Source organism: Ciconia boyciana, chromosome 14 (assembly GCF_034638445.1).
Source record: "Ciconia boyciana chromosome 14, ASM3463844v1, whole genome shotgun sequence".
NCBI classification, from domain to species: Eukaryota; Metazoa; Chordata; class Aves; order Ciconiiformes; family Ciconiidae; genus Ciconia; species Ciconia boyciana.
In genome coordinates, this window is record NC_132947.1 from 854,141 (window position 1) to 924,822 (window position 70,682).

Below are 70,682 nucleotides of genomic sequence, written 5' to 3' on the forward strand. Positions count from 1 at the left end.
GCTCACTCCCCCCTGGTGGGATGGGGGAGAGAATCGGAAGAGCAAAAGTAAGAAAACTCGAGGGTTGAGATAAAGACAGTTTAATAGGGAAAGCAAAAACCGCGCACGCAAGCAAAGCAAGGAATTCCTTCACTACTTCCCATGGGCAGGCAGGTGTTCAGCCATCTCCAGGAAAGCAGGGCTCCATCACGCGTAATGGTTACTTGGGAAGACAAACGCCATCACTCCAAATGTCCCCCCTTCCTTCTTCTTCCCCAGCTTTATATACTGAGCATGACATCATGTGGTATGGAATAGCCCTTTGGTCAGTTTGGATCAACTATCCTGGCTGTGTCCCCTCCCAGCTTCTTCTGCACCTGGCAGAGCATGGGAAGCTGAAAAGTCCTTGGCTAGTGCAGCAACAACTAAAACATCTCTGTATTATCAACACTGTTTTCAGCACAAATCCAAAACATAGCCCCATACCAGCCACTCTAAAGAAAATTAACTCAATCTCAGCTGAAACCAGGACACCGGGCCACCCCGAGCCCTGGCCCCAGGAGCGGCAGGAGAGTTCACGGCTGTTGGCCACGGCAATGGCACGAGGCACGACGAGCCTCCCCAGAGGCTGCGGACACAGCTCCACCAGTCTGCTCTGGCTTGGCCTCCCACTTCTGGCTTGCACTGGAGGGAAGCAACGTGAGCTGCTGCACCTCACCGCAACCGGGACTCCTGCAGGGAAGGGCCCTGCCGTCACCTTGCCTGGTTCTTCTCCGGCAGAGAGTCCCCAGAGGTTGTCCAAGCTTTGTACTGACCTCCTAGAGAGAGGCAAGAAACAGCCTATACGTAAATCCTGACCGAGAAAGAGGAAAAGCCAAAAGAATGAAAGGGCTGGGTAATTACTGTGATGTGATGTAACCTAATCCCCGAGTGTTTCTGGCACCTGCCAATACAAATAATTTCACTAATTAATTTGAAAGTCCAGGTAAGCCCTGGAGCCTCAGGCACCAGGCACGTGCTCCCAGCAGGCTGAACCCAGCGCTCTTGCTCAACGCCCAGGAAGAGCCAATGGAGACTTGCACGTCAAGTCTGAAAGAGAAAAACCTGATCTGTTTAATTACACGGTACAGGCAGAAGTGGGGGTGACGAGAAACCTAAGATGTGTAATGGTAAATTCTGCTTTTGGAGATACCCGTGTAAGTGCAACTCTTGGGGTGAGTGGCTCTCGCTCCCCAAAGGTTCATGGAGCTTGTGCAAACGCTGGGGGAGGACGTGGGATCAGCTGGTGGGGAACCCGCTGGAAATTGTGATAATCTCAGTAATGTTCTTACTGGTTTCAGCAGGGTCGGAGCGAGGCTGAGAAGAACTGTCACCTGCTCAGAGAACAGGCTTCTCAGCCCCGTCCCTGTCCCGCCATGGGAGAGCCACGTGTCCCACCAGACTGCAGACAGGCTGCACGAAGCTCTCCCCTGGGCTGGCCGTGCTGCTGCCATGGCTGTGGCTGCCCATTCACCAGCCCTGGGGCTAGTGGCCACCACAGTGTCCTCACCCATCCCCTCCTGGGTACCCCAGCCAGCAGGACCCAGCTCTGGGAGTTCACCCCGGTGGGATCCTGCAGCACCAAGTAATTTATTTCTTCTCTTCATTTCTGTATAAAACATGTCATAAGGTTTAATCTGCCATCCCCTCCCTCCCAGTGATGCACTCTGGGCTCTCTGCTAAGCCCAGACAGGGAGATTTACATCTTATCTAACAGGAGCGTAAGATTTATTGATAACTCCTGATAAGGAATGCACCATGCCAGAAAGACACTTTTGCGCTAGTAACTTGATCAGTCATTATGCTATAAGTTGACATCTAATTAAGCCTCCACAGGGATCATCAGGTCCAGAACAGCTCTTCAGGAGGAGAAAATCCATGTCTAAGCACCACAGTGCCATCTTGTCCCGACAGCTTATCCCCAGACCCTTGCACTGCTGTAAATGATAATGCTCCACAGATAAATCTCCAGTACTGCTTCGGGAAGAGCTGCCGATATTACCTACACTGGAACAAGGCCTAGCAGGGGCAATTTTCCAACCGCTGCTCTAAAACATGGCAAAGACTTATTTCTCAGAGACTTTTCTAGGTTGTGTCCGTGTCCCTACTGATGTCAGATGCCACAAAACATCTCCTGCAGCCCCAGGGGACTCGTCTGCAGGTTACAACCTTCTCAATGGATTTACTTTTCTGAATACATTTCTTGCCTCTAAATGGGCTGCATACATCAGCGTAGACGTGTAAATCCTGCTCTCCCTCAGTAGGCTGCTAGACGTATATTTTCATATTTTTTCTTGACACTGCTATTTGGATGCCTTCAATGGAAATGCACAACGTGGCTGAAACTGCTTTTCTTGGTATTTCTCTGTCATGCTGAGAAGGAAAGCAACACAGTGCTGGTGAGAGCCAAAGGCTTTGAACGTGTCAAGATGCACCTGGAACCAGCGCCCAATAACTCACTTCACCAATGCACAAAGGACAATGGTTGCCTCCCCAGGCAGCAGGTGTTTCAACAAGCGCTGAACACTTTATCCCATTGCCAAGGGTTTCAGACCGAAATGGGCAATTCAACCCTCTCTGGAAGACTGGTCATGCCTCAAAGTTGAAATCGCAAATATCGGGGGGGGGAAAGTCAGAACACGGAGCACGATGGAGAGCTGGGTGAGACCACGGAGGATGCGCTTACATGACATTTGCAGGTAGCCCATGCTCTGTCCTCCAGGCGAAAAGGAAGCCAGGAGAACACGATGGATCCCAAGCACGGGAAGGAGCGGGACTCTGAGTCCCTTCCATGAATGCTTTCACTGCTCGTAGAGACATTAGCAAAGAGGGTGGACGTCACCCACCATTTTTTCTACCAGTCGTAATAAACATTGCCAGTGACTTTTCATTGGGAATGGGTTAAGGAGAGGAAGGAATTATTGCATGTGGGCCATTCCGGAGGTGAGACGAGACACCTTAAAAAAAAAATTGTTCTTCTCTCTGGTCTAAAACTCACTGAACCCAACAGAAACACTCCTGTTGCCTTCAGCAGACTTACCCAGGCCTGATGGAAATGGAGGGCATCCTTGATGAATTGCCAAGACCTCCTTCAGTGCGACACATGCAGGTCTCATCCCTTCTGGTCCGAGCCGCCCAGCCGGGAGAGTGACACAAACCACAGCACCTTCTCGCTGGTGTGGACATGGTGGCGGCTGTCCCTGTGGTGTTCGGAAGAAAGCATGGCTGCAGAGCAAAGAAACCAATGTTCGCTTTCTAACAATGTTTGATTTCTTGGCACCCTCCACCCAGAGACCTTTCTTTGTGCTCCTCAGTAACGCCACAATGAAGGCAAGCTGCCCCAGCACCTGCTGTTCAATATTTCACCTTGCTAGGTCAACGGCCAATGTAATCAAGTATATGGGGAAACAATAAAAATGGTATATAAAACAAAATGTCCACCCAATGTCCTGGTTTCCAGCCCTCTTTGCCAACTTCTGCCCCACCAGCCTCGGTTGTGAGGATATATAAAGCCAGCACAATTCCTTGGTGTGGCCACGGCAAGACACGGACTGAGTTGGAAGAATGGGAAGACTGGCCAGGAAAGGTAAAGACGCATTTGCAAACTGAATAGCTTGCTATAAGCATTGCTTGTACTTACGTTGGAGTGTCTCTGTAAGGGTCAGTTCTCATCAGAGGTCCACTTTCTGCAAAGACTGATATAAATATGTCTGGTTTTTGCAGGTTAGACTTTCTGAATTGCTTGTTTTCTTAATATTGTAAGAGCTTTACAAACTTTATAAACAATTCCCAAATGTTTTTCAGGGAGGTAGATAACACTTTCACCTTTTTATTTGATTTTAGCCTCCTCCATAACTTCCATGTGTTCCTCAATTAACTTTAGCTCCTGTTTCTTTGCCAGTTTTATACCAGTTGTAGGCCATTTTATGCTCTTCAGCAGGCAGGCTATTGCTGCAAGCACCACTGTAGCTTACAGACTTGCAGGAGGTTTTCAAGGCTCAGCCTTCTGTTAATGCTTTTAAATCCCCAGGCACCACATGAGAGCTATGTGTTCTTATTGCACAAAAGCTGACAAGCTCGGCACCACAAACCCGACCCGGGAGCGGATCCGTGGCTCCCGAGCGTGGCCCCGCACCTCGGCGGCCGGGCCAGGGCCATGCCGCTCTGACCGGGCTGCTGCGGGTGCCCTCCTCTTCCAGGCGCCGCCATGGCGAAGCTCTGCACCCTGAGCACCCTCCTGAGCCTCCTGGTCCCCGCTCACACCACCAGGTCACCCGACTGCGGGGGCATCCTCACCCCATCAGGACTGAGCTACCGTAAGTCCGGACCCCGGATCTCCCACGCCATCAGCAGGGAGGGGAGGCAGCAGCTTCTGTCAGTCCGGTGATGAAATACCAAACACCGTCACCAGAAACCTGTGCCATCAACCAGCTCACTTCCAGCATCCCCTTTCTATAGCTAGTCACGGGGGGGGTTAGTAAAGGATGGAAGCGTGTCGCCTGGACGGATTTCAGTCTGTCCGTCTCTGTGCATCAGACCACAAGCTCCAGAGGGGCTCATGAAATATCTGCCCTGTTTCACAGTTGCTGAAGTTTCAAAGCCACATGCAGAGACAGTCCTCAGGCAGGACCTGATGGCCCCAACAGTCCCAGACCTGTTTCTCGGCTCCCCAAAGCCCAGCAGGTGAGTCCACAGCTCGGCCTTGCCCAGGCTTTGCCACCGTACCGCTGGTTCAACCTGGTGTTTAGCTGGAGCGCTTTGACTATCGTCATAAATGGCATTTTGCCAGCGAGGGCAAAAAAACCTCCTGGAGATCAACACGGCTCTTTGCCGGAGCGGTTTAGAAACGAGCTCCTGGCTCTTTGGGGTCGAAGGGCAGCAACCCCCGTGCCACCCTCAGGGCACTGGTTTATCCGTGCACTGTGCAGATCTCATGGACTTTTGGGATTTGCCCCCTGTGAGAGCAGCCAGGGATTGCACATCTGCCTGTGCCGGTCTCCTGACGCCTTCGCTTCTGCTCCAGCAGGAGCCAAATTAACTCCGTCAAAGTCGCCGAGCTGTCTCTGTCGCTCATCCCCGACACCGGCCTGCGGCTGAGCATCGACGCGGACCTCGGCATCACACCTGCCCCGTGAGTGCCGGGGCTGCGGGGTGGAAGCAGCCCAAGCTCCCGGCCGGAGCGACGGGGCCGCATCCAGCACCTGCCTGCGGGAGCAGGGGTCCGGGGGGAGCGGGAGCGGCCCCCACACTCCAGCCTCCACCTCTCCTCCCCTGGCACAGCTCGACCACCAAGGTGATGAGACTGTCCATCCTGGCGGACCTCCACGTGGAAATGAACCCCGAAGGGAACCTGGAGCTGGTGACCTCTGCCTGCAAACCCACCGTGGAGGAGGTGCAGAGCACCGAGGAGACGGAAAGGTCGACCCCGTGGTTTTCCCTGTTATGAGATCTGGGTAACGGGGGAAAAGAAGAAACTGAGGCACCAGCATTTCTAGGCAGGAAGGTGATATGACTAAGATCTGCTCGCTGCTCTAAGAGCTTACAAAGGTTAACACAAAAACTTTATCTTCATGGGAAGAACTTTGTTCTGCTTGGAGGGTTGGTTTCCCCCATTTTAAGAGAGCTTCGTTCTCTCCTAAGGGAGTGGATCTTTTAAAGCAGTGTAGCAGCAACATTTTTAATGCAAGTCTAACAGCTCTTCTTCAGCGTTTTAGGATTCTGAATTGTAATCGTAGCTTAATAGATGATAGAAAATAAAGGTAATTCTTTCTCTGGATGCCTTTTGGGTCAGATAAAAGAACCAGCTCGCCTACCCTTGGCTGAGCTGGTTCTCGCCTAACTTCTTCCATTCTGTTGTTTTCATTCAGCAAGTCCTCTAGTTCAGATGTGGACAAAGAGATTAACATCGATAAGGTAAGATAAAGTTGGTAAGGGCGTGAGACAGGAGAAGACAAAGTTGTGCAGTTCTGTAAGAATTAGAGCACTTTAAGTCAACCTGGTGCTTTGCCAGGTCTCCCCCGCAGCCCCGTGGTCACTGAACGCTGGCATCCCCTGTCTCCCGGCTGCCGCGCGGCCGGCTGATGGGGATGTCTGCGTCAGAGGCATTCGGGGGACGCCTGATGCCGGCAGACCCCCGTGTTCACCTACCACCTCTCTTTTTGTTTTTTATTGCATAGATTTGCCTGGAAGTCTCCAAATTGCTGCTTTTGCCAAATGAACAGCTCATATCTCTGACAGGTGAGCGTTTGGCTTTCAGTCTCGTTACAGACTAAGGACTTCGGGGCTCATTTTGGAGCAGGTCATGGGATGGGACGGGGTCCCGCCCTGCAGCAGAAACCTAGCAGCAGTGGCTCCGCTGCCGTCATCTCCCCGGGGACCCGCACCCTCCGCCCAGCTCTCTTTCCCTGTCTCTTTACTCGGGAAACCCAGACACTTCCCAGACCCAACGTGCCCCCCTCCTCTTTCTGAGCATCCCTCTGCTTGGTTTGCAGCTCAGTTCCCCATCACGCCGAGCTGCCAGGTCCAGTACCTGCCCCTGGCTGCCCCCATGTTCTCCGAGCAGGGAATCACCATATCCTTGCAAGTAAGTCCTCACTTTCCAGCACTCACAGCCCAGCTCCAGGCTTTGGGAGAGCAGCTCCCTCCCAGTGCTACATGCCCTGACACACCTCAAACTCCTTCTCTCCTTGCCCATGTCCCCGCAGACGACTTTCCAGGTGGCGGGGATGGCAATCCCCCTGCCAGTCAGCCCCGTGCCGTTCAGCATGCCTGAGCCGGCGAGCTCCAGCCCTTCCCACCTCACCCTGGCTTTCTCCGAGCACTTCTACACCAGCCTCTTCTTTGCCCTAGAAACGGCTGGAGCCTTCAACATGACCATCCCGGTGAGTAGAGCAAGCGAGCAAGGAAGGAGTAGAAAATATGCATTTGGAGGGACACAAATGGCTGGAGGAGCTGTGTGCCCTGCAAAGAAATGAGAGTGTGTCTCTGAGTGCCCATGGCAGGCACAGCCCCTCACCCCCGGGCTCCCAAAAATATTGCTGGTCTAATGATGATGGAGAATTTGCCATGAAGAGTAACCAGAATGCTGCTCCTGGCACATGCTGGCGTGCAGGAAGGCTCCTGTGCATAGCCACGCACGTGGCACAGCGTTCACCGCAGGGTCCGCATGGCCGTGCTGGACACAAGCCCCCGAGCAGCAGCCCCAAGCAGCCATCAGTCGGATCACAAGCTGTGCTTTGTCTTTCAGAGCCCCCTGACCACCGCCACCATGGCACAGAAGATTACGCAGGTTCGTTGCCGTTGCTGTCGCTCTGAGAGGCACGGCCCCAGCTCAGGCCGTGCCCCCCGAGCCCCTGCCCACCACCCCGGGGGCGCAGGGGACGGCTGCCATGCCCAGAAATAACCCCTCTCCCTCGGCAGATGGGCTCCCTCTTCCAGGAGGACCTACCGGTGGTGCTACAAGCCGTGGTCAGGAGCTCGCCTCGGGTGGTGCTGGAGGAAGGCAAGGCAGCCCTGAAGCTCTTCCTCACCATCCATGTCGGGGCAGGCTCATCGGCTTTCCAGAGCTTCCTGAGTGTGAACGTGGTGAGTGTGCTCTGCGAGTGTGCCCGAGCTGCACTCGGGCAATGCCCTTTGCTCCGAGACCCGGTCCGATCGCAGCCGTTGCAGGGGGCTGATTTAGCCTTTAACCACCACAGTGCTCACGGTCCCAAGCAGCATTTGCCTCCAGAGCGTAGAGCAGGGCATGAGGAGCACGTTGCAGGTGGCAGCACAGGGATGGGTTCATTGCATCCCACTATTCAAAGCTGAAGCGGGACCGCTTGCTCACTCTGAGCCTGCTCTCTCTTTTCCCCTTGCAGGATACGTCTGCAGGACTCCTCCTTAGCGTCACCGACACAAGGATGATGATCTCTGCAGCAGTGATAGAGTAATGAACCCAGCTATGTTCCGAGTCCTTGAACGGGACATGTCCCAGTCATAGCAGGGAAAGGAGAGGCAAAGTGGTCCAGGGAAGTTCTTAGCTTTTATGGTTTGGGCACTGCAGAGGTAGCGCTGTCCCAAGGGAAACGGTGAGACTCCAGTAACGTGTTAGAGAGAAAAGTGAAAATTGCACCCTTACAGCCCCCCCATTCAGCACAGGCGTAGGCAGGCAACCGGCACACACCAACGCCGTCCGCCTCTGCCTGCTCCTGCCACGCCGCTGGTACCGCTGCCGAGGAAAGCACGCGCTCGACTGCCCCGTCTGCAGACGCAGCCGGTGGCTGGGGGGGCTCCGGCACGCCCGGCCGTGGCAGCGCCTGCGGCTGCCCATTGCTCCAGACCCCGGACCCGCAGCACCCCGCACCCCAGCCCGCTCGCCCCGGTGCACGCCAGTGCAGCCTGCCCGCTTCCGCGGGGCCCCACAAAAGCTGTTCGGTCTGGGTCAAAACGTCCTCGTGCCCTTGCTGCTGTGCCCCGGGGAAAGCCAGGCTCCAGCCGCCTGCTCAGACGTACCCAGGCACCAAGCTCACTGCTGGCCTGGCCCTGAACTCAGCCGTGGTGTTCGGGGGAACATGAAAGTCACTGCTCATTACAACTTATTACAGCAGCTCCTGTGCCACTCTTTGTTTTCCAGGGATATTGAGCTCAGCCTGGCTGCCTCCGACGTGGGTCCCGTGCCGGTAGGTGCCCCCAGCCGTGCACCCCTCAAGTGACCGAGCGCAGCCGCGTCCCCTCCTTACACCGTGCTGCTGTGACTTGCTGAATGCAACAGCCCGCGCCTTAGCACCGTCCTGTAACAGCCTGGTCACTCTCAGCTGCACCAGCCAGCTCAGACTGCCCTCAACCACCCCAGGCAGCGGTTGTCACCAGGGAAATATTTACTTTGGGTGCTCGCTGCACCCTGCAGAAGGGAGAGGCAGGTCCCTGCGGGATTAGGAGAGGTGCAATGAGCATCAGGACCCCTCTCTTGCTGGTCCTTGCCCCTCTCCTTCTGCTTCAGTCACGCCATAAGCAAGCTGACCGTGGATTTCCCTTTGGCAGGCTGCCTTACTGGAGGAGTTATTTTTGCCCATAATCCGCAAGGAGGTACCGGCTCAGATGAACGGTGAGGAGTTTTGCAGCGGTGCTGCCGCATAGGATGCACGATGAGGACGAAGGCAGCACCCGGCTGGCAACTGTCCCTCTTTTTTTTCCTAGTGGTCCTGAGCGAAGGCATATTCCTGCCCCACATCTCCAGCTTTACCTACACTGACGTCAACGTCGTGATTCACAAGGTAGGAAATAAGAGATTTAAATTGCTCCCTGCTATGTCTGATTTAAAGGGAACCCAGGCGTGATGCTTACCTCCTGGCTTCAAAATAAATCAGAGCCTGCTCCTCTAGCCCTGTTAACCCGCAGAACCAAGTTTCATCGCTTTAAATAGGCATAGGTCGTCTCTAGCCCCACCGACACAAGCAATAGCTGGGGTGGAGGGGCCACTGGCCTGTGCAGAGCCCCGTGCAGGCTGACGTGAGCCTCACGGGCACCTTGCTCAGCCTTCGTTCCTCCCCTTGCTTAGGACTACGTCTTGGTCCCCTGCAACCTCGAGCTACAGGCGAGGACAGGAGAGCAGACCACCGTGGGCTGAACTCTGGTGTCCGGAGTAAACCAGTGGCAAAATGGTTCTGCTGACTCTAAAATCATGCTTTGTGTTTTGTCACTGCTTGAAATGTTGAAAATCTTCTTTCTCGCCTTACTAAAACAACACTTTCTCAGATTTAGGAGAATAACGGCATTGCACTAGCGGCTTTCTCTTCCAGTCCTGCTCTTGGTATTTTTGTTGCACAAAGAGGATGGATTGTAACAATGTTCCATACTTCAATTAAACATTTCGCTTTCATACTGCATTTTCTGGTGTGACTATTGACTTCTTTCACCTCAATGATTTGTACCTAAAGACAGATGAATTTTGTCTTGCTAAGAACTGGTACGGGTACAGACATCCAGACCTTACATTTAATTAAGGGAGCACAAAAATTCCACTAATTTATAAGGATGCAAAGCAGCCCTGTGCCTCTCAGCTGCAGAACGACATGGCCCCTACCAACAAGAGATCTTTCATCTGCTTTTCCTCCATTTCTTGTGTTACTATGGGAACATTATGGCTGGTGGTTTTCCCTGGGTCAGAAAGAAGGGGGTGGAAAAATCAGTCTGCACAATGGTTTCTAATTTTAGTCTTGAAGGCAGTTATATTTTCAAAACTATACTTCTATACTATACTATACAAAGCTCGTCACAGAAAACACTGAATGCAACGTGACTGCACACGTACAGACGCTGCGACACGCCGGCTCGGCACGCGCCCGCCCGAGGGCACCAGCGGCTGCGTTTGTCAATATTGGAATGCTCTTTCCTACTGACCACACGCACCTCTGCGCTTGAGAGGCTGTTCAGCAAACCAAAGCGGGGGAGACCCACAGCAGACTTGAGTGGCTGAAATGGAAGGCTGGGCTGGTAACGGAGCTCCTCAAGCCGCCCGAGTTGCTCCGTCGCTGGGTGCTGTCGGGAGCTGCCTCGCACGGGGTGAGTGCGTTGCGGTGCCGCTGCCCAGGAGGAGCACCCTTACTGCTGACTTCGCAGCTCTCACGTAAGGTCTCTGATGGCGATGTTTCACTTAACACCCCAGCCATGAAACCATATTAATTACACATACATCTGCTTTCACTTGCAACAGCTACACATATTGTTTCTAGCCTCTGGAGGTGCTGAAAAGCACTTCAAAACCTCATCTTTCAAAGACTCAGAAATAGGAAAGCAAACAAAACAAGCCAAGTTGATTTATTATAAGGAGTAAAAAACCCTGAAGGTTTATATGCCCAGCTTCGAGACCTGACTAATGATTTTAATGCCCAAAGTCGGCAATAGCAGGAACTGCTCCTAATAAAAGTTTCCTGGTAGAGCTGCAACCATTACTCTTTGACTAATATATTTTAAACCAGTTTCCCAAAGGGAATAAGCTACAGCAGTAAAAAGATGTATTTATTTGCCAGTGGATATTCTGGCTTTAGGCTTTACTGCATGGCTCCACATCTCCAGCATAGGGTTGGGGTCACAGGAGCCGCACGCCCCAGTTCCCAGCCCCACACGTCCTACCTGGCACCAGCCACCGGCTCGGGGCAGAGCTGGCTTACGCTGGAGAACTGGGCTCTGCTGCTGCTCCCTCCTGTCACCCCAGTTACTGAGCCCCTCCGGCACAGCTGCATCCGCAGGAGATGGCCAGCGTTGTCCCCAGCAGTCACTTTGGGTTCACCTGGAAAAAGAAATGCTGAAAAAAGCATTTATATTAGCGTCTTTGGCATCAACAAAATCCATCATTTTCCTGGGCGGTATCCCAGGGGACACACGGCTTCCCTTGCCGGAGGCACACGGAGCAGGACGTGACAGCCAAATGCGGGAGCAACAGAGCCGAGCCCCTTTGCCAGCCCCCGCGGAGCAGCAGAGGGATGAAGCTTTACCAGGGACATTCCTGGAGCAAGAGCTGGAGAGCCCAAAGCCTGCGCGCAGCCTGGGCAGAGCAGCCAGCCCATCACACCCCGCTCCCGCTGCTCACCCGTAAAGAGATTTTCTAGCGTGTTGGGGTGCTGGCAGGCTGGAAAATGACTGTTAGTGGTTCTTCCACTGTGAACAGGATTGTCCCAGTTCTTATGAATTCTGACTTGCTGTTTCCCGCTCTGGATTTACTCCTGAACCCACCAGCAATTCAGAGCACTAGATTTACGAGTTGCAAAAGTAATGAGTTACACCGAGGAGATGCTGCTCTTTCCTTTTGAAAAGGTTCCTCTGCTCCTTCCCGCTCAGCCCCGTGCGATAAATGATGCGACAGAGGCTGGGCCCCAGGAGGAAAAGCTGTTACCAGATGCACAAGACAACTTTTCCACTTTCCTGTGGCCCCAGGCTCGCACAGCCCCTGCCCCGGCTCTGCGAGACAGCGAGCTCTCCAGTTACACACTTCCTGCTGTCTTTTCTTTCTCAAGTCAAACAGACCCCTGGGACAGAGCAGATCGCAGATTTCCCTGCCAGCAAAATTAATCCCCCCCAGCAAACCAGAATGCGCACAGAGGTGCTGGCCAAAAGAGCGTGCAAAAAAGGTGATAAGCTTTACTTACAATACAGAAGGTGTTTGCTCAGGAACCAGAATAAAACCTTGTACAAACAAAGCCTGTCGTGCCAGCCTGTGGGCAAAAGGGATGGACGGAGAAGCCAAGCCCCATCAGTCCGGTGACCCCAAGGTGGCACAAAGCAGCTGCGAGCACTCCAGCTGCCGGCGCAGGGCAGCGGGGCTGCTCGTCCTGATCACCGGGTGACAGGGCCACACAGCCCCCCAAACCCCGCTCTGCCAGCACCGTGGGCGTACCAGCGTCAGAGAGCACGAGCAGTGGGCTCTGAAACTCCCTGCTCCCGGCCCCCGCGCACGGCCCGATCGTCCACGGCGTTCCTCTTGTTCGCACCCTGCATCGCAGAAACTCCTCACCGCGTGGTTTAGCTGGGGATAGGGCTGCCGGCAGCACGCTGCTTGCGCGGGGAGTCCCCTCACCACGCAGGAGCATCATTGCTGCCCAGGGACAGGGCAAGGTCTGCGTACCGGCAGCTGAACGGCCTTTGTGGTCCCACCGGCACAATCAGCCTGGGGACCAAAGGAGCCATTCAGACTCACCGAAACACCGGTCTTCAGCATTACTGTGTACTTCAGCCCACCCACAACCCTCCCGCCGTGACACAAGACATGCCAGCCCACACGATGACAGTGCGCGACACCAGCTTTGCCGTTTGGCACAGCACGGGAGAGCTCTGGGCAGTCTGCACGAACCGGGACGGCTGACGGGTCCAGCGTGTCCTCTGCTGTGTTCAGTGATTCCCCTGCAACGTCTCACTGTGATGCTGGAAATTAATGCTACAACCAAGGCCAGGCAGATCTTGAACTATTCTTACCTTCAGGCAGAAATACAGAACAGGAGATTGCCCCTGTCCGTTACCTGATCGGTGCTAGACTTCTTCCGTGCATGACCCACGCTTTAACAGTGACACACCACCATTAGCTTTGGGGACCCTAGCTAATAATAATTAACACACTAGTAATAATGTCTAGTGCTGGGAAAAGCAGGTGTTTGAGAGGCCATTTAAGACCTCAGATGTTGGGGGTTTTACCCAGAAAAATGTATTTTTTCTGAAATAAAAAATGCCTGAATTCTTTCCCTGGGACATACAGAGACCAACTGGCCGTTACGTCGGTCTCAGCAGAGGTGGACTATTGCGGGCAGATGGGTGTGCTCCAGTGTTATCATACTTCTCAGTTATCTGGTAGCGAAGTTTTCCCTTCAGATTCTATTAGGAAATGCTTCACGACCTTTGGAAATTCGATTTCATTCTGATTTCTGCTGTGGATTAGCGTTTGGTCAGTAGGTTACCCGGCCAGGAGTAGCCACTCAAAATCCAAGTGTTTTTTCCTCAGGAAGTTTGAGCGGAAAAAGTTTTCAAACCAAAATATCAGTTGTCACAAAGGAACCAGATCCCATAGCAGGAGGCAGGAGAGATACTCTCCCTGAGAAGCATCAGAAACAAGAACCTCATTCCAAGCACTAAAAAAGTAGGAATGTTTATTAAAAGAGTTACATGACAAATGTATCCTGAGCTCCCGCTCAGCACTTCATACCCTCTGAACGCGGATGGTGACATTTGCTTACAAAGCCATACGCAACAAGTTCACTTTTTCATTATATCAAGAACAATTTTCCCCTCACAACAGATTTAACAATTCCACTGCAGCATCACATGCAACTGCTATAACCGTGACCACAGAATCATCCTATAATTTCTCTAAATAAATATTTGTACACAGAGCTGCCTATCAGGTTTGGGCTTATGCAAGTACCTTAGTACTCACAGAAGCCATTTAGCTTTAAAGTGTCTTAAATGTTATCAAGAATCTTGAATCAAGTTTAGAAAAGAAAAGTAGATAATGCCGGTCTCGATGCTCCATCCTCACTGCTCTTTCTTCCTCTTTCTCTGCCCAGAAAGACCTCTCCGTGCCTTGTACTCCCCAGCTCACACAAGAATCACCAGCAGGCCCTGAAGAAGTGCAAGGAGCAACACAGCCACGTTATTTCCCAACCTCGAGGGATGCTGGTTCACAACAGCTCATCAGCAACACGCAGCGAACAGGAAACCCTCTTGCAAAAATCGTCACGTCAAATTTGTAATAACGAGGGCACAGTGCCCTCTGGGAAGCGTCGGAGAATATCCCAGCTCCTCTGGGACATCTCCAGGATGCACAGGGCTGGAATCTGGTGCAATTCAAGACGCTTTGAAAGGTGCCACTCGAAAGGGCTTGCCAGACCCCCTGGACCCACATCAGAGCTGCTCTCCGGGTTCTCCAGAAAGGAAAGGCAGCCTGGACGGGGGAGCCAGGTCCTACCCCAGAGGGGCTGAACACGGCTTACTGCGTACCTGGTTCGATAATACTCATGGGCATGAAGTACTCAGCAGCATTTTCTGACCCGAAGGAGGTCAGACAGAGCAACGCTTTCCAGCCTTTCAAGGCTTAAAATCTACAGCTCTTGCACACTAAACTGCCACCGGCAGGGTCCTGTTACAGGAGCCAGCTGCTAGAAACAGCCCCAGTGACCTGCACCGGTGCCTTGCAGGAGGAAATAGCCCTTCCAGACACTTACCGCTAATATCTGAATATCCACCTTTATTAAGGGAATGCCCAGCACGTTTGGCAGAGGGATCCCGACGCTCAGAGTGCCTGCAGGGGACAGACAGGTCCTTACGCACTGCAGAGGGGTGAGCCCAGCTCCCGCCCCGCGACAAAGCTGCTCCCGGGGAGGGCGAAGGGCGCAGAGCTGCACAGGGGCACGGAGTGCAGCACCACCGCGCACGACGCCTTCTGGCTTTCCTTGTGTTCTCTGCCACTGGCTGTTGCCAGGGCCCTTAGGACTGAAGCTGGGTGGATGGTGTGAGAATAAGGTTGGGACTTTTAAGTACAGCCTCAAAATGGGGATTGCAGACCTTTAATCGTTCCAACTCTCCTGCTACAGCTTTCACGCATGCACACATATCCCTCTCCCCTCCTCGGTCAAAGCACTCCCAATGTTACAGCTGTCCCGGTCACCTTACCGTTGATAAGAGGCAATAACGTTTCCACCAGCAGGCTGCTGCAGTGTGGCTCCAGGATCGAGATCTGAACCAGAGAAGGAACAAGCGCGTGAGCAGCGCTGCCAGGCACACGACAGGGGCAAAGCACAGCCCAGCACCGCGGCTGGAAGACAGCCAGTCCTCAGGACTGGAAATCACTTCCCACTGACACAGCAAAAGAACAAATAGTCCCTCTTTTCTTTAAAGCAAATCTACTTTTCTTCCTCGATTTGTATTTGGTCCTTCCTTTGGGAAACCTTCTGCCAGGTAAAACTCCTGCTGGAGCCCTGTGTAAGCTTTGCCCAAGCAGGGGTGAATAAACAAACAGACTTCAGGCTCTACATTTGCATTATTAGAAAAGGCAGAAGGGAAAAAAAAAAAAAGGCAGGAAAAGAAGAATTGCTACAACGTACAAAGTAGAGCAGCTAACAACTAAGACCCTCAGCAGACGTAATCCATCACAGTCTGGACACGTTTCAGCATCACGCAGCAACCGCGCGTCTCCCTCCTTCCCCAGGGCTGCAGCGCACGGCACTCGGGCGCTCTGCCCGCCTAGCAAAGCCTAGACTGGTACGAGAGACTTACGTTACTGATGCCAACATCAGAAGACTTCAAGGAGAGGGAAGTGCTGCGGGGAAAGTAAAGCAAACAGCACGTCAGACACCAAGCCCCCGGCCAGAGCTCACAGACCCCATCGTGAGACCCCTGCCGTCTCCTAGCACAGCGTTAGCCCACGGGCAAGGGATGCCTGTGAGGCATCATCGCGGCATCCATGAAGGGATCACAATATTTTAACACAAAAATCAGGCACTGCCACATTTGCAAGAGAGAAGAGAAATTAGGGAACTAAAAGCAATAGATCAGCACTAAAAGCTTCACCTAATTTTTATTTCCTTGTAAATGAAACAGCACTGCAAGAGGGCACACGCTAGCTCCTGGCTTCGCCTTCCCTCTCCCGTGCCCAGGTAGTTATTCACCTTGGGAAAGGAGTCAGCTCCTGGTTAGCTGAGAGCAGAGCTTCTAGAAAAAGGATCCAGTCTGGATTTAAAGATCATGAGCTCTGGATAATTTGCTTGCAGCTCCTAATCTATCATTGCAATCACACAACTATCTCCATAGCTAAAACATATGCTTTATTTCCACTTTGAATTTCTCTTTTCTACCTCTGCCGAATCTTGTTATATCTTTGTCTATTGAATTAAAAGCCCTTTGATGCATTTCTATTCTCTATATCGCTGCCTACAAGCTATGCCAATGTTGCTTCTAAATCTCTTTGACAAGCTAAACGGCTTGAAATCCTCAAACCTCACACTATAAGGAATGCTTTCCCATCTTTAATCATACCTTGACTGGCATTAATGACAGTACTTTCCTTTATTCCTTTATCACTCATGTCCAATATCAGACATTTCGAACTACTGCCCAGGATCAAAGTCAAGCTGACAGTCTTACAATTATTCAGGTCACCTCATTTCTCCTTGTTATAAAACTGACACACGCTTCTCCTCCAGTCTCCTAAAACTTCCCAACTGCTGTAATGTTTCCTGAAAGTCAGCGATACCTGTCCACCTCATGCCATCAGCCAGGTATGAAATTCTCAGACTCAGGAAATGAAATGCCTGTTTTATAGACATTGAAAAACATTTCAAGTTAGCGGCCCCAGAGCTAACGCTGCGATGCAGAGAATGTCACCAGCCTGTAAGAGGGCAGCACTGCCCGGCTTCGTCACAGCCGTCTTTGTGCAACGCTCCCGTCCCTTCTGCCGTAGCTCAGGCAGCTCCAGCAGCGCCGTGTCACCGAGGGACACGCTGTTACAGCACCCGGAGCACCCCTGATGAACCGCAGCCCTTCCCGCTGTCCTGCTCTCTTCTGGCCGCTGCTTCCCGGAAAACTGAACCTGTACCCTGAGCTCCGGGAAAGCCGGAGTTTCCCAGCACAGCTGAACGCCCAGGGCTGTCGCAGGGGAGCGAGCAGGCTGGGGCGTTGCAGCAGGCTTTGCATCGAGCACCCTTGCGCAGCCACTGCAGGCACAGCCTACCTGCCCAGGGACAAGCCCAGCACCAGTCTGCCTCCAGCAATCGACACGTGGACGTTTAGACTGAGGTCCTGCAAGCAGACAGGGAGCGGATCAGCCCGTGGAGACGTCCCCATCCCAGCTGCCAGTCACTCGGCTGGCTGGGCGCTTCACCAGTTTGGGGTCTTCACACCCACACTTACGGCCTTCAGGAGCAGGAGGTTGAGGACGGGTCCATCTAAACGCTTAATGAACACCTGAATCATGACCGAAAGCTCGACGGTGGCTTTGTTTTCTTCCAAGAGGATGAGCGGATTCCCAGACAAAGTTAGCTTAATGCTCAGAGGACTGGTCCCATGGCAGGTGGAGCACTGTGGGAATCGGGGACACAGGGAGGTGGCTACCCGCGCCCCACGCAGTGGCCAGGCAGGGGACGGGCAGTCCTCTGGTGGACTCTCACAGCCCCATAACTCTGTAGGGCCTCCCCCAAGGTCACACAGACCTTGGACAAGCCGAATTTACAGAGCAAACAGGTCCGGCAGCATAGGTTGGCACTCCTTGCTGCAGGCAGCGAGGGGCTGAGGAAGCAAAGGTGGACACGAAGGGGGCTGTGGCCATAAGAGGGGGCCTGTGGTGCCCAGGAAATGGGAGATGCCAGGCATTTATCAGCACTTTCTGTCAAGGGCTGTGAGCTGCGAGAGAAGACGTTCCCCTGCTCAGGGAGCGGGAGAAGGTCGGCTACGGCCGGTGGCACGGAGGAGAGCAGGCACCGTGCAGAGGCTGCTGAGGGCCGGGCACAAACCTCCGGTCCCTTCACCCGCTCCCATCAGCTGGCCGGGGAGGGGAGGGGAGCAGAAGACTGGAGACCCTTGGCAGCAGCAGCCCGGCATGTCCAGGAGCACCACCTGGATGGGCTCAGACCTGGCGAGGTTTACACAAACCCTTGCACCAGCAGAAGTCACTCACCCCAGCAGGAATGAGGGTCATGATGGCTTCTTGCAGATGGCTGGCACCGGAGAACTGTTGGAACAGAAGTGCAAGCAGCCCCAGTGAGCACTCCAGCCAATTTCAGCAACACCGTCCTGCTGGGGCCCCCCTCTCCCACTTGTGTCCCTGCTCCCAGCCGGCTTCTTCGCGCTCCTGGGGCCAGTCCCCGAGCCCTCATTCACTCACTGTCCCCAGCGAAGCCCCGGGCAGCTCAGTCACACACAGACCTAGGTTATGGCAGCACCCCGAGCCCTCCGCCTTCCCCGTTGCTCCCCAGCTGCCTGGGCGATTCCCGGTCAGTTGTTAAGGAGCGAGCAACCAGCAGCGGCCGGAGATGTAACCCACAGGCTTCAGCATTTGTGAGTGTGCAGACCCCCAGTATTTCCCAGCAGAAGTACAGATCAGAGGTACAGAAAATGCATATGCCTAGAGAATTGCATTGCATATATGAAGTTGCTTTTCTCAGTGACATTTTAAAGACTCCTTGAACCAGATTACAGACCTCCAGGAGTCCACGGCATAACCAGTACACAACTGGTTTCAGCTGGTATCCCTGGGGGTGCCCATACAGAAACAAGAATGGCTGATCCTTGCACGCGCTATTAAAGCTTTCTGAAAAGAGCAGTAAGGAGGCAGCGCTGGGGCTTGAGCATCTGCAAGTGAGCACGTGCACACGCAGGCCCCGGCCCGGCCGCGGGCCGAGCACCGACAGAGTCGGCTGTGCGTGCCGTGAATGCCATGCACAGCTTGCTCCCCGAGCAGAGCTAAGGTCACGCTGACGCCTGTCCCTTGCCACCTCCCCCGGCACGACATACAGGTGCTGCTGCACTCACAGCTTCCGGCGTGCAGGTGAAAGTCTGCGGCGGTATCTGGATCAGGAGGGACAGGACTGCATTGAGAAAGCTCTGGCGTAGTCCCAGGACCAGAAGCTTGTCCAGCAGAGGAGGCAAAGTGGAGGCGGACGAGTCATGGGGGATGATGCTGCCTCCCACCTGCTTCACCGCACCCTGCAAGGAGAGGTGACGGGGACGTTAAACCGATCCTTCAAAGCCGCGAGGCAGGCCCAGATCCTCGAGACAGAGGTGCGGGGCCTGTGCCAGCTGAAGCAGCCCTCCTCTCGCCAGCAGCTGAGGGAAAGCATCGGACTCGGAGCAATTCCCTCTACATTTAATAGACGAAAGGAGCTGGTAAAGGCCAGAGTGCGTAACTGAGGCCTTCTTAGCTAATAACACACGTCGTCCAAATCACAACTCACTGCTTCGGCTCATCCTTGAGATTTCACTCCAAGAGCAAACGAGCGGTGAAGGTGCTGCCAGCCCGGCGGTCCCAGCCCTGCCTTCCCTCCCTCCAGCGCCCGGCCACGGGTGAGCCGTCCTCGGGCTCCACAGCAAACGTGCACCGATACCATCTACTTGCTAAGGAGACCAGCGCTGACATGTGGGGGCGGTGGGGGCAAAGACTAATCCCAGTGAAGTCTCTGCACTAAAGCACGAGCAGCAGCGCCGATCGTACAGACTGCAGTGTCTGTTATTAGCCCTTGCTATTCTTTATGGCTTATGTCCCGGTTGCTTCTCACTAGCCACTTCCTTTTATTTAAGCTCTCCTGTTTGAAAGTACTGTTTGTTTTTTGCTGGGTTGTGGGGTTTTTTTCCCCAGTGAGACAGTAGTAGAAAATCCATTAGCTTGGTTTAGCATTCACCCACCACAGAGACTGAATAGCGAAGGCAAAAAGCAATAACGGCCAGTCTGCAGGCAGGGCGAGGGAGAGGATGAAAACTGTCCCAGCAGTTACAAACAACAGGCACGCAGTCTCAGGCAGTCTCAGGATAAGTTTGTAAAGAGAGCAAAAGAGGGCTTGAAGAAAAGTACATACAGTCACTTCGTGGTGATTTGGGTAAGGATTTAAATATTTAGCTAGCATTTCCAGAACAAGTCGTTAGCCCAGCTCCTCCACGTGGTTGTACTGGAAGAAGACAACTGCTCCCGCGGGAGTAGGCGAAGAGTCTGAAAGCCACCGCGACGCAGTCGCGCTCGCAGAGTCCTGTCACCCAGCATTAACTTACATCTAAATCCAACCCAAGGAACAAGCCAGAGGTAAACGGGAGGCTGGCCAGCCGGTAGTGAATTGTTCCTGCCGTACCAACTGGGATCACCGCTTCATGGAGAAAAAAAGATCATTACAACCTCAGGAAAGAAGGAGCAACACAAACTCCTCCCTGACCCCGCAGGCCCCCAGCCAGACCACACACCCACAGACCAGGTCCCAAGCACGCACTTCTGGGGGATGCTCGCTGCTGCTCAAAATGGGCAAAACAACCCCACATTCAGCGTTGTGGGATCTGCCTTTAGAATACAGCCCATAAAGAGCATTGAAGATAACAAGCTAAATCCAAGGGTGGTGTATAAAAACGGCGTAAGGAGGGCCATGGCGCGAGCGGTTCACTTGGACGGCTCGGGTGTGAATTCAAAGTTCAAGAACAGTCCTGGGAAGCGCAGCTCCTCCCTGATGCACTCGCGGGCTGGACGTGGGACAGGGCACTTCCCACCGCGGGGCCGCAGGGCACGAGGGGAAGCAGCACCTCATCCTCCCCAAGAAACGCACCGTTGAGAGTGCCCAGAAGCTGGATGTTCACAAGGTTGACGACAATATCGACTACGGGACACAGCTGCAACACAAAGCAGAAACGCGACTGCTCAACCCTCCTCGCCACCCCTCTGCAGGGAGTCGTCACCCGACAGCCTGGTTGGACCCACTCCTTTTAATCTAAATCCCCGGGGAAAAAGTGCTGCGTGCACTGGGCAGCAGCTGGGATGCTATGAAGGACTCGGGGGCAGTGGAGCGTCCCTCGACCTGTGGCACCGCACCAGAGGGGATGCTTGGATCTGGGGAACATTCCAGGCATCGCCCTGCCCGCAGAAACACGCGGCAGCAGCCAGGCTGGCCCCGGGCATCCCTGCCGAGCGGCGTGTGCCAGTGACGTGGAAAGCAACACAGAAAGACGGTGCAGCTTGCTGTGACCCCATAACATGTTGTTCCTGATATTTCTGTGTTCCAGCTATGAAAGGAGGGCAATCTTCAGGCTTACCAGACCGGGCAGAGTTGCTGTCAGCTGCTTAAGCACTATCTCATTTACTGATAGGGAGAGTAAGCTGGAAAGGAAAGCAAAAAAATTCCAGTCACTAGAAACACAGCTCCAGGACAGGAGACCAAAGGATCTCCAGCCTTCGTCTTACGCACTCCTACGTCCTCAGTCATCCCTTCAGGGACACTGCTGCAGCCAGCGCTGGCAAGAGCAGGGGCTGTGCAGAAGGCAGGGAGGGAAGGAGCTGCTCCCCTCCCCGAGGGGAGGATTGGGCCAATTTCTGAGAAGCGAAGGCTTCAGCGCTTGGGGCGTGCAGCCATCACGGCACGAAAGGAGTGAGCCTCTCGCAGTGTAACCTGAGTTTGGTTGTCTCCCTCTGGTATTCAAATCAGTGCTGTAGTTAAGGGAAGGTGGAGTTGTTATGAAATATCTTCATGTTAGTTATTGGAAACAAACAATTTACATGTGGAATAACAATGAGAAATCTGCTGTGTAACATTTCAACACTGCTGCTAAATGGATCACTCTGGGATGCGTGATGCCTGCAGGCAGCGCAGAGCCATTTACTTTTACTAATCAATATATTTCTGGACTATTGAGTTAGAACACGCAGCAGCACACTCGGCAAGCCACAGACAGCAGGAATTCATAATGCACCTCGTTATTTATGCCCAAGTTCTGCCTATAGACGCATCTGAGGAACTGCCATGAAGTCAATCATGTACATCCGCACTCCCCCTTGCCCACAGGGAGCTCACCTGCACACCATCACTTTAGTCCTGCTAAAACTTAAAATATGACCCCCAGAGCGGGTGAGCCGTGTTCCTCTATTCACTTACACGATCTCTTTCAAACCAGCTGCTGCACTGATTGAAATATAATGCATAATGCAAAAATTAATTAGGAGAAACTCAATGAACCTGAAAAGTGAGTAATTCAAAAGCAATAAAAGAAAATATTTCCCATGATCAATTTGCTGTTGCATTCATCAATACCTAAAATCAGCAAATTCTTTCTGCCAAGAATTTAATAAGACTGAGCAAGAGATGGGGCATTTGCATGGAATCACACACCCCACAGCGATCAGACCAAAGTCCTTTCTGTGACAGCAGCCGAAAGCAGAGTATGGAACCAGGGCAAGCACTGGTGCTGTTCTGGAACGCTCCCTGCCCTCTATCCCTGCCCTTTGGATATCAGCTCACTCGCTAAGTCTGAAGAAAGCGCACTGGAAGAGGCACCAAACCTCATACTGCAGACCTTAAAATTTCCATGGGCAAACAGGGCAAATTAACCCCCATTTTCCAACAACCAAATTTTTGGCCAGTTCCACTGAAGCAACTGGCTTTGGCAATGGGAAAGAAATTACTTCCCTGAGGCCTGTCTCTGTATCAGCTTAGCACCGTCTGTGTCCTGGCGGACTGTCTAGATCTCTGGATAAAGAGAAGAGGATTACAGGTAATGGAAAACATAAATCCACAGGCACTTACCCAGAAAGGAGCTTGATCTTTACGGTACCAAGAACGCAGAGGCAGTCTTCAATGACGACCTGGACTGTGCCCGATTCAAAATTTGTGCATTTAATGTTTGCAGTAATTTTCACATCCACTAAGATATTAATTAGTTCTGAAAGAAGGCCAACCAAGCTGAAAAGAGTAAATGGGTTGAATATATTTCATCTCTCAGCCTCTAACCAGAGAAACTCAGCAAAGCCAGAAGCAACAAACTGCACCTCCATCTCCTGCAATTCATTACAAATGCCACAAGCCATCTTTTGGTGCCTGTTCTGCTCTGTGGCTTTATTATAGGTAAGAAACACCTAGAAACCCATAAAAGATGCAAAACGTTGCACAAGCCCGTGGGTAGGGGTTTCCCTTAATAGCCACCGTGAAACGTCACACTCACCAGTTGCCGCTGAGCTCCAGCTTCGCGGCGATGGTCAGCTGGACCCCGATTCCTGGCAGCAGCACCACTGACAGCTTGGGGAGCCGAACCTTGACAAGGTGTAAGCTGCAAACAACAGCAAAAGCTGGCACAAATTAAAAGCATCTTCTAACATCTGAGCAGCTGTACGCGCTGAGGAACCTACAGAGCCCACATCACCACAGCCACCTCCAGCCGGAGGCATGAGTATCATAAGCAGGAGGCACCAGCTCCGGGATGAGCAGCAGAGTCTGCAGCTGAAACCCAAAAGAAGGCAACCTTGAACCAGACTGGGGTGGAAGCCAACTTTACAGAGCAGTCAACTGTTTCTCTCTAGGGCACCTTCCTCTCTCTCTCAGTGCTGTCAAGCATCTCAGGTATCAACAGCAGCATCACAGCCATCATCCTGCGTCTGCATCCATAACCTGCAATGCACTTCACCATCCACCTTGCTACCACACAGAAAACTTTTGTCGGGATAGAATTTCCATATCAAAATAAAATGAGGATCACTACTTGGGCCAATCACGCCAACTGCAGCTCAGCTTTTGTTGCTTCAGGATTGCTGGTCAAGGTGCACTCATGGAGAAGCCCTCGCTCCCCACTTACCCAGTGATGCTGGTGGGAGAGCTCAGCAGACTCCCGTCACCCATGATGTTTGGGAGCACGAGGCCCTGGAGGTGCTGCTGCAGAAGTCCGTTCTGAAGTATGGCATCCGAGAGAACTGGAAAACATCTCTGCGTGAGGAGCAGCGCTTGCAGCAATGACCTGTGTCCACTCACTCCAATGTGTCCTGGCAAAGGAGTCGCACAACAAAGCCCCACCGCCCCCCAGCACTCCTGATAAAGTCATTCGCTGTCTCAATGCAGTCAAATCACGCAGGGGATGATATTTTACAACGTGACCTAAACCAAAGCAGCCCTTAGTGACTTAACCAGGAGGGGTAGCAGCGGAGAGCATCCCAGGCCGCCGACTTGAAGATTACGGTGCGGCTGGGCACTGCCAGCCATGACAGCGGCCCCGCTCAGCGGGACCTGTGCTTCAACTCACAACTTGTTTCCCATTTGTAAAGGGGGTTGGTTTGTTTGTTTTAAACAGAAGCAACTTGAAACAAGCCTCTTTTTTTTTTGCTGGAGCATTGCAAATATTAACATGGCCGCTAAACTTCACAGCAGTTGTTTGTCAAATATCAGCTGCTCCAATATGGAAATGAAAAGCTAAGACAAAAAGAGGGAATAATCCAGATTGAGCCCTGAAATTCTGTATGGCCATTTGGTGCTGAACTGTGTCCCAGCTCTGGAGCAGAGAGATCTCCCTGACCCGTGAACCCAGCGACGGCTGTCAGAAGCTCTAAGCAAAGTCTGCAGCCCTGAGGAACTATAAAATAAAGATGAAGACACTCAGGAGGTTTCACTCCACGTCATGGTCCCAGCTTTCAAAACAAACATAACTCAGGTTTTCTAGTTACCATTCTGCATTGCCCCCGGACTGACGGCGCAGGACAGACCGGACAAGACTTCTTGAGAGGGCGAGAGGAGGCCACAGAAAAAGACGATTCCAAAAAGCTTCAACATCGTCATCTCCAGAAGACTTCCCTGCTGGCAAGGGAGACCTCAGAGTGAAAAGTGGGGGAAAAGCCTCTCAGAAGGGATCCCAGTGTCTTTATGAGGAAAGAGGTTGAGCAGGAAATCCCTCCTCTACTCTTTATCGAGCTCAAGGAAGGCTCTGCTCGAGCCTGGGGCAGCAGGACCTTGTTCATGTCCACACATATGGAGAGACTTCAAGTGTGGGTCAATAAAGGCCCTTGCCTTGTCCTTTGTGACTTGCCCCAAATATTCTACGTGTTCACACAAAAGAAAGCCAAACTGCTTTTCCCTGAACTGGTGTTTAAGCAGTCGTTATTTCTGTATCCCCTAGATGAAAAGTTACACGTGTTTTGGTAAGGGTCTTTGCCAAGGGAAGCATCTGGGGATTATTCTTGTTCTTTCTAACTTTCAAAACCAATAAACTGAAGCTCAAGTGATAAAAATAAGCTACCTATAAAGTCATAAATAATTATTATTAGCATAAATGTAATTATGAAATGACAGACACAGGCAGATGATTAGGAGCTCGGTGCACAGCAAAGCCTCAAACTACAGCAGCCAAGCACGAGGCACGCTGTGTGCGTCCTTCCAGAGCCAGAAGGTGACACCACTACCACCACGCACGTCTCCCTGCCACCGCGCAGCCTTCGCCAGCCGAGGCTTCGAGGCACAGACGATGTTATTACCTGCATCAGCTGCAGCCAGCTGGGAAGGGCTCTCGGATCCGCTCGGGCTCTTCTGGAAGTCGTCAAGACTCTGCGTCGTTCTCCCTTATTTTCCTGCAACTGAGATGGAAGCAGTTGCCCTTATATAAAAACCGCAGCCAGCCAGACACACCTTTTCCTCACAACCCCAAGGTCTCACGAGCAGGCATCCCTCTATACTCTTGCTCTTTGCAAGCAACACCCAGCTGCCACCTCTCTTGATTTATACGAGGTAACGTCACTGCTGACTTGACCGGTTGCCGTTTTCCTTTGTGGCCTGGATCACTCAGATGCCGCTTTTCTCCCCCTTGGTCTGTTTTAAAAATGATGCCCTGTACTGGTGGCCCCAGTGGGGATCCCCATGCTTTGAGGAAACCAACTTTTTAGGAAATCATGAGAATTACTGAAGCATCTAAATCTGACGGGAGGCTGATGGGGCTGCCTGTACGGGAAGGCAGCGCACGGAGCACGTGGGCACGGATTCAAGGAGGCTTATAGTAGGAAACGATCTACTTTTCCCAGTCCCCGAAGAGTTGTGAGACTTATAATGCTCATTCCTGTTTCACATGCAACATGGGAAAAAGATTTTCTTGACAAAAAGCAACATGGAGAGGTTGCAGAAACCTGATAAAAGTTGGCTTTGTTAAGACCAAGCTTCAAATTGATTTCAGTTGTATCTGTAAAGGGTGTCAGGAATTGACTGTAAAAAATGAAGCTGTAATGAAATGTACAAAGCCAACAATAAATATCATTTTGAATAAGCAATGCTTATGCTAGCTGAATGAGCCGAGGGCAGCAGAAACACATACTTCAAAGGAAAATCTCATCCCACAGGGATGAAAATCTCATCCCTCGGCAGACGCCTTGGCCGGGCTTCACGGAAGTTTCCATTATGCAGGGCCCTGGGAAGATCTTATCTGGGGACTTTGTTCGGGTCTGGTCATCCATGTTCAACAGGGACGGAGTCAGATGGAAACCGAGCAGCAAAGGGCTGCCGAGATGACTGGGAAACCGGAGAGCGGCTGGCGTGCTCGGCCTCGCGGAACAAAGACGAGCAGAGATACGATCGTTCTCCACAAACACAGGAGAGGGGTAAATACTGGGGAGAGGAGAGGAGAGGAGAGGAGAGGAGAGGAGAGGAGAGGAGAGGAGAGGAGAGGAGAGGAGAGGAGAGGAGAGGAGAGGAGAGGAGAGAGGAGAGGAGAGGAGAGGAGAGGAGAGGAGAGGAGAGGAGAGGAGAGGAGAGGAGAGGAGAGGAGAGGAGAGGAGAGGAGAGGAGAGGAGAGGAGAGGAGAGGAGAGGAGAGCCGCTCGGGCGCAGGGACAATGTTGGCACAGGAACAAACACAAGCCAATACATCCAGGTTGAAGCGAGGAGAAAGCCGCTACCACCATGGCGAGTTTTGGGCTAGCTTTCCCACAGGAATACAGAAGGCAGTGAAAATAGCCTTAGGATGCTCTTCAATACCACACAAGGTGTTTTCCTGCAGTAACAGCGAAGGGCTCTCACCGAGCAGGAAGGTCCTTCAGCACGTGCTTCCCAGGGCTCAGACTCAACGAAGCAACCCCACCACAGAAACGCTGTATGAGCTCTTGTTTTATTTAACCCCCACTCCATCTGGCCTGCATTTGGTGTGCTGATGACAGTCTAGTCCCAAAAACAGGGAACGAAGTTAGCCCCTCCAAGAAGGCTGGAGCAGCAGAGCAAAGCCAAAAGCCATCTCCCCCAGAAGATGCAGCCCCGCTGCGATCACGACTGCAGAGCTTGGGGAAAAGGCACGGAGCAACACTGCAGCCCCCCCCCAGGCCCTCCATGGGGCGCAAAGTGCAGAGCCACGCAAGCGCGGTCCTTCCCGCCGCTGACCCCAGGCAGCCGGTCCCTCTCCAGCCCATCACGGCGCCCGCATCCGACCACCGGCTCTAGGGGTGGGAATTCCATCCCCATTGGGAAATTGGAATTCCCCATTTTCTCCCCAGGTGTCTCAGGGTGATTTACACCCGCTGCTTTTATTGCTGACTCTGCTGCTTGCCCTAATGTGCTTTTACTGCCTGGGACAACCTATCTGTGTTTCTCCTTTTTTATTCCCTTCCGAAGAACCTCATCCAAATGCACAAGGCCGAGCGGTCATCGTAAATGTCCACAGTGAAGCGTTCGGGAGACTCTGCTCCGGCCTCGTACACGCTCCAGGGATATCGCTGCTGGCAAAAGCCAGCTACTGAGCATGGACAAAAGTAGATTTCCAAACAGTTTCAGACGTGCCACTGTGCGTGCAATAAACGCCCGAGTCATTGCCTATGCACAACACGACCGCACGCTCAAATCAGATAATCTCGCAGTTAAATGGCAAGAGGCAGACATCCGTGTTCGTACCTGACACACACATATTGTACCAACAGCAGCGAGCAGAAGCCGTAAGGAAAGCAGCACACTTTATACACCGCTGTAGATATTTCTTCTTGCTGTGCGAGTTTTTCTTATTCAGTCATATCCTTTGCCTCTCTCTCATGCCCCTATATTTCATTCTCTCCTTGCAGCAGTGATTTAGATATCACTTACCAGGAGGCTGAATTCAGTTCTGCAGTGACAAGGGAATATATATTAAAATGAAGCATTGCAAGAAATGCTAGAAGAGATTATCACAACACAAATGCCGGAAAGTGGAAGGGGTTATGGAAAGACTAACACCCGCAGAGGAAAGACGCTCCAGAGCAGCCTCTGGCCTTCGGAACTGACCCCAGCTTGCGGCTCACAAAGGTGGCAGGTTAAACTGCCACAGGAACTTCAGGAGAGTCATATTAAAGTAAATAAATATTATAATTTATTAAATATGATTAAATTCACTGATATTTTTTCTCTAATGTTCAGAACCACAGAAGCCTAGGGAAAACTTAGGAGAATTGCATACATCTCAAACTACAATGCTGAGCAACATTAAAGAACAACAACAAAAATCGGAATTTTTCCACCACAGTTTGAAGAACACCACCACATTTTTATGACAAATGGTGGTTTTGAGACATTCCAGAGGTTTGCAGGCTACGGGAACACACAATTTCTTCATTGTTATGTGGCAAATAAAAAAAGAACAGTAACCTCAGCCTGTAAAACTTCTTTAATGGGCAAATAGTAACTCCTTATTAAGAATACACGTAAACTGAAACCTGTCTCTCGAGGTGAAAAACCTAAATCTGGTAGCATGAATTACACCCTGTGATGGAGCTGCCTTGTACAAATATTCATCCGGTTCTCTTGCAGGGAAGAGAACTTCTCCTAGAAGTAAGGGGCTGCTTCCAAATGGATGCTGTGAACACGAATGGAACTGCTCGGTTCAGGCGTCGATGGAAAGCAACTTCCCCGGCGTCAGCAGAAAGCAGCCAGCGCAAGAGAAAGGAGAAAGCACTCCGGAAGGAAAATGACACAGCAAGCCTCAAACTAAACTGGACTGCTAGAACAAAAACTGGAAAAGGAAGGGGGAAAAATGAAATAAGTTTTAAACACTGACTGCACCTGGGCCGGGAACTTCCAGCCCGCTGGAGTTCAGCTTTACGAACTGTGTTCCCCCGGCGCTTTACTGGGGAATACGGCAACGATGGCAATCCAGTCGGATTTGCACTGCAGCAGGTCTGGCGCTTCGGCCAGCGTGGTGGTCAGCGGCAATTCAGCCCAGAGACTGGAAAACAAACGCACGGCAAAGTGTCATTTGATGCTGTCCTCACTCCGCCTCATTGCAGGCAGCCTTGCTCAGGGGAGATTTTTTCCCACTCCTGTTTATGAAATTGCTCAGGGAAGTGGAAGGAGGGAACCTCTCTCTGAACTCCCCAGTCCAGTGTAACGCGCTGAATTACACTAACCAGAAACGCCGCGTTCGTGAAGCATCTGTTTTGGTAAAGTTACCTGTGCTCTTGTTTGGTTTGGGATGGATGAATCCTCCCAGAGCCAGACTCAAAAGCTAATTTCTAGCAACAGGATTCGTCAAAACGTGAAGTAAAATCTCCTAGAAAGGAGCTGGAGGGTTTTAGTAAGAACTGAAGGAATCAAACCCTCCTCAAGTTTTGGGACTAGACTTTAGCCCAGGATTGTCAGAAGCCCACAATCCCCGCAGCCAGATTTACAGTCGGTTTAGCAGCTTCCATTGTCAGCAGTCCACAAGGGCAGAGCAGCTTAATTAATACCAATCACTCTTCATAACAACAGCGAGCCTTGCCAAATCGATCCCAGGCTCGCACTGACCCAGGACTCCTGCTTAGCGCACGTACCGGGGACTTGTGGCACGTTGTGCGTGGGCAGACGTCAAAAGCATCCTTTCCAGATTTGCTTGTGTCTGATCGCTCACCCATGCAGTTTCCTACATAGGGAACCTGAGAAACAGAAACATGATTTCGGGGAAGGGCCACGCAGAGAGCACAGGCAGGGAAAACAGGGAGAACACGAGACTCACGGGCAGCAGCTCTAAGGAGCCGCCTGTCAAAAGGAGTGAGAAGAGCAGCATTGATTTCTGGATGCATCCGCAATGCCGAGCATAAACAGCAAGGCAGAGTAAAATCGCTGCCATGAGATAACAACAAATCAATAGCTCCAGGAATTTTACAGACAGGAAACTTTCTGCTTCCGAGATGTGAAATGAAGTAGAATGAGCGTAATGTTATCAGCCACAAAAAAGGGACAAACTTCATTAGCCGGATGCAACGTGACGAGTTGCAGTGCAAAAATGGAGGCATTTTTGCAGACGTGTCTTCAGGCCTTACCAAGACATCAGAGCTCCACAACACAATGCCGAAAGCTGCACTGGCCAAAGGGCTCGCGGAGGGAACCAAGCCACACCAGGCAGCAAAGTCGAGGAAGCCCTGCATGTCCTTCCCCAGCTGCTTCGGGCAGGCGATGGTTTCACTGAGTTTTGCAATATTTTGTTGGTGTTTGTCTGTCATCAGCCTGCAGAGACTGAGTCGAAGTCGAAGTGCTGCCCTGAGCATCCTTCTGGGTGGACATCTGGGTGGACGTCACGTCCGGGGTGCGCAGCCAGCAGAACCCCTGTGTGCCCGCAGGCAGCCGATCTGCACCGGGATCCCTGCACGTGTGCTGCCTGGCGCACGCCCCAGCAGAGACGTGGCAGCGTGGATTTCTCAGCGATGCAACGTGCACCTTAAAGTCAAATCTAGTCCTATATTTTAAACAAATGAATCCCTTCCCTGCCTTCTTCCCATCGCTTCCAATCACTTGCGCTGCGAGCACTGTGAACGCCTCAATTCCTCCTCACTCTTCATTCTTCCAATTTATTTTTGCCTTCCTTCCAGCCTGGAAAATGGATTTCTGTCCATTTCATTGTCTCAGAAAGCGTCGGCACCATGGTGCCAACAGAGACTTTTTAAATAAAGACAGCTATTTCCATTTGACTGAAGGAGAGCAACACAGACTCAAAGCCATGTTTCTGTCTTGCCTCAGGTTTGGGAAAGCTTCACTTTACAAAAAGAAAAGCAATATTGAGTGAAATTGTCCTTGATTGTCTCTATTAATCCCTGGGAAGAATTAGCAGCAGCCTTATATTACACACATACATCTTCTGTAAGTAAAGATTTTAGGCTTTCTGTCTTATTCTCAGCTTTTAATAGAGACTTGACGTGGTCTCTTCGGACACATCACGAGCACAGGTGGCAGAATTAGTGCCGTGCTTTGTCCAGACATTCCTCGGGGGATAAATTACAGCCCCTACAAGTAGTCAGGGGTCTGGAGTCAGCGTTATGTAAATAAATGCTTCTTTCTAGGAGGATACCAACTGCTCTAAAGAAGCTGCAGCTGAAACGAGAGAGCAGGTTCATGTTAAACCACCCTTGCTAAGGAGTTAATTACCCTGACGAGTAGGACTGAGGTCTAACTCACCCATGTGCTGTTTCCCTTCCACGGTCAGTCCAGTGTCGGTCGGTTTGTGGATCCTGCCTCAGGGCAGAAGCCTCAAAACACCAGTGCGACACTGAAAGGAGACAAAGAGGCAGTAGAGGAAATAAAACCCGGAGCAGGCTGGAGAGGGTGAAGAATACGGTCACTCTGGCAGGGCAGGCCACGTCCTGCCTCTGACCACGTGTGGCTCAGCATCCCACTTCACGCCTACAGCCGGTGCGGGTCATTTTGAGTACCCGTCCCCTGTCCAGCTCCCGCGCACTGGGGAGACGCTACAGATCTCACACGCATCTTCCCTCAGTTCCCCTGCTTCCAAACGGAAGAGCAATTTCGATGCAAAAAATGGGTGAGGACCTCTGCTCTCAGAGAGGGAAACAAGCGAACAGGGGCAAGAAACAGCCACGTTTCCTCGCCCCACGATGCAGGCAGTGCTGGGAGCCTGGAGCTCACCCAGGACCGGCCCAGGCTGCCCAGACCTTGCACTGACGCGGAAGCAAGCCGCCCTCGCCCCAGAGAGGTCTCCCCGCAGGCTGGTGAAACGCACCCACGCACCGCAGCGAGCAAGAGCACACGGGAGATGCCCCGGGGACACCGGGCGCGGGAGCGGGAAAACGGCCCCACAAACTCCCAGCGCCGGGCTGACGCGGCCGGAGCAGCCAGGGCCGGCGCCGCGGAGCCGGCGGGGCGAGCCTCGAACCGGCGGCCCGGCGGGCAGCGGGCGGCTCCGGGCGGCTCCGCTCCGGCCCGGGGCGCTGCCGCGCCCGGCGCAGCTTGGCTTGTACCGCCCCCTGCTGGCAGAGCGCGGCAGCACAGCCTGGAGCGCGGCGGCTCCGCGGGGCGGGGACCGCCCGGGGGCTGGGACCCCCCGCCCGGGGGACAGGGACCCCCCCACGTCCCCCCCCAACCTTGTGAACAATGCAGCACCCAAAGATCAGGAAGGGCGTACGGGATCCGTGCAGAGCAGCGGCAGGAGAGTTTTGCTGAAGGCCGATGCCTCCCAAGGCACGGCTGAGGCGCTGGTGCTTATCGGAGCTGGAACTGAACGTAAAACGGTTGGGGATGATACGCTGAAAATTATTTCAGAGACACGCACAGGATAACACTCTTCTAAAAGAATTCACGGTAGGGTCAAATTAATTCCTGTGCACAAAAATGCAACACAGACAAAAAAGAGAGATCATTTAATTCCCCTTTGACTCTGAAAAACAATTTGATGCAGTATGTGACACGTTGCAAAGAACTACGTATCAACCTAGAAAACAAATATAGCACTGTGGAGTGCTATATATAGCACTCCACAATATAGCGTGTGGAGCGAGTCACACGCCAGGCCCTAGTATTTCACACTACAGAGTGAAGTTGAGAAAAAAACACTGGTTTGAGGCCAATTTCACTCACACAGTAAAAACAAGGCTTTGTTAATGTTGGAACAGCACAGGTTGATCCATTAACAACATCCACTAACAAGCTCCGCGGCCAGGGCTCCTCACGTACGCAATGGCAATGCGCTCACCTGCGCAGGCACGCCGAAGGCGCCCCGCCATCTGCGAGCGAGCGGCCCCACGGCCCTGCGGGGAAGCACGCTACGTTACTCGGCTGCGTAGCAGCAAAAAAGGTGTCATGGTTAAAAACTTGCTGCCATCTAATTAAAACCTAAATAAGGTTCCACAGTTGCTTTTAGCAACCTATCATTTAGCAAGAGAGACCCCTTGTAAACATTTGGGGGCACAGATGCTTACAACTGGAATTTGTGCGTGAAATTACCGAGTGCTCTGCCGAGACGTTTCAGCTGGATCACCACAGATAACGAAATGGCTGAACCACAGCACACCGCCCTTAATATTGTCTCCGAAATGAAGAACCGGATTCTTCAAGGCATCGCCAGGCTCTGGTAATTTCCAGCAGCCTCTCCTGACTGCAGATGCTCAGACCATAAATAATCACTACACATTTTTGCCGCCACTGATATTTCATTGCCCGAGGCAACCACTCGCTGGTCTGCCTCCGAGATAAGGCCAGGCGAGCTTCAGAGAGTTTGGGTACTTTGAGTGGAATCTTCTCAACATCAAAGTCCCAGCAGGGTTTTTAGTGGGACTTTAGAAACCAAGTTAAGGATTTTTAATGTGCCATACACCAACCAGCATCAAAGCAACAGCCGTCTGCAGGGAACAGCTGTTTAACAAAGTCACCGATAGCATGGAAAGAGAGCTGAACTAAACAGCTTTATCACTAGTATTTTGAGCAACTTTTATATACAGGAGATGAGCACTCTGGAGGTTTATTTGGAGCAGAGAGTCTGAATTTAAAAAAATTACATCCTTATTTGCCATATAAAATTACTCAGATGAAAATGAGGTCTTGAGATTCTTTGAGCTTGGGCCGTGCAGCTCAGAAAAAATATTCTCATTGAATTATGATACTTCGCAGCCCTCACACATAGAATCAAGGTCATCTCTAGCAGTTAGCAAGAGCGCTCTGCTCTCTGATCTTTGCTATTTCAGCATACCATTCTTTTTTCTTTTTCAGCAGAAGTTATTGCCAAGCAGGGGCTATCTGGGCTGTCAGGAGAGGGACCATGTTTAATACGACCATGTTTAATAGGCATCAGCAATAGTGCTGCATGGGAAACACGACCGTGCTGTTCAGTCTCGGACTCTGATAAGACCACCGACTTATAAATCATTTTCTCCTGTTGTTCATTTCTTCCCAGGAATCACAAGCATCTTGTCACTCGCACCGAATTCTCTGCGTGCCTGCGACGCCGCGCCCTTCAGAGCCGGCGGTGAAGGGGCTTGTGATCAAATACCCGGGACTTCAGGGTCACAGCGCTGCCGTCGCTAAATCACGCCAGCAGCGAGGGCAGCGCCTGTACTGCAGCTGCAACAAAGAGCATCTGTTTTGTCAACCAAAATGCAATTCAGCACGGAGGGATCCAGGCACTGCTGTTGCATTGTTAGCTTTATCGCTCTCAGCAACACAAGCTGCTTTTCTGGAAGCTGGAGCAACCATACGTTTTCCGCCAGTTACCTCTATTTTATAGAGAATAATTAAGACAAGCAAGGGCAAAGAAATGCTGCTGTGGCAGAGCAGGATACATGGCTCCCTTCTGCAGCGCTCCCCACCCAAAATGAATGTGAAATGCCTGCTGCCTCACACAGGTGACGGGACATTTAAAGATATCACACACAGAAAACAAAATCATGGCAGTTGTCCGTCTTGCCTGCGATATGGTAACGGCTTCAGATCCCCACGGTTCTCTCATTTGTTTTCGCCAAGCTGTTATGGAAGGAGGAGACAAGCCATTTTGAGACTTAATTTTCTAAGGAGAAAAGCAGGATCCTGATTAGACGCCTGTTCCCTGTCAAAGAAAATGTGCACCCCCTCCTACATTGCAGCACTCTGTCTTCCTACCCCTTCCCTTTTTTTTCTTTTTTCTTTTTTAAAGTAACAGCCTCTAGCACCTTTTCAGATCAGCTGGCAACATGCCTACAGATGCCATGGCCCCGTTGCTGAATATTATGCTGTCGAGATTCGTGCCAAGCAGCGAGCCTAAACTGCAAAGCTTTGGACAGCTTTTCATAAACCTAGTTGCTTTTGTCCAAGCAGAAATCTGCTGCAAGCCAAGAGCTGGGCAGAAGCAGGTTCCCCGGTTGCCACACAGCTGAAAAATCAAACAAATATTATTAACTTAATGCCAGCCCCGGGTGCCTCCACTAGCGATCAAGGCCACCTTCGGCTTTACCAACACGCAGTGGCTTGTAAAAGGCTGAGCTGAAACAGTATTTCATGGCTTGAATTGCTTCAAATCCCCAAGGAACAAGTGTCAGGACTTTCAATAGCTATAGTGTTAATAATAAAACAGGGACCTCTTCCAGTATCAGAGCACAAACAGTAGTTATTTCTCTTTCAAAGCTTTGATTCCTAAAACCTTTCTTACATTCAGCTTGACATCAAAACACCCATCTCATTCACTCAGACTGTCACAGGAGAATTGTGTGCTGCTATTAGAAATAGCCCTGAGGTGAATTAAGAACAGCCTGTAATGATGTTCCACTACAGCAATTTTATTTCTACCAAACCAAATAAATGAGCAATATTTTATCTGATGTGCCTTGGCTCAGCAGAGAGCGGCAGCTGCTCCCCATATGATTTATTGAATGGATGTTTTCTAAATAGCCGAAGTCGGGCTCTGAAGCCAGTCACAAAATCTCCTATTCATAACAGCCCAGCGCAGAGATAGGGAAAGAGAAATTCGGATTCTGGGTAGTGGCAAGTTTGGGCATGAACCATTTTATTTGCAATTTTCTCCCCTATAAACAGAACACACATGCAAGAAGCTGCAGAACAAAATCTATAAATATTGATGTGCAACAGCTGGCAGCGACGATACGGGGCACGAACAAGCCTCTCGTTAGACAAACGCAGAAGCAACCCAGTCCCTCTCAGCCCAGCAAGAAGTCAAGGGAGCACTGGGCATGCGAGGGCACGTAGCGTGCCTGCAGGAGCCCAGTGCATGGGGGGGAGGAAAGGATGGAGGGTGGCAAGGCAAGATGGACCCTGCTACGCTTTTGGAAGCGGTAGAGGCAGCACCTCCCAGCACCGCCGCCGCACTGGGGGACGATACCGTCACGTACCCGGGACGCTGGATTGCTGCACCAGCTGCCCCAGAAAGAGCCAGCCCCTGGCACTGCGGCGAGATAAGCAGAGACAGAAGTAAAATAAAGAAAAAGAAATCACATAAGCGCAAGACCTCCAGCAAACAGGACTGTGGCATAAGCAGCTAAGGCAGGGAATTTTGGCTTTTGGAGAACTGGCAGGAGGAAGTGTAGTTTCAGATTGGCGATTCAAATACGGGATAGTCTGCCAACGGACACGTCCAAAGCCAGGAAGTTAATTAGATTCAAAAGAGGTCTGGACATTTACACAGCCACTGCGGACACAGGGAAGCTCGCAGTGAGCGGTAACACATTTCAAGGATATTACGCTTTGGAGGGCTCCAGCTCCTACTCCCAGAGGCTCTCTGAGACCAAAGCGGCGACGGGGGCAGACAGGGGGTTTCACGTGTGCTGCAGAGTGCTGGTGCCTCCCTCTGAAGGGCCCGAAAGCAATAGCTGTCAGCAAGAAGTGATGGTCCCGAACGGACGGAGATGGTCTGGTGTGGGTATGTTAATTATTTCAACGCCAGAGCAAAGGGAAGAGCTGATGAGGGCAGAGGAAATCCTGACAAGGCAGCAAGCACCTGGCACAGCAGCACTGGGACTCCTGCCCTGAGACATGAAAAATACCCGAATATTTATAGCCCAAGGAATGCCAAGTGCCTGATTCCACGCACTGCCCGAATGTTAGCTCCGGGAGTGGAAATGCCGCCCCTGAACGGCCGGGGATAAGGGAGCGAGGGGCCCGCCGGACCACGCTGGGAAGGCACCGGCTCCAAGAATTACCATCTGTGGAACTGCTGATTAAACATAACCAGGCTGGGAGGAAAGCTCCAACGGCATCGTTTTGTTGGCTTGTAGTTAGCACGTTAGCCCTGTCTCTAATGAAGCATCAGTGAAGCCTTAAGGAAAAAACAGCTTGAAACGTTCACAAAACGCTCACAAAGGCTCGCCCTGATGCCAGTTCGAATCCCTCTGTGCAGATTCCCAAACCAAAGAAACCTTTGATGCCAGCAGGGCACACGTTCACCACAACATTGCGCTCCATGGCTGTTGAAAAAAATTAAAAAAAGATTTCTCTGATACTTTGCCCTTGACTAATATGCACTTAAAGAAATAAATAAGCACCTGGCCTTCCCATTGAAGAGTGGCACAAACATTTCCACAAGCAGATTATTGACCAGAAGTACCGAAGCCAAGTTATAAGCAGGTTAGTAATTCACTAAACAAAACAGTAAAGCATTTCAAAACGGACCATACAAACCTCGTTTTACCTGCCCTCCTACAAAAGTAGTCAAATATCTATTTATGAGATTATAACTACCTATTTTCTATGCCATTCACCAAAAAGAAGAAAAAGCATCAAGATAAAAAGAGGGCATATTTTAGCTGTAAAGGATTTATTCATTCAATTTACATTTGAATCAATTATCCAGGCAAAGCTCAAACACTGCCAACGTGATTTAGGTGACTGAACACACATCATAAATAGTGCAGCATTCAAGACGTATAATCCGTATCTGCAATTCCTGGATAGCTTCATGAGCAGGAAGAATATCCTGACTCACAGCGTGCCTTTATTTCTGACTAGCAGTGTGCTTTGCTGTAGCGAGGAACAGAAATCTCTGAAATCTCTCATTCAAAGAAAACCCTTAGTTTTACGTTCAGCCCAGTGGACTAGGGATAAACTCCGGGAAGGCTGGGTCAAGCGCTCCAGCTAGGACCAGCGCTGAGCACGAGCTGAAGAGCGTACGAGAGCAGAGCAGGGACTGAGTGGGCTGAGCTGGGATTCCGCCTTCCCACGGAGCCAGCCACGGAGCCATCCTTGCTGATCGCTCTCGGAGCGGGCTCAGACCGGGAGAGCCCCTTGCTCGTGCTGTGCCCAGAGGCAAAGGCAAACAGCATGGCTGCCTCTTGCAGGTTTTCACAAGGACGGATGTTACCTTTGGAAGCTTTGCCCACGATGCTCGGCAGCGGCAAGGACGCTGCTCGAAGCACTCAAGTACTCGAAGTACTGCGCGAGGCTCCTCACAGGCACGCGGTGATGGGACCTGCAGGCAGCCGCTTCCCATCGCTGAACCCCTGTTGGGCAGGAAAGTTGCAGACCGGCCTCTTGCAAGGACCTACCCTCTGTTTGTAGAAAGTTGATCTCATCTACTTTTTGCAAGATGGAAGGGATGCTTTGCAGCTATTTTCTGTCCACAGAAAAGGAAAAAGAGGGGTGGAGGCCAGCACGAGCCCTGCAACACCACCCGCTGCCCAGGCAGACTTCCCAGCAGCCTACCGTCACGTTTTGACACACATTCGTTGGGCTTGATCTCATGCCGAGGAAAGGCTGAAGGCAGCCAGTTCACGGGGTACCTGTGCAGCTCCACCGTGCGAAGGCGTGGGAGGAAACCCCCTGCCACCCCGCAGCATATCTGCTGCTCTCGCTCCTCTGCCCACCCTGTTTCTTGTGGTCTGCACGCAAAGCGCAGCCGCTCGCCCCCCCCTTGGAGAACAGCAACGAGAAGGAACAAATTCCTGTCATGGGGAAAAAGATCACAAGGAAAGTGCTGGCAAAGTACAGCCATTTATGTAGAGCAACCAAAAGAAAGCAGGAGTGATAATCAACATCCCAAACTTTCCCTTGAAGCATGTAACCAAGTATGACACTGGTCTGGAAAGCAGTGCTTCTGGCAGAATGTATTTTTAACACGGAGACTGTTTAGATGCTCTGTACTTCCTTAGCTGTAACTCGAAAGCAGACACAGGAGTTTTTCCCACCATTAAAATAAAGTAATCAAAGTTTTAGAATAAAGAATTACATGAATCAAAATACCTTCAGCTCATGATGGTCCTTCTCTTTACTGTTCAGTGTCAGAGACACGACAGCAAGCAACTCATCCTGTACCTGAAGATTTCCTTTTCCTTGCAGTAGTTACGGCACACAATACATCCCTAGGAGAACAACAGATGGAAAAAAGCTCAACTGATTTCACAACCAAAGAGTGAATCCTCTCTTCTGCGAAGTTTTTCTCTAGTAGAACGTATCTACTCTGCAATAGTTTAGCCTTGTACCAATGCAAGAAGACAGGCAAAGAATTATGAAGCTATGAATCCCATTAGCATCAAAATGCAGCTACAGAGACAAGGGGATTTTACGGAGATAAGATATTTTTTGAAAGAGTACTAGGAGGAAGAAAAATTTCTTTTACGGAGCACGCATTTTTCATAGACCTGGAATCCACAGCACATTATAAAACTGAATTTGTGGCTGTTGTTTTTACTTTACAGCATTAATCACTTAAGGCTTGCTTAGGTGGGCAGGAAAAATCCATTTTCCATTGTATTAACTTCATACAATTTAAGAAGCCTTTCAAGACCCACATAAATGCAAGTAAACACTCCTGAGTCTAGCCGGTCCTGTGCGAGCCTGGGCACACGGCTGCGCAGGAACGCAACCAGCTGGACCTGCCGTCTGCAGAGGGACCTGCGCTGACGCTCCAGAAGGCGGAAAACACCTAAATCACGCAGCTCCGTCTACCCAACGTTTGTTTAAAGCCCTTAGGAAATCACCATTTCCAGAACACTCTTTCCAGTATTGCAGGGGTGAGATTCTGTTTAATCCTACGTCCTTGCACAAGTGGCAGAATTCACAGGCAAAGCAACGCACCAGGCACAGAGGCACAGACAAAAGGGACCGGCGCACGCGACAGCGGGGAGAGCCGTCCTTTACGCCACGTCCTGGCTGCAATGCTCAGGACGTGTTTCCGAGGACCATGACAGCCTGTTCATAAATCCTGCTGGCAGCAAGCGTAACGGGCCAAGTACCGCTTAGGGACAGGAGATGCCTCCTCAGAGGTATTCGGTTCTGCACAGCTTCTGCTGGATGTGGTATTTTAAAAAACATGGTGTTGAGAAAAGGCACTACACACCGAGACGCTGCAGGGAAGGGGGAGAGGAGGCTGACCCCGTGTCCCAGAGCGCTCCCTGTGCAGGGGGACAGTAAGCATCTTCGTCTGCCAGTCCTGGGGTCCTGAGTGTCGGGATTTTTCCAACTTTGACATACGCTGAATAAACAAAGATCTCAACACCCTTGGGCTGCCCAGTCTCCCCATTAAGGTTTGACTAGAACCAGGACGGGGGGCAAAGGTAAGTGCCAGAAAGGTTCAGCGCAGATATTTAACAAATTTATTTCATATTTGCAAAAGCTTATGTGCATTTACAATACAGGAATATTACTCCAGTGACAACACGCTGCCTTTACTCAATTCTTAGTAAAATTATCTTACCACAATGTGAGGGAACAGATGGATTTGGTGCATGCATCTGGAGATAAACAAACCTAAGTCAGGTGCACGCAGAAACGTGCATCAGGGCTTTTGAATTTTACTGTTCGGTCCCCCAGACAACCACATCTTCATATCCTCTCTCTATACACATTGCTTTAGCACATAAACAGCGCAGTCTAAGAACCAAACTGATGGTTGTGTATATGCAAGATTCCTAATACCCAGCTTGCCTTTTACGAATTAACACAGGTAGAATATGCAATTGCTCCGGCAAAGAACAGACACTTGAACTGCTCCAAAAGGGGAAAAAAACCGCAAACCAAAACAAAAAAACCCCCAAACCTCTCTTGGCTTGTATAATTTGCATTTTGACTAATGAGAAATCAGGGAAGAAAACACCCCTGTGACTTACAGTTGATTTCCAGAACAAAAGCTCCCAAGGGGTCTTGAAGAAGGTTGCTCTGAAAAACAAAAGATGACCTGGTAAGACAGTCGGAACACACTGCTGAAACCCTACCCCATGCCATCTCGTAGAAAGCAGGTTTCTGCTAGAAAGGCTTGGCACATCATTGCCACGTTGGCAGGAGCCAGAGTGAAAGCTGTTTTGGCATCGCATGGCATTGTCACGGGTTTGTCCCCGCTCCTGTCCCCAGCCTGCTGCCGGGCTGTTCCCTACCACCCCGGAGGCTGCTTGTACACAGCTTCTTGCAGAAACTGTCAAGCAAACTGTTGGGAAACTTCAGTCTCACAAATGACGCTCAGCTCGCGCTCACCTCTAGAGGTGTTTCAACGGAGTAATTACGCGCCTTGGGTGGCTTGGGCACATATACCATTTTCCCTTTCTCAAATGCAATTACAGCTGCACAGAAAGAGATTTATGGATGACACACCAGTAGAATCAATATACCAGATCAGGTGGAAGACCATGATTTTGAGCTGCTGCTGAACTATATTAAAGCACCTAAATTAACTTAATTAGGTGTCAAAACAAGTCTGCTTGATATATAAGAGATATTTGTTTTAAAAAAACCTCAGTCCAGTTTAAAAAAGCGGGCTCAGCTCCCAATCAACATAGCTCCTCCGATAAGCTTTTAAAAGCTGCATAAACCTTGAGACACAGGCCATCTCTGCGAAAGTTTTCTAGCTCTTCTCAAATTTATATTTAGGGAACAGGGATGCCAATATTCAGCAGTTTACAGGCAAAAAATGAATCAGAAATATCAGTCAACAACTGATTCAAGAGAAAATAAGGAGACAATTTAGGATGCAAGCTGACCTTTACATGGCTAAACTTCCTATAAGCCCTCAGTACAGCTGCAATTAGCTCTTCACAGATCTGGATGGAAACAGCCACATCACATGTGTTATATGTGTGTGTTATATATACAGATATAAAGAAAAGTATATATGTATACTTTATATACACATATATGTATATACAAAGAACTTTGTCCATCCCCGCTCTTCTTTCTCTTTTCCATAAGTTTTTCACTTTCCCTGCATTTAGGGCAGCATCTAGAGTAGCTTTTAGCAATCAGCAAGCGCTCCCGCGGTGCTCTCTGGCCTGAAGGCAGTGACGGGTCGATGTGGGTGCAGCTGGACCGGGCACATTGCATTTGGGGTGCCCACTGCGAACACCCAGGCAGGAGGGGAAAGCACCAGGGCATCTCCCCACCAGCGTTATCAGGTGCACAAAGAAACTGAAAAGGAGCATCACTTACAATTTATACGGTGCAGCAACCTCCTATGCCCAATGGAAAAGCAGCTTGAAAGTATTTTAGGTGTCTGAAACACGCGAGAATGTTATTCCGTTCCAGGCTCAGAGATTTAAGCTTAAGTCAGGGAAAAAAAACTAGGCCTGGAGTTTTTCCTTTTAGAGGTGGCGGAATCTCACCGGTGCTGGCACACGTTGTTTCAGAGATGTTGCTATTCATTAGCACCGCAGGACTGAGCAGAGGTCCCCTCCTCCTCTAGAGGCAGGGCGCAGAAGGATAACGCATGCTGCTCAGAAGGGTTTCAGGTGTAACAGAACTACGGGTGGCTCTGCTCCCAGCAGGGACCCGTTTGCTGCGGCCCTGGAGAGGTGACACGCTCGGGGTCAGGAAGATAAACCAAGGTTCTGCCCCGTTTCAGCAGTGCGGGTTTGCAGAAGGGGGTCTGACGAAGCCCGTGCTCCGTGTCTACACCTGGAGGAGCCAAGTCAGAAAAACTCCTTTTCTCTTCCTCGTGGCTCTAGGGCGCGTAAGCAGAAATGTTTTTTAACTCAAACAGGATGTTGTTTCCTAATGTGGCTTCCACGCTTGCATCAATATTGCTGCAGACAAAATGAAACTGTTATGAAACAAAATGAACCATTACCAGACAAAAGCAATTGAGAGAAATAAGAGACCTGATCATCAGGAGATGATCTGGACCCAATTTAATGTTTTTAAGTGCTGCCTCCAGGCTGCTGCCTCAGGAGAGGGCAGCCTGAGCAAGCAGATGAACTCTACTCTTCTCCTGAGAACGGGCAGCAAACAAACCGCAGCAGGCTCCATCCCACGGCCGTCTCCAGGCCAGCCGAGCCCACAGCCAACAGGCCGGTTCGAAAGGCTCGTTGCCAAGAGCCTGCCACGGCAAGGTCTGGACCCAGGGAGACCACGGCTGACGAGCCCCGCCAGCCCGCCCGGGCTTGGCACGGCCAGCGTGCGTTCCTCCTGCGGTCCCCGAGCAGCAGCACAGACCGCAGCGGCCGGATACCAGCCTTCGCATCCGCAGGGCCGCACCGTTCATGCAATGTGGTGGGAACTCTGTACTTACCTAAATAAGAGCATCTTCCCCCCTCCAGGGGTAGAGCCGGAGCCTCTTGCAAAAGACATGGCTGTAAGTTAGTCTGAAATATAAAATGGTTCACACCTAATGAAAGGCTGTGGAGAAGCAAGGAGGACAACAGTACCGTGGTGAGCTGGCATCTGTGCAAGTCACTGCCTGGGCACAGAGGCAGAGGTGAACCTGCCAGGAAGAATTTAAAATCAAAATATTCTCAGTGGGTGACACCGTGATAGGCAGAGACATGGAGGAAACCTGTCTCTGTGCACTTGAACAAATAGCTGTTCTGCTGGAAATAATTCCAAAACAAAGGTGGTAGATAGAAAATAAGAGCTGTTGACAGGCCTTAGCACAGGGCTCTGGCCCACACAGACTTTTCTGCATGTGAAGAAGTCAGCAGCACACACCTCGGGCTTATTTTGACATCTCTCAGTCTGGCATGGCGTGCGCAGTCCCCGACACCGACCGTGCTGTTATCTGGCGAGTGGTCTGCCAGCCCGACCAGCACGCTGCGGTTCAACCCGACAGCGGCCACGCCAGGGACGAGGGCATTTCCGCACCGAGTATCTACCACGCACCATGGCAGCTCCCGAGAGCTGCTCTCCGTAGGAACAGGCAGGATTAAAGCCCGCGTCCCCCATCGTCGCTGCCCTTCCCGGAGCCTGCTCTCTGCACAGCCCTGCAGAGGAGCCTCGGTTTCCAATAACGCTGCTCGGCACGAGCGGATGGATACGCCGACGTTTCTGCAGGGAAGACGCGTACTTCTCAGGTGAGTGCTGTATCCCAAAGCTCCCGGTCTGCTGCGAACACCGTTCAACCCCAACACACTACGGCTGCTCTCGACCAGAACAGGCAGCATGGCAGCTGGCACCTCACTGCCCCTTCACTGGGGCACAGACACCAGGAGCTGGGGAGCTGCTGAGAGCTTGACCCAACCCTGTACGGTGATAACAGGATCCAGTACCCTGGGGAAACCCCCTTGGCTCCTCGTCCTCTACCATCTTTTGGGACTCTGCACATATTTCAACAAGAAGAGACTTAGGTCTAGGGTATAGTGTTTTGTTTCTGCAAAGTTTCTTGGTGAAAAATGTCGTTTGTTCTCCCTCCTCTTGCCCTTGCAGAAGCCTTCGTTATACCTTTCTTATGCTGCTGAAAGAAATTCAAATTCCACCAAATACCAAAGATACTGAGAAGAGCAGGAAAAAACCACCCTGACCCCAACTCCAGGGACACACTTGGCCTTGACTGGAAGAATTGTAACACTCGTGAGGTACAAGCTGTGAAACGAGACAAGAAAACATGAGCAAAGGTATTTGGTCTCAGAGCATCCAGCAAAGCAGCTCCTGCAGGGCCCTTTATATGCTTTTAAAATATCAACAATACTGAAAAAAACCCCACCCCCAAAACCACAGCTGAAGATGCCGAACAGCAGAAGGAACTGTCCCCAGACAGCCCTGGCAGGAAGCAAAACGCAGAGAGAGGACGGAGAGAAAGGAGGCTGGCTTTTGCAAGGCAAGAGTCCAAGGCTGCATCTTTTCTTGCCAAACAAGACACATTTATTCAATAAAATGGTTTTTTGTTTGATTGGGATTTTTGCCTTGTCATTTCTCTCCAGATAATCCCTTGTAGATGGGGTTTCGGCTTCACGTTGTTTGCAAAAGCCTCTCCCTCAATTAGCTTGTTGGTCCTGCAGGCCGGCTGTAATGGATGCACGCAACACACCTTTACTTACCACAAGTTCCTCCTGCAGCCACCAGTTTTGCTACGATGCACACAATGCTCACTGCAGAGACACCTCAGTCTACAGCTGGGCCTCGGGACACTGCCAGGAGAGAACGAATCACGCAGAAGCCTTTATTCTCTTTGCCACTCACCCTTTGATAGCTACTGAATCCACCTTTAATTCTGGGAATGTGAATTTTCTCATTTCAGACTCAAAAAGGATATTCGTTGAATCTTCACAAGCCACAAAGAAAAGCAGTCATCAGGACTAATGCTCTGGACGCTGACCTCTAACTACGGAAGAGCATCCAAGCCATCATTTTCTCACTTCTCTGGCGGGAGGCAACACTCAAAGGGAGCCCGGTGTAGGCTCTGTGTTTTCAGTCAGCTGGAGCTGCACACAATACAACGCCGATTTCTGGGTGCGTGCAGGTGCACCCGAGGAAGCAGAGAGACATTTGTGTTTTTAATTCAAGTGCATTGCAGCTCAAAAACAGCTGATGCTGTGGAATAGATGAAAAAAAATGAGTCCTTCAAAACTCAGTGGGGCTGAGGAGGAGGGAGTCTACAAAACAAGACCGGCTTAGTTTGCTGAAAGAGCTGATATCCCCAATGACCGGGACTGTCATAGGACACACAAACAAACAGAGCAGCGAGGAAACGGACGTGGAGAAACGCTTATACAATGTGCAGAATGGCTGGGATGAAACGGTAGAGGTTTTACTTACCCCTCTCTTGAGCTTCTTGAGAGATTATGGCGTGTTCTGCATTTGAACCGTGCCGGGACATCACCAGACCGCACAGGAGAACGACTCAAACCTTCCTCATCTTCAGTCTTCATAACCTGCCCGTGAGACTCCCAGTATTCTCCCTTTGCTCAGCTTTCTCTGTAATAATTCAGACAGACAGACAGGCATACCCAGCCATTCAGAGGATTGAGTAGAAAACCCTACAAATATTTAAGATATCATAACTTTTTACTTTTTCTCCAGAACAATCCACCCAACACCAGCAATTTTGGGGTCTGAAATAGCAACTCAGAATTGCCTTGCAAACTATTTGAAGCATGCTGTTGAGTAATGTGAATCTATTTTTACTTAACACAGCCCGGTCTGTGCAGGGAACGCTCCCTGGCAGCGGGTGGAAGCCAGAGGTCCTTCCCCCAGACAACTGCTACGAAATCCAGCCCTGGCAATACCTATTCACGTGGCAGCCATCCGACAAACCGCTCCGGGTGCGCTTCGGAAAACCCAATCCGCAAAGCTTGTCTGTGCAAGTGTTTCATCATGTGGTGTTATGACTCTCAATTCCCCAAATCATGAAGCAAAGATCATTTTCTACAAAACATTCATAATAAATACAGCTAACATTAAAAAATAATAAGGACCTTGCCCTGTTGCTGTACTCTTATCTCTAATGACCAGAAAAAATGTGCTTAGTTCTGAGAAGTTGAGTGATGAGATCTGGATACCAAATAGCCCCACGGCGCAAAAGCTTAGGAATACAAAAGATCAGAAAAAGGCCCTAAAATCTTAGGAAAAGTAGAGTGCAAAGCCGATGAATTAACGCACCTTCTCCATGCCATGACACAGAGGCAGCCCCATCCCTGACTTCTCAGGCTCCCGGCCCTCTGGGCAAGCGTGCCCTTCCTGAGCTCGCCTGCAGATTTTTCTGGCTGCACCCCCAACCAAAGTCCTTCCCCCTCCCAAGTAAAACGAGCAAACAAACCTACTCAGCCAACAGCACAAAGTGAAGGTGCACTGCTCCAGTTGCAGCCAGTGTACCAAGAACACATCCTGCAGCCTTCCTCCTCCTCCTCCCTACCAGCTCCAGCAGGTGCCCAGAGCCACAGGGAACCCCCTTAAGTGGAGACCGTCCTGCTCCAGGTGCCTGAGCAGTGGCCAGGCTGGCAACGGTCCCTAGCACGGGTCAGGCTACCCTCACCAGTCACCAAAGGGGTGAGAGAGGAAAGGCCAACCCGCAGAATCGTGCTCAGTGCAAAGCCTCCCCTGCCTACATGGAGAGCAGGATGGGACCCTCTTCCTTGCCAGCCCACAGCGTCCTCCCCTCCTCTCCCACCACCCACGCCGTGCAGCGCATCTTCACGTTGCCCACGGGGAGGTGAACGCACCCCACTGCCGGCGTGCCACCACGGAGGCACACGCTCCGCACGCCCGAGCCCCCAGACTGCTGCTGGCTGTGATGTTATCGGCAGCCGTTGTCCAGGCTCTGCTCGGTTCAAAGCTGCTTCACAGACAATACGACACTGCAAGGCAGTGCTGTCACCGCGTGCTAATGACACCTCCGGGAGCTCTGCACAGCAAAGGGCTCCTGCACAGATCTGCTAATTGCTCATCTGCCACTGCACAGTAATGCCACGTGCCTGGCTATACTCCCAAGGGATACACCCCAAAATATAAACCTATATTTTAAATGATATTTACTGACGAAATGTCAATACCCAGCATCTCTGTCTACTGCAGGTCAACGACTTCAGGCAAACAGAAGCACAAAAAACCTGCAACAGCCTTTCAGGCATGGACGGGCACTGTCTGGGTTTGAGCACTGCTCCTTTTTCTGGCCATCCTGGTGCCACAGGAGCTCTGTCTTACCAGTCCGCTTGACCAGAATCCCCGCTGTGAAAAGCTCTGCCCTCAAACCCACCACTGATGCTCCTCATGGCCTCTCTTTGCTCTGCCCCCTCGCCTTCCACGCACAACCTGGAGCAGCTCTGGAGGCAGCGGTGTAAAGGACACGTCTAGGCCGCTCAGGGAGAGGTTTGCACCCGCCCCGCAGAGCCCTGCGCACAGTTAAAGCTGCCGCCTGACTTGCGTCAACGTAAACCCCAAGCTGCTATTTGTCTGACCAAGCACTAGAAGATTTGCACATCCGAGGTAATCGGTGGTCTGCTGCAGCCAGCTTTATTGCACCCAGGCTGGAGCTCTTCTGCCCTGGCAGTGCCCGTGGCCGAGCTGCAGGCTGCTCCGCTGCGGTGCCATTCTGCCGGGGCTGGCCAAGCACATCACCGTTCGTGACGGCAAACGGAGCAACTGCCAGCATCAGTGCTCCTGCAGCCTCCTTCCCAGCTCAAAGACAAGCCTCACACAGCTCACGTACGCATACACGTTTTACACACAGCGCTTATCTCCTCGATGTCTGCCAGAATTGTTCGGAAGGATTCAATAGATAATTCTTCTGGAATAAAGCACCGCTCACTGGGTTTGTTCTCTGTTGCTCCGTTGCCCCACTCGGAAGGGTGACAGCTTCCCAGCAGGCACAGCCAGCTCCCAGCACGTGAACGAAGGCAGGCGTCAAGCTGACACGAGGGACACAAAACACCCGGGACGTCGGCTGGTCCCTGGCAGACTCGCGGGGGCTGGTGGCAGTGATCTTGTCAGGACCGTTGTCAAGGCTCCACTTAGTTCCCAAGCTTCAAGTGATTTCACAAACAATGATATTTGTCTAGAAAATGGATAATTATGAATTAATAAAATACAAAGGCACACTGCACAGTACAAAGCGTTGCTCCACCACTGGTGCTTACCTTTGTGTTCAACATACGTGTGGTAGAGCTCAGGCTTAGATGATAAAAACAAACAAAAAAAAAGCAAGGTCAATAGCTTGTTAAAAGAAGCGCGGTATCTGTTTCTCATCCTGCATTTCCCCCATAACTCTAAATGCAGAGGAGAGGAAGCTTTTACAGGCGTCCCTCTCTTTCCCTACAACCTGAAAGACGACCGGGACTCCCAGCGCGACACCGCCTGCCCTCCAGAAGATGCTCCTCAGCCCTTTGCCGGGGGGAGCTGCTTCCCATCGCCTTGCACCAACCCTTTCAGGGCTGCAGTCCAAGCCTTGCTGGTGCTTACAGCGATGATGTAGTGGAAGCTGCCACATGTTTAAGCTTTCCTAACTGTCCCCTGCGGTCTACTAAGTATAATTACCAAATAATGCGCGCAAACATGAATGCGTCCTTGGCAATTAGGGTGCCGCCATGGAAGGGATATCAGCCAGTCGGCTGTCTCTCTCGCTGAGGGTCTCTGGCCAGCCACCATTATCACAATACCTCATCACCCTGCACGTGTTAGCGGAACACCATGCAATGCTCCACTTCCCCCTAAGCAAAGCTGCTGACAGGTTGCTGCTCAGGATTTTAGGCAATAAAAATAACAAACTATCAGTGTTTTAAGGACCAAGCGTTCAGAGGAAGGATTATGAGCCTGTACAAATGGTGTATTTGCACTTCATGCCAGCTGCTTCCCGGTATAAATCCGTACGGCCAGGTCTCTTCCCCGTCGCACTGAGTCTCACCCGTGGGTCTCACCCGTGGGTCTCACCCCTCAGAGCCTGTGGCCCCGTTCGGCTCCAGAGCCAGTGCCATGGGACGGAGCTGTGGCAGGCGACCACCCTCAGTGCCTGCAGTGCCACAGGGACCAAAAAGGAGGATCACGAGGCCAGAGAGAAGACTGCAAAGGAGACATTTTAGCCATTGATAAAAATGAAGTTCACAAGTCCTTTTCTTGCTCTCACATCCCTGCTCTTTCCAGCAATCCTGTACCTGCCCCCAACAGATTTCACTCTCAGAAAAAGGACAGAAGCAGCGACATGCCTGCGCTGATTGTCAGCTCCGAGCAACCTGCTCAGCCAGTTCTCAATGAGCTTGGTTTTCAACGTCTGTGTTTTTAAATAATCTATTCCAAGGAACGTCTCTGCTTTCACAGGATTCTGGGATGCCGGCACACCCACACCAGGCACCGGAAAACCCAGCCAAGACGGGGCAAGGCTGCGGTGGCTCCTGCCTGACGATGCTGGCATCCTGCAACGTGCACACCCTCTCGGGAACGGTCTCCTGGTGATGGGAGCTCCACGAAACCTGCCCCGCCTGCACGCTGGGGCTCCAGAGGTCGTTCACGGTATATTCACTAATAGCTGCAATCATTGTAAACGTGAAGACTGGCTGTAAATATTCCTGATCAAAAGTGACAACGTGAGGTAACAAGAATTGCAGCCTTTTCCCACTGTTTTTAATTGTATTTTGGCCAGGCTGGAATTAATTTTTTACTTGCTATAACTCTAAAATTTAAGCGTCTGCCCCTAAAATGTGGCTGAATCCAGATTTGTTTGCTCAAAGAGCAACAGATCATAGAATCACAGAATGGTTTGGGTTGGAAGGGACCTTAAAGATCATCTAGTTCCAACCCCGCTGCCATGGGCAGGGACACCTGCCACCAGACCGGGTTGCTCAAAGCCCCATCTAACCTGGCCTTGAACGCTTCAGGGATGGGGCATCCACAGCTTCTCTGGGCAACCTGTGCCAGTGCCTCACCACCCTCAGAGTGAAGAATTTCTTCCTTCTCTCTAATCTAAATCTCCCCTCTTTCAGTTTAAAGCCATTACTCCTTGTCCTATCACTACATGCCCTTGTAAAAACTCCCTCTCCAGCTTTCTTGTAGAGCTCCTTCAGGTACTGGAAGGCTGCTATGAGGTCTCCCCGCAGCCTTCTCTTCTCCAGGCTGAACAGCCCCGGCTCCCAGCCTATCTTCCATAGAAGAGGTGCTCCCGCCGTCTGATCATCTTGGTGGCCCTCCTCTGGACTCATTCCAACAGGTCCATGTCCTTCTTAAGTTGGGGGCCCCAGAGCTGGATGCAGTACTGCAGGTGGGGTCTCACCAGAGCAGAGTAGAAGGGGAGAATCCCCTCCCTCGACTGCTGGTCACACTTCTTGTGATGCAGCCCAGGAGACAGTTGGCTTTCTGGGCTGCAAGCGCACATTGCCAGCTCATGTTGAGCTTCTCATCAACCAACACCCCCAAGTCCTTCTCCTCAGGGCTGCCCTCAATCCACTCATCGCCCAGCCTGTGTTTGTGCTTGGGATTGCCCAGACCCATGTGCAGGACCTTGCACTTGGCCTCGTTGAACTTCATCATGTTCGCACAGGCCCATCTCTAAAGGTCCCTCTGGATGGCATCCCTTCCCTCCAGCGTGTCGACCACACCTCACAGCTTGGTGTCGTTGGCAAACTTGCTGAGGGTGCACTCAATCCCACTGTCCACATCGCCGACAAAGCTATTAAACAGCACCGGTCCCAATACTGACCCCTGAGGAATGCCGCTCATCGCTGGTCTCCACTTGGACATCGAGCTGTTGACCGCAACTCTTTGAGTGCGACCATCCAGCCAATTCCTTATCCACTGAGTGGTCCATCCGTCAAATCCACATCTCTCCAATTTAGAGATGAGGATGCTCTATTGGATGCTCTAAGGATGCTCTACACGAGGATGCGTCAAATGCTTCACACAAGTCCAGGTAGATGACATCAGTTGCTCCTCCCTTATCCACCAACGCTGTAACCCCGTCACAGAGGGCCACCAAATTCGTCAGGCACAATTTGCCCTTAGTGAAGCCATGTTGGCTGTCACCAATCACCTCCTTATTTTCCATGTGCCTTAGCGTAGCTTCCAGGAGGATCTGCTCCATGATCTTGCCAGGCACAGAGGTGAGACTGACTGGCCGGTAGTTCCCCAGGTCTTCCTTTTTTCTTTTTTTAAAAATGGGGGTTGTTTCCCCTTTTCCAGTCAGTGAGAACTTCACTGCACTGCCACGACTTCTCAGATATGATAGATAGTGGCTTAGCAGCTTCATCCACCAGTTCCCTCAGGACCCGTGGATGCATCTCATCAGGTCCCATGGACTTGGGCACCTTTAGGTTCCATAGATGGTCTCGAACCTGATCTTCTCCTACAGTGGGTGGTTCTTCATTCTCCCAGTCCCTACCTTTGCCTTCTGTGACTTGGGCAGTGTGGCTTGAGCACTTGTCTGTGAAGACTGAGGCAAAGAAGTTGTTGAGTACCTCAACCTTCTCCATATTCCAGGTAACCAGGTCTCCAGTTTCCTTCCAGAGAGGGCCCACATGTTCCTTAGTCTTCCTTTTATCACCGACATACCTATAGAAGCTTTTCTTGTTGCCCTTGACAATCCCTGGCCAGATTTAATTCTCTCAGGGCTTTAGCTTTCCTAACCTGATCCCTGGCTGCTCGGACAATTTCTCTGTATTCCTCCCAGGCTACCTGTCCTTGCTTCCACCCTCTGTAGGCTTCCTTTTTGTGTTTCAGTTTCTCCAGGAGCTCCTTGTTCACCCATGCAGGCCTCCTGGCGTTTTTGCCTGACTTCCTCTTTGTTGGGATGCATCGCTCACGAGCTTGGAAGAGGTGATCCTGGAATATTAACCACCTTTCTTGGGCCCCTCTTCCCCCCAGGGCTTTATCCCATGGTACCCTACACCAAGCAGATCCCTGAAGAGGCCAAAGTCTGCTCTCCTGAAGTCCAGCGTACTGAGCTTGCTGTGCACCCTCCTCGCTGCCCTAAGGATCTTGACCTCCACCATTTCATGGTCACTGCAGCCAAGGCTGCCCTTGAGCTTCACATTCCCCACCAGCCCTTTCTTGTTGGTGAGAAGAAGGTCCAGCATAGCACCTCTCCTCGTTTGCTCCTCTGTCACTTGGAGAAGGAAGTTATCATCAACGCATTCCAGAAACCTCCCGGATTGCTTTTACCCTGCTGTGTTGTCCCTCCAACAGATATCGGGGTGGTTGAAGTTCCCCATGAGTACCAGGGCTTGTGAACTGTCTTGAGGCTGCTCCTGTCTGTCTATAGAAAGCCTCATCCACTTGGCCTTCCTGGTTGGGTGGCCTGTAGCAGACCCCCACTATAATGTTTTACAACATCTTCGGAGATCAAAAGCTAGAGGCCAAAGTAACTAACACTTTGGGGACAAGGCAATTAAAAATAAACAGAGATGTATTTCTTGTCTTTTTAAACTCTATACATAAGGAGGAACCTACTGTAAGGGCTGTAAGGGCTTCAGAGCCATGGACTGTTCCTGCACTTGCCTTGTTTCAGCCCTTTCAGTGTTTGCTCGGCACAAGCTCTGGATCTGCTGGCACTTCAGCTGGAATCAAATCCTGCTCCCTGATCTCCCACAACAACTGACCAAAGACTAAAAGTATTTCTAAGAATGAAACTCTTTTGGTAGGAACCAGGCATCCTCCTACACTTTCAAATAAGAATATACAAAGTATAAACAAATCATAAGTTAATTACAAACCCAGTCATAGCAGCTAATAAAATGCTGGGAGGTAAATATCTGCTCAGGTGAGATTATTCTGCCACAGAGCCAAGGTCCCACTTCCCAAAGCCCAGCGGATAGGAAGGGGCGAGTGTTCCGTGTGGTTGCACCTGCGTATCTCCCTGACAGCTTCCGCAGGCTGACATTGCAGTTGCTGCTGAAGTAATGATGAGCCTGAGACTTTTTATATACAAAATGTGAGATATGTTCTTCAAATGACCCTCCAAGAGCTCAGAAGCTCTGAAGGGACCAGGGATGAAATCCAACCATTCACAATCTGCTGAAGAGAGAAAATAAAATTAATTCATGAAGATTCTCACTAAGGACAAGCTCAACAATTTATGGAGGTTCTTGTCAGTTTAACCTTTACATCTTCTCCACTATCTAAATTATTTCTGTAGGAATCGTCACTGTGACTTTAAGAAACTGCAAGAAAGTTATCTGTCAAAAAAAAAAAAAAAGGAAAGAGGGGAACTTTCATCCCTTCAGGGATGTGGGCAGCAATAACAAACAACGTGTAGGGTTCAGTAGTTCACAGCAACTATTAGACCAAAATCTACAACTCTCAGACACAGCACGGATCAGTTGAGCGCAGCCTTGTTTAGAGATTTGCCTGACGTAAAGTCAGGACCCTGCTGGACCATATTTCTGCATTCAGCACAGGTAAGTATTTTAGTTTAGTTTCCTCCCGAACATCCTCTAATTCACCTTAATGCCCAGTCAAGAAGACTGTTAGCGTCTGTAGACGTGGCCCGGGCAACTGCACTCACCTTTACAGTGCTCTGCTCAGGATTTGCCCAGCATCCCTCCCTTCCTATCTACTGAGGAAGCATAAACCCAGCCATCCTCCAAACCGGTCATTAGGATAGTTGTGTCAGGATTTTGCTCATATTTCTGTTGTAAAATCGCCTAGAAGGGAGGACACGGAGCGACTCGTGCATCGTCTGCTCTCCTTCCTCTGGGACCGGTGGGTGAGCTGCAGAGCAGGACCAACACTTCCAACCTTTTGTACAGCTGCTGCTGCACCCCTTGGATCTTTCTGCCGGTTTTGCTCGTTTTGTTTTTGCTAAAGCTTCAGGTTTAGCAGCAGCTCTCTGGTTCTTGAGAGAATCGACACATATCTTGACATTTTCACCTTCTGCTGGTTGGTCTGTCTGCAAATGTCAGAAGCATCACCACATGCCCAAAGCTCCTACACTTCAAATCATACCCCACAGACCATTACAGTCCTGCTTTTATCTGAAGTACGTTCTGCATGTTTGAAGTCCGTGACTTCGTGAAGTCCGAGCACTTTGAGGGGCATTATTTCTTTCAAGATTAAGCATAAGATAATGTCTTGTAAAGACAGATTCTGCAGCAACTTTACGGAGATATAAAACAGCCAGAATTACAAAGCTATGCTGCTGACCAAGACGAGGCACAGAGAGAAGCGAGAATGCTAGGAGGTGATGCTGCTTCATTTCTAAAAGAATCTGTTGCCTGGGAGCAGGATTTGTGGAGAAGCAGCAGCAGTGCTTACACAGCAAGGACAGTTCGGATCAAGCAGAGTTTGCTCCAGCTCTTACCCAAATCACAGAACCAGACTTGCTGATGGCCTTTTGCTTGAGCAGGCTCTTCTCCTTTGGGCTGTTTCATGACAAGTGAGGCAGATGCCAGGTCTCTGCAAAAGTAAAAACAGGAAACAGAAGTCTCTTTAGCACCTTGAGGTATCGTGTAAGACTGGCTATATGAGCCCACCCAGCATGTTTTCCTCTCATCAGCCTCACTTGCAGCTTGCACAAAAACTTTCTGTTTCTTTTGCATACTTCTCATGGATTCCTCTTGATTCTCAGTAAATGCCTGACCACTGGAAGTGAGTCATGTTTCATCATGAAAGCCTCTATTGAGGTTTTCTACTATCTTTCTTTCATCATGCTGCATTTAATACCATTCATTGACTTGGAAAAGTTGAATCACTTGCCCAGAGACACGCCTGGCAGGAGGGCTACAGCAGCTTCCACTAGAGTCAACTTACAATGGCTCCACTGAGAACAGGACAGAGCCAGCAGCTCAGCACAGGATCAACTCCACATCCAAACAATATTCTTTAGAATACCAAGAAGATGGAATCCCCTCCCACTTTTGTCAAAATCAACTGCTTTGGGAGACCTAAGGTAAAGGACATGATGCATTTGCAAAGCATGCAACAGCCCCGCTCAGGTGCTAGCAGTGCGGTCTGGAAGCTGCAAGAGATTCTGAGCACCAACGTGTGAATCAGAGCACTGAGTGAGTCATTATCAGTTTTAATCTAAATTTGTTCCATTGATGTGGCAGAGGATTTGTTCCACGTCAAGCTGTTTATGTTACGATGTGCAAGTGAGTACATTCAGCTCGTGTTTCAGTCTGCCAGAAACCAAGGTATTTCTTAGAAACACGGCCCATTTAATTCTACTTGGTTTTTACTGCTGGAGTACTATTAATATGCATACTGCTTTTATTTGGATAACTTCTCCATCACTCTTCAACTAGTTTCTGGTGGGCACTTCTCCAAAACCATAATACCCCTGCAAATACTCACCATGGCCCCAGCTCAGGAAAGGCTGAAGGCAGACAGGACTGCAGAACAGTGATAAAGCATAATGTAACCAAGCCCACCTCCATGTGTTAATTAGCACTGATGAGAAATGAATTTAACTTTTGAAAAAATTTCTTAAGTAAGCATAAGTGTAATTTAATGAGCTGGACAATATATAATTTGAGTGCCTGCATGAACCAAACAAAGCATTCATCAGAAGAACTGGTAACGTCACAGTCCAGAGGGCGAGGGAGCAGCTACCCGTGCACACCCAGGTCTCGGATGTGCCTGTGCCATTAGAAATGGGATGACTTCACTGCAGACCCGACTGCATCCGGAGATCAGCTCGCGTTTCCAACGCTGAAAGACACGCGGCTTGCACAGTTTCATCCAGCATTACAGAAGGATGCCTTTGCATCCCTGATGGATTGTGTGGCATGGGCTCACGCAAGCTGTCCCCGAGAGGAGGGAGCGCACTCCATCACCCAGATCTCATCAGTTATGCACCAACTCTTTATAACGTATAACTTCAGAACTATTCGTTAGATAAATTTACAAATTAGAATGAAGAACAAACTCATTACTAGCTCTTGATGGAGACAGGACACGATAGCTATCAGACAAATATAGTGGCACGATAACTGGATTAAGAGATCCGTAAATCTAGCTTGTTGGAATTGGAGGCTCTGTAACAATTCTAAGGCAGAAAGGAAACAACGCCTTAAGGACATCTGCAGTGCTGTGTCAGTAGTGAGAGTGCCATTAAAGCCTAGCATGTACCGAAACACTCTGCCATACAGAGCCTAAGTCACCATCTCCTTGCAGGTACATGGAGAAGGATTTCTCCCCTCTCGCCCACGCCCCTCTTTCATTTCACCAGAAGGGCGGTGGTGTGAAGAAGTTGCTTACTGTACAGTAACAGGCTTCAACCACAGGACAATGGTCCATCAATATATTCCTGCCAGGAATGGTTTGCGGACAAAAGCGATCCATCAAGTACAACACAGTAAAACTGCATTAACGTGCAACAAACATCGTGAGGCCAAAAAGACAGGGAATCAGAAGGCAGAAAAATTCTAATTGTATGAACGCTACTTAATTCTTTTTAAGGTTACAAGACAACCCTGACAGAATATAGGCTTTATATAGCAGCCTTTGCAGAAATTTCTACCAAACTTATCACAATTCTGCCCTGCTACTAGAACTGTACTGCCATTAATGCCGACCAGCCTCAAATGGCTGATTAAGACACAAATCTCAATATTACTAATAAAACAGCAAGTGTCAGAAATAATAGCCATTATAAGCATGTAAGATTTCAGCTGCAGAATGGAGAAAAAAGAACTTTTATGGTGTCTTGCCAATATCATTCATCTCTGGGGAACCATCAAAACTGAGGATGCCTTTCTCCAAAGCAATCACGGATGGCCTATGAGCGGAGAAAATACACAGCTACGCACGGAAATGACAGCAGGTCACTTGAAACATGCTGCAGAGTCTCAGCGAAGGCTGTGTAGGACAGGTCTGTGTCTGTCTGAAAGAGTCGACGTGAAGGAGGGGAATTCCAGGGTAAGTAAAGAGGGCACAAAAGGGGAAGTTACAGAAAATCAGAGAATATTAAAGAGGAGAGATTGGATAAAAAGAAGGGAGGGCAAAGAAAGAAACAAAGGAGAGATGTTTATAAAAGCATCCAAACTTTGAACCTCTGTAATGGTCACAGACAGAAACTCCTGACCTAAACAAATTTAGAAAAAAGCCTCCATGCAGACAGCGAAGCTCAGCTGCGTAGATCCACACCTGGGTAAAAAACAATTACAGAAGAGCAGGGGCCATTGCTGGCCTTCACTTCATGCAAAGCTAACGCTGCATGCAAGTGCTATGCAAGTTCTCAACTCTGTTCCCAGAAGGAAAACCAGAGAAAGCCAGCACGCAGCCGGTCCCTTCACGCCTTTGAGGAATAAGAGAGGAAGTGAAAATCTCCTTTTGCAGTGAGCTGGCAGTAGGCTTTCGGAAACTGTTAAAGACTTCAAGGAGAAGGAAAGACAAAGATGCATGATATCACGATCCAAGCAGAGAAGGCAGCAGAGAAACAAGATGTGGAAAGAGCAGCTCAGGAGAGGGATCCAGCACGTGCTCTTCCCACAAGCTGGAACAACTGTGAAGCAGAAGTCAAGTGCAACCACTCTTCATACAATCCCTTGGATAGGAAAACAGCCAGGACTGAGCTCTGGCAAGTAATATAGTCAGTGATTTACAACCCAAAATCAGAGAGTCCTAACAGAAAAATAACAGCCTGTCAGTGTAAGCGATGGTGCTTGCAGGGGCCCGCCAGCCTCTCGGAGCAGCCGCTTACAGCGACTGCTGCCAAGGAAGAGGAATGAGCAGCCTGGGCAATGGGCTCTTCTGTCGGGAAGAAGGGCCCAGGGGGCTCCTGCTTCGCTTTGGGCATGGTGGGTTTCTCGGGTCCTGGACATCCTCCGGCGTGGGAGGCTCAGACACCCAACGGGCGCTTTCCAGATCAGTAGCACCTGGTACCCTCATGGAAGAAACACAGTTACTGCTAAAAACTGGAACGCTGGCAAAAAAGGAGGCAAACGCTGTGAGCACAGGTGAAGGAGGACGCACAGAGCCAACTGATTAAAAACCAGGATCAACTTTTGGCTTTAAAAGGGGCCCAAACAAGAAGCTCACACCTAAGTCATGTACCAAGATGCTTGGGAATTAGTATCCCCTTGCACTAGAGAAAACTGCTTTGCCAACAGAAAAGGCATTTCTAGAAGAAATGCATCTCTTTTGGACTGGCCTTCTCCATCCCCTCGCCGTGAAGCACGCCCGAGGGATGGCTCTGAGGAGCAGTTCTGGCCCTGCAGCAGGATCCCAGGTTTGCTCAGCTGCTAAAAAACCAGCCATGGTTTGAAAGGATGCAGGTGTATAGATTAACAGCAGCAATGGGCCCCCAAAGAAACAATTTAAACAACCAACAGCACGCTTCAAATGCCAAATTCTGAATATTTGGGGAGCAGTCAAGAGTTTGCAAGCCTCTCACGGGCCGAAATTCCTTCATATACAAAGCTTATGTGCAAATAACGAAACAAAAAATTCCGCAGAGATGACCCAGGTTAATCCCACCACATAAATCCCTCCCTGAAACGCGTACACAAACCGGCAGGCTGTTCACAGCACCAAGGAAAGCCCAACAGTACCACCTGGTGGTAACGCTCTTCTGCTACAGCCAGGAGCAGAAAAACCATTAAATTCATTCAGCATATTGAAACAGCCGGCTTTAAACGGTGGCAGACCATTACACCACCCCCAGAATTCACTCCCGCACACCCAGAGGGGCCACCAGAAGCTTTGGGTTTAAAACCCACGAGTTTGTCAGAAGCACAGGGAAACGACTTTCTCGGGGAGAAGGGCAACAAGCCCACGCGCAGAGTAGGCTGCAAATCACCGCACCATTTCCTTTAAGTTCATCTATCCAGATGCAAAAGAAGATGTAAAAAAGATTTTATTTTAATTATTTCTTTAGTAAGACAAAATAAAATTTACAGACTGATTAATTATGACAGCCACAAGAAGACTCAACATTACCCCATCCACCAGCATCAAAACCAGAGAAGTTTAAAGAGTCCAGGTGCCAGCAATTGGGATTTTAGACTCTTGGAAGCAGTAATTTAACATTCCCTTCTTTTGTCATTGCAGAATTGTTTGGACAGGCGAAACCGCAGTTGCAGAGACCCACAATTTGCAGGCAGACATCATTCAGCTGACACTGCTGGAGAGAGGAGCATGGCCCAAACAGGTAAAACAGAGAGGAAATAGGGGTTGCTGAGGGTGAAGAAAACAGCACAAACAATACGGCTGTAGGTAAAAAAAATTGTCAGATGTCTCCCAACTTTATAGCAGACCAGATACAGAAACATGTTCGGACAATTGCCAGCATGCTAAATAGCAGCTATGGGGCTTTCTGTTGTACCCCATTAGCTTTCAGGAGAGGGTGGACTGCTGCCAGCCTACACGCATTATGGAAGCGGAGAAGGGGGATGGGACAATGCAGAGCCACGAGAGGGGAAAAAGTGAGAAACAGGGATGAGAAAGAGGAATGAGATGCATATAAAGAAGAGATACAATCAAGGAGTGTGAACAAAAAAACGAAAGAGGTGGGAAGAAAAGGAAAAGGGCAATTCAAATGGTGGGAAAGTTGAGTAATATGTGCAAGAAAAGGCAGAGAAATAGGACTGAAAGGGGAACCGGAAAGTTGAGGGAGGTGACCGACCAGGAGGGTATGCGATTTGTGCAGGTGAGCACGGAGCACCCCTGTTGACCCAGCCCTTCCTGTCCCGGGCTCCTTCCCGCTCCACTCCTCTGGGAGGGCAGAGCCCAAACACACCCGTCCAGTACAGCCCCCTTCCCTCTGACCGGAGATCCAGCTTCCCCCGCTACCTTACCCCATTTCCCCGCAAACGTCTAAGCCTCCCCAGGCTCACGCTCCTGAGGCAGGCTTCCTCGTCAGCACTGCTCCCACACTCACCACGAGCCTCCGCTCAGCCCGAGCCTCTCTGCCACGACCTACCGCCCAAGCCACCGCCCCAGCCTCACTTCATCCCCCCTGCGCCTCGACTGCCAATTCTGCCAAAGGCAATACTTCGCCGCCGACAGAAGACCACAGGTCTTCCCTGGGCCGTAAAGCCCTGAGACGATCCGCTTCTCTCAGGTTCCTAAGCCAGGAAGGAGAACGCCTTCAGATCCCCTCCCAGCCCAGGGGATGCCTCCAGAGGGCAAAGCTTCCTACAGTTTTCCTACAGAAACTGATCCTGTCACACCCAATCATTCTGCTCTGCAGGAGCTGTCCTCATACAGCCTAAAACAACTTCCAAAAGCTTCATTTATTTACAGGTTAAAAAAAACCACAAAACATAAATCCTAAAAAAAGTGAGCCCCTTCCACATTTTCTCCACAAGTCATGTTTCCCAGCACCTGAAAGTTTGGTACAAGTATGTTCTACCTGGAAGGAAGAGAATGTTAAAATACCAGCAGCATTGCCTGCTACCATTGTGCAACGGTTAAATTACAGAACAGAGACCAAGACCTGTCTTACCGGAGTTTGCCTGTGTTATTTTAATGGAAGCGGAGTAAGCATCATGGCTTCTTATCAGTGGCTGAGCAGAAGGCAACAAGCTTGAGCTCAGGAATGAGCTTCAGCTGGTAGCACCAGTTCCCAAGGAGCGCCTGCAAGAGAGGAAAGATTTCACTTAATGCCATTGTGGTTTAAGCCTCAATGTGTTTTACTGCAAACGCCTCGCTTTTAGGGGAGGAGGTGGGATGGGGTGCTCCATTCAGTCTAGCCCACTGTTTCTGCTTCTTCAGAAATGAAAGAGTCCAGTGGAACATAAACGGTAAAATGGGAGTCTGAGGGGAAGCAGAAACCAGGAGGGAGTGGAGGAGACTGGCCACAGAAGGTGGAGAATAGAGGAACACGGGAGAAAGCCGAAGGAGAACGGAGGAGATACAGCATTTCTGTGCATAACAGTGGATCAGGATAAACAGGGGACTAAGCAGGCATCATCTGCAGCGAAGACAGGCCATGAGAGCGTCTTAACTGCAACAAGAGCAGTGACATTCCCCAGAGAGATTCCTCTCTACAATCCAGTAACAAAGGTTATGTGAAGATGCATTGGCCATCTGGGGCAGCGGCGTACAGCCAAGTGCTGGAGAAGGGTCACAACGAAGTCACTGCTTTTTGGAGAGCTGGCCCTAGGGGGGTGCGGACAGCAGAGCTGCTCACGGGGTGCAGTCACCGTCTCCCGGTGACATGGAAGGCGCAGGAGCGGCAGCAGCAAAGTACAATTCCCATTCTGATATAGGAAGGTACAAGCAAGGAGAGAAGTAGGAGTGCCACTGATCCACTGTTATTAATATTTATACTATGCCAGTAGCTTATGAGCAATAAAAATATCCAAGAACAACTTTATACACAAGATTCACTGCCCATTGGAGATACACAGCCACAACAACAGTTTGCTGCACCGCCTTGCAAGAAAAGACTCTGAGGTCTTCTCAGTGAAGTACAGAGTTCTTGAGATGTGTCAGCTCTCCTGGCAGGAGACAAATGCATTGCTTGAAGACTTGGAAGAGAGTTACGAATGGTTGAAAAATATATCTCAAATGGCAGAAGTGATGTTTAATAGTCTCCATACCATTTAGGAGGGAGAAGTAAAAAATTAAATAAAACATAAAAAGGCCTTACTACTTGCAAAACGTGAATGAGCAATGAGTGGGAACCTGAATTCATCCACGAGTAACAAATTAGTGATTACCTGGAATTTGCCACGTTGCACTCAGCAGCCGCCCTGGACATTGCAACATGGTCAGTGCGGAGCTCAGTCCCCACGAACTGAAAGCAAAAGTTCCCACCCCCAGCGCTGAGCAGAATCGTCTCTAAGCGTTAGGAGCAGAGAGCCCAGAAACAGCAAGCATCGTTTTACACCACAGGGAATGCAACCGGAGCTCACGAGCACGGGTTTTTCCCCCCCTCAGGGACCTCTTTCACGAAAGGGAGGCACAGACGTCTGATCCAAAGTCCTGTTGTAAAGAAGTCATTTGCCCATTTGGAGAACCATCCCACCAGTAATCCAAGGCCGTCTCACAGCTGTCCCATTCAACGAGGCAAAGCATCCCGTCACATTTGTTGTCACTGATATCAAAGAATTTGGTGCCAGGTCTGCAGAGAGAGATCCCATGACACAGGACGAATGACACGCTGATGGCACCGTGGCTTCACACGCTTTTAACCGCAGGCATCCACAGCCATTTTGACAGTGATTCACAAGCATGCACGGTATTAGACGCACTGGTAATATCCTCAAATACAAAAAAATCACAAACCAGCTGACAAAGGCAAAGTTCCTTTGATTTCCAAGGCAAAGCCACTGTGCACAGCCCCAGAACAGGTAGTCATTTTTGTAAATATTTACCGATAGTTTCATCAGCAGATCCTATCTCCAGCAAGCTGACGTTGCTCAGACCCACCACGTCAGCAGCCCACATCTTTTGATGTAGTCCTTGCTTAGCCTAGCCAAGCTGCAGAGAAGAACTGATTGTCCTCAGAACTCAGGCAAAAGGGTGCCACCATCTGCCCCCCTAAACTTCACTGCCCCTCCAGGTGACAAACGGGCCTCCTCGTGCCTCTGCTCTTGGATGAACTCCACCCAAAAAAGCTGCAAGTCAAAGGTTTTTCATCCACAGTAACCTTTAGGGAACAACAAAAAGTGCAAAAAACTCTACAATGTTAGCTTGAAGCTCACTAATGGAAAGAAACAAGAATCAAGGGTCTAATTGCACCTCTCCAGAATTCAACTTTGATTCGTTACCTTATGCTCACTCTAGGACAGTTGACTTAGCAGGCAGTAATTTGAGCTGAGACTAGCTGCTTCTGTTTAAACAGACCCTCCTGGGAAATTAATGAAAAATATTCCTTATGTGAAAAATCGTTTGTTTTCCCTCTTACACTTCCTAAAAAGTCTTCAGGAGAGCAGTGGCAATACAAAGGAAAAGCCTTTCTCACAGACATCTTCAACCCTAAATTCACACATGCTTCCAACCACCTTGTGACGCTGCTCCTGTCCTTGCTTTCTCAGCACGCAGATTTGCTCGCTTTGAAGTCATCTGGCAGGGTTTCACTCCACGGGCTCTCTCTGGATGGAGAAGAGAGTTGCAAGGCAAAGGAAAAACATGGGAGTGGGATGAAGCAGGAGAGGGAACATTGCGCTTTGATGAAGAGGCGAGCATACAAGAAGGCCGTCATATTTCACCTCTCTGAAGACCTCTATAATCCCTAAAGAATCAGAACCACTTGGTTTTTGAATCATAGTATCAAGAATGGAAGGAGAAGGGACCTCAGAGCAGGGGGGATCCAATCCAACGCCTGCCTACAGTGCAGTCAGGATGTTTACCTTTCTGCTAAATGTTTGTCAAACTTCTGCACTCTCCTTAGAAAGCCATGGTCTACTACTGCCCTACCTTTATAGTATTAGAAAGGAAAAAAAAACCTGTTTGTCTAATATGGAATTTAATTCCAAGAGTTTGTTTCACCATGGACGTGGCCAGGCTCTTTTCTTCGCAAGAGCCTCTTATGCATACAAAGACCTAAGACTCTTCCTCCAACCTCAGCGTAGTCTTCTCTCTAGGTTAGATTGACTTCAGTTCTTTTAATGTTCCTAAGCAGGCCATTTCACCTTCGTAAATCTAAAACCCGTGAAGGAGAACGGCTGTCATATCTTATATCCTGCTTTGCCTTTGTAACAGGCGCAATCTACTAAATTCAAAGTTTTACATACAATAGCCAAACCAGACGGATAAAACCCAAAAGAGAACCCGTTTAACGGAGTCATTTATCACCAAATCTATTACTTTATAGTAGACATTGTTCTTAAATGAGGCACTGGTTTATTAAGCCAATTTCATCAGGGAGGATGCTCATGTCTTCTGTTTGATGAGAAAATGAATGCTTAAGTAGCAGACATTTTTCATGGCAGCACAAGAGAACCGTTTCAGTGGAAGACAAACACAAGCAGCTCTTAACGCAGGATTGCGCCTCAAAAATACCTTACAGCGGGATTACTTTCTTGGGCATTTTGGAGAGCAGGTGTGGTTTGCTTTCCAGCATGGTATCCTTGCTTCTGAATTTGGGTAGCACAGAGTCCAGATATTCTTCCTGCAAGACAGACAGTGATTTCATTTGCACAGTATCAAAGGGAGAGTAGAATTAATTATCTGAGGTTCTGTAGTGTTGACAGAGCAAGAATTATGGAAGATAGCTATGAAAATAAACACTTCCCTACCACCAGTAACAAATTACGTTCAATTTCTTTCTTCTTTTTTCTTTTAAATAAATCAGGAAATTACTTTTGCAACCACGACTCCTTAGCCCTCATCTTTCATCACAGAGGACAGTGTCATTACCCAGGCTATGAAACATCGCAGTCAATGTCAGTCTTCATAACATGTCATCAACGTCTTTATTGTTAGTATTATCTGTAATTTCTTTCACTGCCATGCAGAACTCATTCAAACCTGTGAAAACAAGCATTGCAAATTGAGACCTAGACTCAACCAGGTAATTCATAACTGAGAAAAAAAAGACCATAAAGATGGCATGCTGCAATAGCATTGTATCAAAGGTGTACCCAAAAAGAACCCTGCAGCACATTTCTACACTTTCCAAATCAACAAATGCATTTATTGGAAGTCTAAATGGTGCAGTTCACAGCCATTATGCACCCAGACAGGTATGGCATGCAGTTATCTTAAAACTGGCCATTTATCCATGCTGCTTTCCAGTTTGCACATGTATCTGCAATGATTTTGCACACAGAACAAACGACTGCGTAACTCTGAAGTATTAAAATTGTGTTGTGAATGCCACTCACTAATCAAAACTTTCCTAAATTGATCAAAAGGGAATCCCGGGTTGCAGCTGTTGTCTTGCCTTACTATTAGAAATCTCTAGCCTGGATGTTATTGCCTTTAAATATTGAATGTTTGAAGGAGGAAGCAAAGGCACATTTTTCATAAAAAGCTGTCGTGATTTAGCCCCGGCCAGCAACCGAGCCCCACGCAGCCGCTCGCTCACTCCCCCCGCCGTGGGATGGGGGAGAGAATCGGAAGAGCAAGAGTGAGAAAACTCGTGGGTTGAGATAAGAACAGTTTAATAATTGAAATAAATAAATTAATAACAATACTAATAATAGAAAGTACAAAGCAAGTGATGCACGATGCAACCGCTCACCACCCGCTGACCGACGCCCAGCCCGTCCCCGAGCAGCGATCGCTGCCCCCGGCCAGCTCCCCCCAGTCTCTATACTGAGCATGACGCCTATGGCATGGAATAGCCCTTTGGGCAGTGGGGGTCAGCTCTCCTGGCTGTGCCCCCTCCCAGCTCCTTGTGCACCTGGCAGAGCCTGGGGAGCTGAAGAGTCCTTGATTTTAGCATAAGCACTACTTAGCAACAACTACAACATCAGTGCGTTATCACATTACTCTCATACTAAATCCAAACCACAGCACTGTACCAGCTACTAGGAGGAAAATGAACTCTATCCCAGCTGACACCAGGACAAAAGCATATCATAAATTAGGAGGTGAGGAAACTCTTTTCATCAAACATTCTGAGATGTTTCCCAGCCAGTTTGTTGTTTACTGTCAGTGGTCATAAATAATACCTTCCACTTGTTGGGCTCAGGAGTTATCTCTGAAAGGCAGTCTTTGACCTCAGTCGGAAAATCTCCTAGGCTGAAAAACAGTATGATTCAAGAACAGGCTGCACGGAGCTTTTGTGGCATGCAGAATCTCATAATTATGGCCTGCAGAAATGGAGGAAGATTGCGGTCCAGCAAATACACTGGAACACTCTTACAAGGCTGCTATTTCTGACACGCTCTCTACAGCTATAAGCAGCAGCCTCTGTTTGAAAAGCTTTACCATCCAAGGTAACCTGGCTAACATCTCCTGCTAGTGGAAACACACTTTAAAGAGAACAGCCCCATCAGACCAGAGCTAGCTGAGAGAAATTTAGGATAATGCAAGCGTTATTTGATAATGCCCAATTTTGATAATGCTCGATGACAGATTTCAACCATCCTTAGTAGCACAGGTTTCAATTCATAGCTGTGGTGCAGCTAACAGAAGCTTATCTGGATAGAGGGGACATAGCCCCGTGGACACAGCTGACCTAGCTGGCTCTCCAGCCACCCACCCGGCTGCAGCTCAACTCTCAGTGGACTCTTGGGGCTCATTTGCCCAGAGAACAACAGGGTGAAAGCAGTAAAGCCTCCAAACAGTTTGCTCAGCACTGAAAACAAAACTTCCTCTGCAGAAGGATTATGTAAACACGGATGTTTCCTGCTTGGAGCAGTCTCAAAGGTAGGGACAACTGTGCACACGTACTTCTGATCAAAGAGCATGGAAGGAAACGGCCAGTACAGAAGAAAACTTTTCTCCCCATCTCTAAGGGCCCCGAGAGCATCCCCCCTCCTGCAGATTTGGCTGGCAGGGCTTACACCATCTACTCATTTCAATATATTTTGTGAACTTACAACTATTTATTCATCCATTAAAAAACCAAAGCAATATAAAACACCCAAAGCAGTGATCAAAAGTTTCAAACAATCTTCAAAGCAATGAGTGGCCTATTGCAACTGTTTCATTGAGCCCATCCAAATTATGTTCTAACAGAGCTAGAGAGTGCAGGTTTGGGGTTGTTTTTTTTTTTTTTCTTTCTATTCACCTGCATCATGGCTGCTCATCCCCCTTGTGCTGTTTTTGAAGACTAAGAGATCATTAAACACGAGCAGCCCGTGTCTGTCCCGAAATTTCAAATGAATAGAAGTAACTTTATGAACATGCTCGCTGTGACAATGCCTTGACTGCAGCTCACACCCGAGCTAGTTTAAGATTAGCCAGCTCAGATAATACTATCAGGGTAGCCATGGCAGTACCAGCCCTACACGTGCCAATCACCCACGCGCTTAACCTCCCCGGCCTGCATGACTTGAGCTAACCTTAATAACACAGCCGTAAGAAGGAAGATCTCTCATTCCTTTATTACATATGAGGAAACTGAGAGCTCTTAAGCTCTTCATATCCATCCAAGTATTTAATAAGGATCTACTGTGATTGGGATTTCTAGGGAGGTTCAGAAAGAGCAGCCTTACTGACAAAGAAGGAAACCAGCTGCCACCAGGAGTTCTTTGTGTCCCATCTTTCAGCACGGTGTCAGAGTAGAATCATAGAATCATTAAGGTTGGAAAAGACCTCTAGGATCATCCAGTCCAACCGCCAACCCAACACCTCCATGCCTACTAAACCATGTCCCAAAGTGCCACGTCTACACGTTTTTTGAACTCCTCCAGGGATGGTGACTCCACCACCTCTCTGGGCAGCCTGGTCCAATGCTTGACCACCATTTCAGTAAAGAAATTTTTCCTAATATCCAGAGTAAGGTGGTTGTCACTTCTTGTGGTGCCACTCACCCTTGTAGCAACACGTTTCATCTGTTCCCACCTCCCCGTGCATCCACTGGTCACAGGGGGACGGCTCCCGGGGGTGACTGCTCCACCTCCCTCCCTTTACCGAGGGCTGCTGCGGAGCTTCACTATCAGCGTGACAGCCAGCGTCACAAACCTCTCTGTCCGGTTTCCTCCTCGTTCTCCCAGAAAGGCCTTCCCTGAGAGAAAAGCCACGATTAAGTATAGGTTTGTATTCAGGTTTTGAAAATGGACCCATCTCCGCCGACCCCTCATTTCAACCTCATCTGCTCATCACTTCATAAATATCAATCTGCAGATCTTTGAATATGTCGAGGTTTACATCCAAGCTGTCCCATGAGATTTAATGTCTCCGGAATGCCCGTTCATCCTTACGCATCCCCTGGAGACAACATCAGAGTCAGAGCAGTATGAGAAGATTGGCAGACAACCGTTTTACAAAGTTATTTTCAGGAGGAAAATGTCTGCAAAACATCTCTCAGACTTAAAAACAAGAACGACACCAGTCCATGTTTCCTACAGCTCTGACAGGCCAGCCAAAGATATTTATTTATATTTTTATCTATAATATAAAAATTATATGTAAATATGTAATTATATGTTTATTGTCATATTATTTAAATATTTTGTATTGTTTTAATAAATATTTATACATACAAATATATATCAATATGTTAAATATATATATATTATTTAAAGGCCACAGTTCAAAAAGCCAGCCAGCTGTGTTGAAAGAGAGAGAAGAGTAATTTTTACAGAAAGTGGCCTTTGCCTCTTCGAAGCTGGGATTGCATTCTGGAAACTTGCTTTTTGGTCTCAGAAAATTTCAAGTTAAACTTAACTTTGTTCATTCTCTATTAAAGAGAAAAGAACAGCAAACATTTTCTTGGAAGGTACAGATTGTCTCTCTTAATGACAGCGTAAGTACGCATATCCCCCAAAATGCCGTTTTCTCCCAGACGGCCCGATCCTCCCATTTCACAGGTATTGCTCGGCAAAGAAAACCCCTTTGCTTTCCGTTTCTTTGGATGGACTTTGCCTGTACCAAAGCCAGCTCCTTTTCTGCAGTACCGCTCCCTAACCACACACCGCCTGTCCAGCGTTCGTGCACCCATTGCTCCTCTTTAGCCACAGAATATTGCACTTTTCCTTCCTTTCCTGTGTTCTCCCGCATCAGATTCCTTTCCAGTTTTACCTGTACCATTTCATGGCATGAGTTGGGTCCCATGGATATATCTTGCTCCTTTGTACCCGCAACCTTCTCTAATTTCGACTTTGTACATACCCTTCATGTTCTCTAGTCCCATTTGTTTAACACCCTTCCCTCCTCTGATTCCAGGCCCATTAACTATCCGAACGCCATTTCCGTGAGGAACTGACAGTCGCAGACACAAAATCTCATCCCGGGAGATCTTACTTGCCAACAGAGTTCATTCAGCTCTCCTTTCAGCAAAACCACAGTCTGCATTTTTGCTCCCTGCGTTCTAAGCGTCATCAGCTACAGTATGGCGTAGTCTCATCCAAACTGCTTGCAATTTCATATTCCAATTAACCAGAAGTGGATCTGCAATGACTTCATCTGTCCCTGCTTTCTCTGCATTACAAGTACATTCTTCAGCTGTCCTGCTCACAAAGTGCAGGTGCCCTGATGCACATTCCTGTTTCTCCGCCAGTAACCTGGGTTGTTTGCAGCGCCTGCAAATCGCAGCCCATACGTTAGGCCCATACCGTTATCCCCTCTATTGCTTGCACTAGTATAGAAATTGAGAGGCATGGTCTGCGTAGCACCAGGCTAGCTTGAAATCTACGGTACAGTCCTCGTCGGGTTTACGCACTGACTTGCAAAAAGTCTTTCTCTCGTGAGAAGTAGATCCAGCTTTAGCCTTGGAAGGACGTTCTAAGAGAGAAAAACTCCCGCTCCTGAAGGACACGCGTGTTCCTGTGAATGGACATTCAACTAGACAGACTACAAGATGACCGAGTGCTCAAGCAGCCACATTAAATAGTGATGTGATACAACAGCAAGTAAGTTTTTGGCCTTTATTTGAAGGCTTTTAACAGTTACAGTAAGAATTGTCATTGCAAACCAGGAATTTTTAAAAAATTGAACAATAAAAGTTAAAAAAACATCCACAAGTCCACCTGCAAGTAAGACATGATGGCACAGAAAGGAGATGTGAGCTTTTGCTTCTTCCATTCTGTTCATTTTTCAAATATCTGATACAACTAAGATACTAGAAAAGGTTGGATGCTATCGGAATTGTTCCGGCAGGTGAGCATTTAATATTTAACAGCGTATACTGTACCAGTGTAACAGAGTAGCTATGTTAAGTCTATGGGTTTGAGTTGGGCTTATTGTTGTTACTTTCTTCCCAAAAAGGACATTAAAAAACAGATTATGCCAAGATATCTATAATGTAGTCAGAAGTTGACTACATGAATTTGTCCCCGCTCATCTTGGTAGCAAAGAAGTGATGTACGCAATTGGAAATCTTAGCAGCATTTGACTTACAAGACTGCAGTTTCAATTTAGTTTTATAATGCACGTCCACACATTCACCAGTCTCACAAGGCGCACCAGCAGTATTTCTGACTCATTGTTCTCTTAGCGTAAAAGGATATTTGCTTGCTTTGCTAACAGAGGTCAAAATCAACCTCATGCAACCCACCTGATGACCTGGGTGCTTCACAGGTCCACACGTGCCATCCTGTTAAAGAGACTTGAAGCAACCAGGTCCCAGTGTGCCACCGGGCTGCAGAGCAGACACCCAAGAAGCCCTCCTCTTCAAATTCAGCCACATACTATTGCCATCTTTTGCTTTGAGTTGCTGGAATAACGGAATATTTAGAGTTGAAAAAAATATGCTTCCGACCTCAAAGCAAGTAATGGTAAAGAAGATTTTATGTGCCTCAAAACCCCCGTTCTAGGTCTGCGCTTCTGTAGTCCAACACCAGTTTTGCAATACCAGTAGGCAATGCCGGCAATGCCTACTCTTTAGAAGGCATCCACAGAGCACTTTGGGGGCAGGGAGGGTGTTCTCCGGCATGACAGAGAAGCCCTGCAGGGAACACTTGCATTTCAAGGTTAGATACATCACATAAGCACTTCTCTGAAGATGCTGGGCTGTGCACGCATCTGACAGGAA

General features: G+C 49.8%; 2 protein-coding genes across 2 annotated transcripts; one reads left to right on the forward strand and one right to left on the reverse strand.

The window, feature by feature from the left end:
* Positions 1-3,582: 3,582 nt before the first annotated feature.
* Positions 3,583-9,625, forward strand: BPIFB2 (BPI fold containing family B member 2). The gene is made up of 16 exons (XM_072879506.1): positions 3,583-3,604; positions 4,218-4,334; positions 4,602-4,701; positions 5,045-5,149; positions 5,299-5,436; positions 5,886-5,931; positions 6,195-6,255; positions 6,510-6,601; positions 6,723-6,899; positions 7,265-7,306; positions 7,438-7,602; positions 7,878-7,945; positions 8,633-8,678; positions 9,040-9,103; positions 9,196-9,272; positions 9,557-9,625. The coding sequence occupies exons 1-16, from the start codon at positions 3,583-3,585 to the stop codon at positions 9,623-9,625; spliced, it is 1,389 nt and encodes a 462-aa protein (XP_072735607.1).
* Positions 9,626-14,032: 4,407 nt separating this feature from the next.
* Positions 14,033-25,516, reverse strand: LOC140659579 (BPI fold-containing family B member 4-like). The gene is made up of 17 exons (XM_072879384.1): positions 25,448-25,516; positions 24,644-24,773; positions 23,785-23,899; positions 23,158-23,262; positions 22,743-22,898; positions 21,259-21,322; positions 20,775-20,838; positions 20,236-20,327; positions 19,006-19,179; positions 18,152-18,205; positions 17,389-17,556; positions 17,210-17,277; positions 15,757-15,799; positions 15,154-15,217; positions 15,062-15,074; positions 14,706-14,772; positions 14,033-14,103 (listed from the first exon to the last, which is right to left on the reverse strand). Exons 1-17 carry the CDS (start codon positions 25,451-25,453, stop codon positions 14,080-14,082), a joined length of 1,407 nt encoding a protein of 468 aa, XP_072735485.1. The 5' UTR covers positions 25,454-25,516; the 3' UTR covers positions 14,033-14,079.
* Between the last annotated feature and the right edge of the window lie 45,166 nt (positions 25,517-70,682).

Coding starts and splice junctions, on each gene's coding strand:
- BPIFB2 (XM_072879506.1), top strand. CDS start 3,583: ATGGGAAGACTGGCCAGGAAAG. Junction 5,437..5,885: donor AGCACCGAGGAGACGGAAAG/GTCGACCCCGTG, acceptor GTTTTCATTCAG/CAAGTCCTCTAGTTCAGATG. Junction 9,273..9,556: donor TCAACGTCGTGATTCACAAG/GTAGGAAATAAG, acceptor CCCCTTGCTTAG/GACTACGTCTTGGTCCCCTG.
- LOC140659579 (XM_072879384.1), bottom strand. Junction 20,839..21,258: donor CAGCAACTCTGCCCGGTCTG/GTAAGCCTGAAG, acceptor TTTGTGTTGCAG/CTGTGTCCCGTAGTCGATAT. Junction 15,800..17,209: donor CTGGGCTTGTCCCTGGGCAG/GTAGGCTGTGCC, acceptor CTTTCCCCGCAG/CACTTCCCTCTCCTTGAAGT.